At 32.6% G+C, this 71,549-nt stretch overlaps 6 protein-coding genes and 1 pseudogene across 11 annotated transcripts; 4 read left to right on the forward strand and 3 right to left on the reverse strand.

The window, feature by feature from the left end:
* Positions 1-4,680: 4,680 nt before the first annotated feature.
* LOC107642773 (pathogenesis-related homeodomain protein-like) lies at positions 4,681-9,749 on the forward strand. The gene is made up of 12 exons (XM_016346249.3): positions 4,681-5,023; positions 5,287-5,368; positions 5,884-6,437; positions 6,661-6,826; positions 6,982-7,105; positions 7,203-7,315; positions 7,447-7,785; positions 8,127-8,360; positions 8,464-8,553; positions 8,825-8,875; positions 8,997-9,197; positions 9,298-9,749. The coding sequence occupies exons 3-12, from the start codon at positions 5,905-5,907 to the stop codon at positions 9,562-9,564; spliced, it is 2,118 nt and encodes a 705-aa protein (XP_016201735.1). The 5' UTR covers positions 4,681-5,023; positions 5,287-5,368; positions 5,884-5,904; the 3' UTR covers positions 9,565-9,749.
* Positions 9,750-9,907: 158 nt separating this feature from the next.
* LOC107620477 (tRNA-specific adenosine deaminase TAD2) lies at positions 9,908-11,521 on the reverse strand. 6 transcript variants are annotated; one of them, XM_016322643.3, is made up of 7 exons: positions 11,231-11,521; positions 11,060-11,126; positions 10,793-10,952; positions 10,626-10,722; positions 10,434-10,534; positions 10,274-10,341; positions 9,908-10,149 (listed from the first exon to the last, which is right to left on the reverse strand). In XM_016322643.3, the coding sequence occupies exons 1-6, from the start codon at positions 11,320-11,322 to the stop codon at positions 10,274-10,276; spliced, it is 585 nt and encodes a 194-aa protein (XP_016178129.1). In that variant the 5' UTR covers positions 11,323-11,521; the 3' UTR covers positions 9,908-10,149. The 6 variants fall into 6 exon arrangements, 3 of the variants coding, with proteins under 3 accessions (XP_016178129.1, XP_016178119.1, XP_016178124.1); XM_016322633.3 differs by having other exon boundaries at positions 9,908-10,199; XM_016322638.3 differs by having other exon boundaries at positions 9,971-10,189.
* A 1,431-nt stretch (positions 11,522-12,952) lies between these two features.
* On the reverse strand, positions 12,953-16,168 carry CIA2 (chloroplast import apparatus 2). The gene is made up of 3 exons (XM_016346260.3): positions 14,602-16,168; positions 13,756-13,911; positions 12,953-13,076 (listed from the first exon to the last, which is right to left on the reverse strand). The coding sequence occupies exons 1-3, from the start codon at positions 15,667-15,669 to the stop codon at positions 13,029-13,031; spliced, it is 1,272 nt and encodes a 423-aa protein (XP_016201746.1). The 5' UTR covers positions 15,670-16,168; the 3' UTR covers positions 12,953-13,028.
* Positions 16,169-29,736: 13,568 nt separating this feature from the next.
* On the forward strand, positions 29,737-30,519 carry LOC148578890 (L-type lectin-domain containing receptor kinase VII.1 pseudogene; annotated as a pseudogene).
* Positions 30,520-52,324: 21,805 nt separating this feature from the next.
* Positions 52,325-56,516, forward strand: LOC107642794 (RNA-binding KH domain-containing protein PEPPER). The gene is made up of 6 exons (XM_016346272.3): positions 52,325-52,890; positions 53,560-53,818; positions 54,113-54,261; positions 54,418-54,675; positions 55,061-55,252; positions 56,060-56,516. Exons 1-6 carry the CDS (start codon positions 52,477-52,479, stop codon positions 56,237-56,239), a joined length of 1,452 nt encoding a protein of 483 aa, XP_016201758.1. The 5' UTR covers positions 52,325-52,476; the 3' UTR covers positions 56,240-56,516.
* Positions 56,517-58,292: 1,776 nt separating this feature from the next.
* On the forward strand, positions 58,293-59,652 carry LOC107642812 (Tautomerase/MIF superfamily protein). The gene is made up of 3 exons (XM_016346291.3): positions 58,293-58,508; positions 58,603-58,803; positions 59,437-59,652. Exons 1-3 carry the CDS (start codon positions 58,398-58,400, stop codon positions 59,470-59,472), a joined length of 348 nt encoding a protein of 115 aa, XP_016201777.1. The 5' UTR covers positions 58,293-58,397; the 3' UTR covers positions 59,473-59,652.
* On the reverse strand, positions 59,600-62,148 carry LOC107642804 (mitotic checkpoint protein PRCC-carboxy-term protein). Its single transcript, XM_016346280.3, has 2 exons — positions 60,922-62,148; positions 59,600-60,288 (listed from the first exon to the last, which is right to left on the reverse strand). Exons 1-2 carry the CDS (start codon positions 62,008-62,010, stop codon positions 60,130-60,132), a joined length of 1,248 nt encoding a protein of 415 aa, XP_016201766.1. The 5' UTR covers positions 62,011-62,148; the 3' UTR covers positions 59,600-60,129.
* Between the last annotated feature and the right edge of the window lie 9,401 nt (positions 62,149-71,549).

The raw sequence follows: 71,549 nt of genomic DNA on the forward strand, positions 1-71,549 counted from the left end.
TTCTTGTAAATAAATAAATATACACGTATAATAATATACATACACATTCATTGAATTAATTAATCAAAAAACACAGCGTATAGTTTAGAAATGATATATATATATATATTGGCGGATTTTAATATATAAATAATATTTTTATATATATAAAAAAAATTTAATTTTGATACACGCATAATATATTACATAATTATTTAATTATATTTTTTTTAAATATTATTTACGTAATTAATTAATATAAAAAATAGATATTTTTATTAATGTATGAGTATATAATTAGAATGAAAAAAATGTGGGGTGACGCAGGTTATTCGGGATGAGAATTGAATAGAAGGCTTTATTGAGTTTTTCATTTGATGGATGTATGTGTGTATGCGATCATTGTGTATTTGCATAGATCGAAGAATAATCGAAGAAAAAGGTTGTGAGAATGACGAGAACGGGGCCGTTAAAGAACGGAAAAGGGTTGATAGAGAGAGCTTTGGAAAGGTACTACGAAAAATACATAGAAACAAGTTCGCCGGTGCCTCTCTACGACGTTTGCTTCGGTGGCATGATTTTGTCCTACTTTGTCGAACTCCCCTTTGAACTCCGCCACCTCGAGCACGAGAAGCACGCCAAGGAACATGGCAGTGCCGCCGCCACCACCCACTGATCCATCCTTCATTCACCGGTCAGATCTCGTGCTTTCTTTTTATTTCATGGAACGCAAAAATTCTTAGGCGGAAATTCAGGTGCAGTCGACTTCTTGATATTTGAAAGTCATTAAATAATTTGACTGATTTGACTAAATTTTCATTTAAAGACGTTGATATCTGAAAGCCATTAAATAATTTGACTGATTTGACTAAATTTTCATTTAAAGACTCTCAGATATTAACTTCACGTGAAGTCGACTTCACCTGAGTTTTCACCAAATTCTTATATATATATTGCGAAATTCAGGTTAAATGTGAATAAAAAATACAGCTTTTCACCTGAAGTTTGATAATTAAAAATTGTTAAATGATAATTTATTTAAGGTGAAAATTCAGGTGTAATTAACTTTATGTGAAGTTAATAATTAAAAATCGTTAGATAAAAATTTAGTTAAATCAGTCAAATCATTTAACATTTTCAACTATCAATTTCACATGAAATTGACTACACTTAAATTTTTACTTTTATTTAAATTTATCAAATTATTTGATGATTCTTACGTGTTAACTTTACATAAAAATAACTGCATGTAAGTTCAGACATAACACATCGCAACAATTTCTTTTTCTTGTTATTATACATTGAATTTTATTATATTTTCTGGTTGATAACTATATGCAACGTCTTTCCTCCTTGTTAACAGGATCGGATTGGTTCATGATCGTTGATGAATTGGAGATGGTGGTTTTTTTTTGTTAGTGTTTCTTTTTGTTTTAAAATATGAAGGATAGTGAAGGCAGAAAGATATTGTCATATTTCCTGTATGGAAATATTTAGATTAGAATATAAAATAATAAACGTTAATTGTATGTTTTATAATAAAGACAGTTTGTCTTAAAAAAAAATAAAGAATCTGATCTATACCTGGAATACTTTGTTCGATCTCTTGATTTCTCTTTTTAATTTGATTTTTTACTTATTTTTACATTAAAAATTATTCACTAAATCATTCTTAGTATATAATATATATTCAAATACAAATTATATATTAAAAAAAATTAAATAACAGATATATTTATATACAAATATATAATAATTAATTTTATAATTAATTTTTTGATATGTAAATATTATTTTTAATTTTTTTTAATAATTTAGACTCAAGACCATTGATCAACCTCATATTGATTATCATTTAATTTAATTTATTAGATACATGAAATAAAACAGAATATAAAAAAATGTACAACCGTGCTAATAATAACAATAACAATTTTTTTTATTTAAATTTCATCTAAAGTTCAATGAATTATGAATAAATTAATCATTTGACCAACTCAAATTGGTTAAATACAAAAATAGTTATAATAATTTTTATGTGAACTAATGGTTAAAAATGATAGATAATTTTATATATTTCACCAAAGTATTTAACATAATATGTATTTATATTTTAATAATTATTTTTATATAAAAATTATTTTAACTATTTTCATATCGCCATTTTTAGAGAAAAATGAATTTTTAATTTTTTTTTCCAATTAATGTGATCTCACATGTTACAATCAATTTTTTCACATATTTTTTAGTCCCACTTAAATTTTTATGATGTGAAATCACACTTACAAAATCAATTAAAAAATAAATTAAAGGATCCATTCTTCTATGCAATTAGAATGGCATGAGTCAAGTTATATCCAAAACATGATCACCTAGTTTCCGTCAATAACGGAGTTAATTTTCGTGCATGCTGTTATTGCGGAAAACCGAAAACAACATTTTTCTTAGAAAAATAGTTTTTTTTTTTTTTTTTGGATGCTCCATAAGGAAATAGAAAACGTCTTTTTTTTAGATATTTTTTAATAATTAAAATTTAATATATATATATAATCAATTAAATTATATTATTTTTGGCAAAATTAGGTCAAACAAATTAATTTGACTGAAAAATAGTGAATTTGTCTAAATTAATATTATTTTTTATAAAAAATAACTACAATACCCTTATTATATAAAATGACTAAAATACTCTTATTATATATATATATATATATATTAATTTTGAGAATTCTAAATTCTAGCCATTTTCTTCTCTATCGTTATAGGATTAGAATTTAAAATGTTCAATATATATATATATATAATAGAAATATTTTAGTTGTGTTTTATAATAGAGATATTGTAATAATTTTTCATAAAAAATATTACTTTATACTAATTTAAAATTTAATTTATTAATTTTTTACTAAACTGATTTGTCCAGTCTAATTTTAATAAAAATAATGTAATTTAATTAATTATATATGTTAAATTTTAATTTAAAAAAAATATCTTTAAAAAAAGATATTTTTAACATCTTTATCTAAGTGACTCCCTTTTTTTTCTGTAAAGTAATTAATAATTATGCTTAAAAAGTTTTTTTTTGGTGACTGCTTAAAAAGATTATTTGAAAACTTGTTGAGAGATTTCAGATTTATCAAGTACTGTTCGTCTCTAAGAAAAGATGATTGTGAACTCAAAAACACTGTCTATGGGATGTATTCAAATCTTAGTAAAATCCTAAATTAAATTTGAACAAACAACATTTATAGTTCATTTATTCGCATTAAAATTACTCTTGGTATGATTAATTACTTAAATTTGACCACAATTTTGTTAGTATTATTTTTCAATTGTATTTTGTGTTTGATTGCCATTGTCAGCTCCTATATTTTTATTAGATACTTGTTTGTTACATATTTGAATCTTCAGAAGTGATAATACTTGTAGAGTGAGATGTATGTATTAAGTAATCAAATCAATTTGTGCGGAAATTTTACTAAAATATACAATTCAATAATAATTCAATCATGTTATATGTAAACTAAAAATTAATTATTTATATAATATATATATTAAAAATGAATTAATTACTATATATTTTATATATAAATATATAATAACTAATTTAATAACTAACTTTTATAACGTGCATATAACAAGATTTATAGTGACTAATTCGCTGCCTGTTATTTATTTTAAAATTATTCACTTTAAAAAATCTAAATTCATCACAATTAACATATGTATATATCAGGATTACTTGTTTTTATGTCAAATAAAATTTGTATATAATGATGAATTGATAATTTAATCCATAAGGGTTTTTTTGTTTTCGTTATTTAATAACCCGTACAATTTGTAATTGAAGTGTATTTTAATAAACTAATTACCAAAAAAGTGTATTTAAACTATTTAAGTATTAGTCACAAAAAAAAAAAATTTAGTATAAAAAAGCATATTTAACTTGAGATCTAATTGGTTCAAATTTTAAAATGGTGATATAAACATTCAACTTAAATGAAAATTATGTTTTTTCACTAAAATTTGATATTAATTTGAGTTGGATATGACAAAACTAAAATTTTTTTGGTGAAAACCAGGTGAAGACAATTTGACGTAGATTAGATAGTTGAGAACAGTTAAATAAATTGACTAATTTAATTAAATTTTTATCTAACGATTCTCAGTTATTAACTTAAAATTGACTACACCTAAATTTTAATCGAATTTTTTTGGTCAAAAAATTTAAGAAACACTCAAAATAATCTATTTTTCATAATAAAATAAATGAAATATAAAAAATTAAATGAACGAGTAGTTAATCACTAAATTAACCTAAACTCACATAATAATAAGAACCAACATAAAATCATTCAACATATTATCTGTCAAGTTATTGCTAACAATAATTAATTATTATATTTTAAACACATATATAAAAATACACATCTAGAAAATATATCTATAAAGACACTTCTATTAAACACAACAATAAAAAAGACATTTTTATTAGACACATCTACAAAAACACTTTCATTAAACACAATTATAAATAAGAGTTGGCAGAAATTGATAGAAATACTGTTAATAATGTAGCGGGATTGAATCATTTTTTTTTTTCTACCAACTTTCAATTTTGGGTATATCTATTCGAAGATCACAAGATGACCAATTTTTTTTTTTAAAAAAAAAAAAAACTCTCCCTTTCTGAAAATAACTAACCAGATATATCCTCTTGAAAGAAGAATGCTGCAATGCATCTAAGTTTCTGCTTCCTAAATTGCAATGCAAGTTTGAGAGACACATCAAAAGTCCAAAACACACATTCAAGATAGAAATCACCACATTCATTTGCAACACACACATTCATATTCATATATACCTAGACTTTCAGCAAGGAATCTGATTTCCCCAAAGAGCAAAACTGTTTTTTCTTTTCTTTTCTTTGTTGTGCCACAAAACACAAACTACTCAGTTAAAAAGACCAAAACCAAAAGAGAAAAAACAAAGACGACGACTTCATAGCATAGCATAGCAACGTCGACAACAACAACAACAACAGGTAAAGCCTATTCCGGCGACTGGTCCACACATCAACATTGGGATTCTGAGTCCCAATTTCGAATTCAAATCAATCACAAAACTTTCACTTCATGATGCAGTTTTAGCACATTCCTTAATTCATTCGTGCCCATGTTGTGTTGCGTGTGTGACAGCTTAAGAGCTATATAAAGTTCTAATCTTTCACCATGTTAGTCTTCCATTACATGTTGGTTTTCGTTAATTTGCCTCAAAACTCATGTGGGTTTCTTTTCTTTGCAATAGGAACTTATTTGGGTCTTAACATCTGGATTCAAGTCAAGGCCTTTTTCAGCTATTTGTCGCAGTGATCACTTTGGGGTATTTGGTATGTTCCTTTTCTGATCACAAAAATGGCTCTTTCGAAGATTGAATCATGGTTCGAAGAAGAGATTGACGAGACTAATGATTTGCTTATTTTGCAGTGTCTTATAATATAGTCTTTACTCTTTAAATTGATCAGGGTCTTAAGCATCATACAAATTCAACTTCCCTTCTTTACTGAATTCATCAATTCTTGATTCAGTATTCTACTTGGTCTTGTAATGTTCCACCAGCTCCAGATTCATCTTTTGCTGAAATCTTTGGAACCATTTTTCGTCTGGCTTTTTGGTTAACTATTCACTGTTCAATGCTGGTTCGATCTCATATGCATTGTTTTTGTCCCTGTGCAATAAGGGTTCTTGTGTTGTGTGATTATGTGTTTCCAATGGCTCTGCTTTTCCGAGTGCAGTTTCTGTTAATCAATGCCCTTCTTCGTACAAAATTTGTGCTGAATGATTTGATCTAGATTATCAACTATAAGTAATTTTGATGTAATTCTTTCCAATTTTCACCTTTCAGGATTGGTAGCAATACATTAAGATGAGGGATGGCAAGAAGTCAAATAATAGAGGGTTGCAAAAGTCCATTCATCCAAAGGCAAAAACTGAGTCAAAGCTAAATTCATCCTTGAGAGTCAAATCAAAAAGCACAAAGTGCCAAGGGAAGAAGCATAAGCTGAAACCAAAATCTCACATGCAAAGAAATGCATCTAACATGTCAAGGAAGAGAGCTACTGACCCTTCCATCAAAGGGCCTAACAAGGAGCCTTCAAAAAAGAAATTGATTATTAGGTTTAGTTTGCATGAAACTGATGATAAATCTTCAAAGAAGTTGTCCTCAAAGCTAAAGGGTGAAAAGGTTTCTTTTAGGTCTAAAGAAGAGGGTAAAGATGTTGATGGCAAGGTAAAGCTTCAAAACAGAAAGAGAAAGAGAAAAAAGAAAAGGCAGAGGAATAATGCAGATATCGATGATGCTTCTCGCCTCAAGAGGAGAACGAGATATCTATTAATCAAAATGAAGCTAGAGCAGAACCTTATTGATGCTTACTCTGGAGAAGGTTGGAAAGGCCAGAGGTACTATAAACCTTTTGTTGTCCTTTGTTTTTCATTTTTTTTTGGTAAGAAAATATTTATACTTCCCCTTTCCTTGGTTATGTAAGTAGTTGTTACCCTTTTGTTCATTGATTTTAATTATTGGTTATAAGTAGCTGTTACCCTTTTTGCAGTAAGGCATGGTGATAAATTAACTATTAGCTACCTTACCCTGATGTAACTTTTATGGAAATGCCAATTGCAGTCGAGAAAAGATTAGGCCAGAAAAGGAGCTACAAAGAGCGCGAAAGCAGATTTTAAAATGTAAACTTAGTATTCGTGATGCTATTCACCAGTTGGATTCTCTTAGTTCGTTGAATAACAGCGAAGATTCTGTCATTGTTCCAGATGGATCTAACTGCCATGAACATGTGAGCAAAGAAAAACTGTGAAAGATTCAATTTGTAATGTTCAAGCATTTTGTGTTCATTCCTAGACTCATGAGCATGTTTATCACCTTATATTTGTGTGGAAGTTTTGCAATTTTAAATCCATGTAGTCATTAACATATTTTATCTACATCTAGAAATACTGTCAGAAGTGCAACTTGCGAGAAGCTCTTCGAGATAAGGATATTATACGATGTGATGGTACATGCAATCGCACTTTTCACAAAAAATGTCTTGATCCTGCCTTAGACACTGAAAATAGTGAGTTTGCACCTATGTTTATGAAATTGTTTTGTATGTTGTAGCCTCCAGTGTGCTGATTTCCTTGGATAATTAATAGTTTAATTATATATTATAGTTCCTCCTGGAGAACATGGCTGGCTTTGCAAGTTTTGTGGATGTAAGATGGAAATACTGGGGGCAATGAATGCTCATCTTGGAACTCACTTCTCCTTACACAGTACTTGGCAGGTTTGTCTTGACTTTCTCATCAATATGTTATTACTTGCAGTTTATTTTCATAAGTGCTCACTCTACTTAGAGGATTGAATTCTGTATAATCTACTGGTTCAACTAACAATGCTTTTATTTAATAAACTTAGGATGTATTCAAAGAAGAGGCTGCTAAACCTGATGGTGATACTGCATTACTGAACCCTGAGGAAGAATGGCCGTCAGATGATTCTGAAGACGATGATTATGATCCGGAGAGGAGAGAGGACTGCCATAACATCAACACAGAAGGAAGCAATGATGATGCATCTAATAATTTAAGCAGTTCTACCAGTTTATGTTCTTCGGATGGTGAATGTTCTCTAGTAGATGAAGGTTTCAACCATGAATATTCATCTCTTGATGGATGCATAGATTCTAATGAATCTGAGGACAATGTCTGTGGCCCCAGGCAGCGAAAAACAGTTGACTACAAGCAACTTTATGATGTACGGAAAAGTTTTCATTAATGAAAGTAAAATTGTAGTCCTGAATGTTTAAAGTTACAACCTTTGTGGTAGCATGGAAGTTACAGATTACTGGCTTTAATGTAGTTTAGAATTTAATGTTTTAAATGTGTTTCTCTTTTTATTGGCATGTAGGGTTGCTGATTCACATTACAAACTTATGCCAATTTACGAACTGGGTTGCAAATAATGTTTGTTTTATTTGGACAAATTTTGTTATTAGAATATTACTAAGAATTAGAGCTTTTATTTTATTTTATTGCTATCCTTATTTGAAGGATGACTTAAATTATGCAAAGTTACATTTGAGTACATTATTTCAGGAAATGTTTGGGAAGGATGCTGCTGCATGTGAACAAGTGAGTGAAGATGAAGACTGGGGTCCTACTAAAAGAAAGCGACGAGACAAGGAGTCTGATGCTGTTGATACTCTTATGACTTTGCATGAATGCCAGAATAGAATTCACAATAGTGAGAACATCAACATGGAACGAGAAGGTTCTCCGAGCAAACAAATCAAGAGGTCTTGTTTTCGGATTCCTCGTGAAGCAGTTGAGGTACTATTGGTAACCCTTGTAATTTTCTTTATGTTCACTATATATATATCGAGTTGCTTATGCACTGATTTATGTTGCTTTCATTTCTTATGAAATGAACCAGAAGCTTCGCCAAGTCTTTGCAGAGAATGAACTTCCTCCAAGATCCACGAAGTTGGCTCTCTCGAAAGAGTTGGGACTTGATATTGAGAAGGTTATGACTTACTGTATTAAAGAGTATCTTAATTTTATCTGCGTCTGAACAGCTTAACTTTCTCTCTATAGTTGCATTTAGTATTCTTTCATGTGTAGCTGCTCTTTTAGCATGTTTGGTTTAACTTTTGAAACCTCATCCACAGTTTGTACAAAAGCTACAAGAAACAATCTTTTTTCCCAAACCATAGTTTGAATCTTCCATAAGAAACACAAATGTTGCTATTTATCGGTTCAAGCTTTCAGATACTGATTTGTTTCAGCAAATACAGGTTAACAAATGGTTCAAAAATGCACGTTACTCGGCACTCAAAAGCAGAAAGGTAAACTGCTTTATTTTGCTAGCCTTTTTCCAATTTCTCTGCATTTTTCTAGGCAAATTCTTGTACCACTGCATTGATCAAGCTTTTGCAACAAACTCTAATATGAGTGGCTTTTGTTCAGCAACACACAGAGGGAGCTGATCCGCCTCAGACTTCTGGTTCAAAGGATAACAGGTTACAAGACCCGGAGAGAGCTGAGGTTTCGAAACCAAAGGCATCAAAAAATATTATTAATCATTCTCTGAAGAATGGTAAGGCTGTTAATGGTAGAAAGAAAAGACGATCAGAAGTATCTCCAACCCAGCGAGAAAAGGGCGATAAGGTGCATTTCTGTCTTCAATTTTTATGTATTGTGTGCTTGACAGTAAACACTGCTATTTAAATGATATCAAGGCAAATAGCATTTTACTTTTTTTCTTCAGGAGTTGGAGGAGCTCAGTGATGATGTATGCTTGATGAAACTGTTGAAAAATAAAAAGAAGAGGTTGAACTCTGCATTTGAAGGGCACTCACATACAGCAGAGTTGGAGTTTGAAAAACTGAGCAAAGTGAAGGCTAAATTGGATAATTTGAGGCAAAAATTAACTGCAATTCTAAATTACAGGGCAAATGCTTCTAATGCATCCCATTCTAATGAACCATCAATTATGTATGTGCCCACTGCTGTGTTAAGGGAAAAGGTTGCATAGTACTTTTTTTGGTTTCTCTTTTAATTTTTTTGTGTACATCAACACAGCAGGGTAAGAAATTGTACTACATGTTCATTGTTAATCCAATTTTCATGCCTCACCTTTTATGTTCAGAGGAAGCAATTGTTTTGAAGTTTAATAATAATCAAATTATTTATAAATGCGGCATAATTGTATTTCTATAAGTGTGGTTCTCATATTGGCTACCTTCATCTTAGACTTGTACAATTAAATTTCATCACAAACTAATTGTTTTATGTAGTAATTTTTATTCATTCTCGCATCAATATGTTAAGAGAACCAAAAGGTAAGAAAACTTTGTGATCAACAATAACTTGGCCACTTTGGTACCCAGAAAATCTGTAATTACATTATTCATTTCAATATATAGCAGTGACAAGGGTCATTTATCAAGATAAAATCAGATTAAATCTTTCCTTTTTTTTCATCATCAAGTATTCTATAATCATACATCAATGACAAACTAAAACAAAGCCTTTCTCATTGAATTGAATGGATGAACAGTATTATATTCCAAATCCCTGACATTCTTCTAATTGGTCAGCCTTAAGCACTCTTCTTGTGCTGGACATTGAAAGACAGCTTCAACCATATCAGCAACTAACTGGACAGAACTAAAACAATAGAAGAAACTAGTATAAAGCACAATATTAGTGACATGAAAAAAAAAATAATAATGAAAACCAACCTATTGATGTACAAGTTCAAGTTCATTCTTGTCAGAAGCTACTGCTACAGGCCTATGGGGCTTCGGAGCTGAGAATAACATTAAGAAAAGTTATAAAAATATAAAATAACTGACAAAGAAAAGAGTTCCAAATATATGGTCAAACTTAGAACAAACCAACCGTTTGGATTTCCCTGTTCATAGAATGTTCGCAGGAGAAGCACCGCTTCTGATGCCATTATACCTCCAGTACATTTAAACCCTTTTCCCAGTGGAACTTCACTATTGATCAGAAAAGGGGAATCTAATGTAAATGATGACTTGCAGTTTCAACACAACAAAAATGAAAAGAATTGATTTTGGGAAAGCATACTTGTTGGGTGAGTCAGTGCTACTTTGATGCAATGACAATATTGATCCACAACCTCCAAATTTATCATTTGAGCACCCATAAAACACTTCCTTTATACCTGAATACAACTCACCAAGTTCATACAAATGGGTGAGGAACCAGTTAAGGGAACATACCTACCTACCTACCTAAAATGGACAAAGCAGAAGCACACATTATGCATGGTTCACAGGTAACATAAAGGGTGCAGTTTGAGAACTTTTCAGCAACCTCAGACATTGATAATCCATTTTTCTGCCACTGCTCTAAAAGCACGTCCACTGCTTCCATTTCTGCATGCCTAGTAGCCTGTGAAAAAAGAAAAAGATCATTAACAAATAATCCACAGTTCCAAACAACAAAAACTAGATGAGAAAAGAAAAGAGGTAATGTAATATTGTAATGGATGAAATTACATTTCTAGTCTCAGTGGTTCGGTTCCTGCCGGAGGATACAACCTTCCCGTCATGAACAATCACACAGCTGCCACGACATAACGTATTCAATTGCAACTTGTTGACAAGTTCAGTGTTTGGTATCGTAATTTCAAAATTCAAATTTTATGGAAATGGAGGTAGATGACTTACCCAACGGGTACTTCAAGGGCATCCATAGCTAAGTTTGCCTGATCTATTGCAAGCTTCATCAATCTAACGGTCTCCGAACACGAATCACTCATCCTCTGCTGGTGGCGGTGACTGCTACGACCAACACCAGGGGGTTCCGTCGGTGGAGTTTGTAAAGAGAATACTTTTTGGGTCAACTGGCCCACGGCCCAATAAACAAATAATGGGTCAAGCCCATTTTAATCCTCCTTCAGTTTCTCTCTCTCGATCAAAAAAAAAAAGCCTTCAACTTCCACAGTGCAGCGACGGGTTAAATGTTTTTCGGGTTGGTTTGGGTCCGGGTGGTGTTGACCCGACCCGGGACCGTAAAATAAAAAAAACACTTCGTCCCGTTTTAATTTCAAGTTTCCAACTCATTTGGATCACTGGACTATTGTATTTTTTTTTACTATAGATTTAATATATGTAATTTTTTAAGGATGAACAAGTTTTTTATTTTTATTTTTACCTTAAGGGCTTATAAAACCATCATAAAATTGATATTATTGATAAATTTCATTCACCCTAAAATAAGAACAATTAATTTAAATTTGGATAATTTCTCATTTTACAATACTGCTAAGCATATAATTAAGTGAGATAAGGATCCAACGAACACAATATAACTTTGCGTTCAAAAATGTTATTTGCACATCAAAATTACTTATCAAAATTAGTTATTATGTATAATATATGTGTAATTTAATTTAATTTTTATGCGTATTTTATCTTTTAATATGTATTCTAAACTAACGGTTAATTTTAGTAGATGATTTTAGTATACATCTAACATTATTTTTTGAAATATATGGTGTTTGAGTGATAAATATCAAATATTGACAAAATGAAAAGGCATATTAGCATGAGAATTATCAAGATTCAAAGTGAAATCCTAAACATTGTGGTTATGAATTCATGATTCGATTCCACTTGCACACAACCACAAAATCATATTTCTCTTTCACCCAATGAAATAATCATAAACCAATCCAGCCATGCGTCAGTTAAAAAAGGTAACACACTGAGCAACGATGATGAATATTTTGAAACTAAAAATCGTAATTGAGAACATAAACAGACAGTGTCTATCTAGAGCGACGGCCAGCGCTCCATAAATGAGAATCTTATTGGTTTTTATTTCTTTATGCAAAAATTGTCAATCATCATACTATCAGAATAGATTAAGCAAACTTCAACCTCGTGTCAACGGTCGCATGATAGTAATGCACAATGTAACATAATTTCTTTCCCTTTTCATTGGTCGCGTAAGAGAAATTAGCACTCTAAGCTTTTTGATAATGACGTTCTTTATCGATAATCGGTACTTGTGAATTTGTGATTTGGAGTAGCCCACATTGGAACATAGTAGAAACCAAAGAGAATGCTAGAGGCCCATAGTGTGAAGCAAGTCAAACTGTTATAGAATCTTAGCCAATTAACCAATTTGAGTTGGTTGAGTAGTCGGTTCACTTGTTCGCTTTCTTTAAATTTTGACTTGTATATGCCGTAATTTATTAGCTGGTAAACCCTTAAATAGAATTCAGAACCGCAACATATTAGTTCTTAGCTTATCGAATTGGGGCCGATTATTGTTGTTGTTGGTGTTTTGTTTTTGTGAGTTTTTCATTGCTTTATCCTAGTCTTAGGATGCCTCTTTTACCTCTTTGGTTCTTTCAGTAAAGGAAGGAAGAATAACGCAAAAAGTGAAGAGAAATTTTTAAAGAAAAGGTTACAAGAATTAAAACTTTATTTTTAAAAGGAAGGTCACAAAAAAGCATGTTCATCTGTGCGCATTTGAGCTAGAAATCGGCCTCCTAACAAATCGTCCCTGCCACATCACAAACAAGGTACACCTGTTACCTCAAGTCTTAACACAATGAAGAAGCCATAATTCAATTTTGTGTTTTTTTTTTTTTTTTCCTTCTAAACTTACAAATGTTTGTTTTTAGTTAAACCTCCCCTTAATTATTTTTAAGTTATTAATTTATAAAGTTAACACAACAATACTTCATTACTTAACTGTCGGACACAACACTAAAATTGAAAATATCGGAACCCTTATAGGGATTTACGTATGATTCATGTGATATGGTAACGTAGATTTAACAACATTATTACCTCCTTTTTTTGCCACACTATAAAATTAAAGAATCTCGAGAATAGCTTTATAGATAGGGAATGAGCAAGTCCGTAACATATTTTAGGACTTATTAATTGATTGAAAATAAGAAAGCATATGAAAATGAAAATCCTAAACATAGCAAATAATTTGAATAAGATAGATCCTCAAAAAGTTGGACGAAAGTGAGCAAGCACGGTATGCTAGGGTCCACTCTCCATAACAAAAAAGAAATACTCTCGAACTGTGACGCACCTCATTACCAAATTGTTATCACTATCTCAAAATCATGAAGGAGATTTTGTTTTCCCCTTTTGTGACACATAAAATACTACTAAAACATATATATAATTTTTGCTGGAATGTCCTGAACTCAGCTGGGTCGTACCTGCATTCTGGGCCGTCGATCTGCGTTGACCTTCCTGACTTGGTACCTGATCTTCTTGGAGAAGAGGCGTGTACGCCGCTTTTCTTTGTAGCGAAGCACGCTAGCCTCTCTCATTCCCCCATTCTCCCATAACAAATCGATTTGTGACAATCGTGCCTGCACCGAAGTCCAAAACAATTCAAAAACGTTAGAAGCTGTAATTATTCCGTGCTTCGGCATCACACATACACACTCATACACCCTTCAACAGTGACATCTCTTGCACAATGTATTTTCTATTTTCAATTAAATATTTAACATAAATATTTCCTCCTCATAATAAACGAACGCGTTCGGAATGGTACCACCACTTATTTGGTTCTTCATTAAAGTAAAAAAGGTTACAATAAATAATAAGAAAATGAGATCTTGTAAGGAAAAACAAAAACCTTCTGTAAGGAAACAATTAATTAAATATTAGTTTAGGGAATGTTTTCAAAAGCATAGAACTTTGGGAAGTAAATTAAATAAGAACGGAGCATGATATGCATGAAAGTATGAAATACTTTTATTGTTGAAGAGTGAAAAGGTGTGATTCTAAGTTTCTAACGCTCCACGTGATTAAAATGCCGACCAAATAGTGAACTCCAAAGTCTATACTTTGTAACTTGTATAATTATAAATTACTATAGACTATAAAGTATGTCTTAATTTTTGAAATAAGTTAATCTAATGCAACAAAAAATAGTAGTCAATTTAATATAAGGAAAAAGACAATTAAAATTAAACAAAGGAAAAACTTTGAGGGGTTTAAGGAATTAAGGTGCCAACAGTAATAAATAAATAAAAATAAGATTAGAGACGTACGGTGACGTCATTTCCCGGCAAGTCGGAGGCTGAGCCGTCGTCGCCGAACGGCGAGCCCCGGTCGGACCAACTATTCCTGACACCGTCGTAATTCAATTTCAACATCAATCCGGAATTCAATTTCGGAACAGCGGCATGAATATTATTCAGCTTCGGCAATTCATCGTTCTTGTTCTTCACCTCAACGCTCGGTTTCTCCACCTTCTTCTTCTTCTTCTTCGCCTTTTCAGCTGCCGCAGCCACCGATTGTTGCGGCGCAGGCTTGTTTACGGCCTTAGGCGATATCTGAAGGATATCAACCGCCGGGAAATTCCACCAATTGCCGTCGTCGGCGCTTCGGAGAGCCCTCACTCCGGCCCTCCGCAACCCTAGCCGGAAATCCAGTTTCCCGCCAAAACAACTCCACGGATTATTATCCGAAGAAGCTCCGTCAATGGAGGACGATTCCAATTCTACCCCGCTCCCCATGATGCTATCAATTCCCTCCTCGATTTCCTCGTCGAGCATCGATTCGGCATCGAAATCGTCTTCTCCGGCGCCGCAATGGTTATTATTATGGTCCTCTAATTCCAAGGAATTCACCCTGGAGCTTATCTCCCCTGGGCTCTGGCATGGCTTCTCGTGCTGCACACTCACCACCTTAGGCTCCACCGCGAAGCACGACGGCTTGTACTGGTGGAGCAGAAACGACGACGTATCGAACACCCTGAACGGCAACAACAGGTCCGACGAATCGTCCAAAAACGACGCCGTATTGGAAATATTACCGTTACTGTATTGCGGCGATGGTTTGGCGAAGCTTTTGAGGGTGTTGGATGAGAAGAGGTTGGGGTATGCGGTGGAGAGAAGCGCCGCGGCTTCGTTATAGGTTTGATTGGGTCGTTTGCGAGCGGTTCTGGGCTTACGCGTGGAGATTGCCAGCTGGCTGTTGCTGGATTCGGAGATTGTTGAAGATGGTGATGATGAAGTGTGTGAAGTTCTGGTGATTGATGAAGATGTTGACTTAACGAATTCGAATTCGAAGCCATAGGTTCTTCCGCCAGCTCCACTTAGACACGATGATGACATTCTATTAATTCTCTCTCAATTTTAGAAATTAAGAGCTAGCAGCTAAACATGGTTGATAGAACAAAAAGTACAAAACCCTAAACCCAGAATAAAACAAATGGAAGAACAGGCCAAAGAAGTTTCCGGAGTTGAGGGATTAAAAAACAATTCCGGCAAGAAAATATCTAGGGACTTGATTGGTAAAGTAAAACCCACCCAGAAAGAGTAAGAACGAGGATTGGTGTGTTGGATTGGGAGAAAGAAAAGAAAAAGTTGACCAATTCCGAAAAAGGAGAGAAGTATTTAATTTGAGAGAGGAATTGAAGGGGTTAAGAAAAAGAGGAAAGAAAAGACCCGTTGGGGTGTCTATACATATAGGCAAGTGGCACAATGGAGAGTGAGGAAGAAAGAAGAATGGAGTAATGGAGATGAGAAGCAACGGAGGAAGAGACAATGCTCGGTTTCTCTGCTGTTCCTACTCTCTCAGTAGGGACCACTCTCCTTTCTTCTCCTTTTACCCCCCCTCCCTTCCTCCTCCAATTATTTTACACTGTTCTTTTACCATTATATCCTTCAACCCTTCTGTATTCTCACTGCTTTCATGGCTTTTTCATCTTTCAATAAGTATCTATGGATATGCCAAGTGCACAGAGTTGAATGATATCAATGAATTAAATAATGATTTATTTATTATGTGTTCTAAAAATATATATTAAAATTATAATATAACTTTTTTTTATTAAAAATATATATTATAAATATTAACTTTGGACAGTCTTGCTAACACTAACATGTATTCTAAACAAAATATTTCACTTAAAATTATAAAAATATATATATATATATATAATCTTTTAATAAAATTTTATTATTTTACTCTTATTTAAATTCTTGATAAATTTAAAAAAAATAATTATAAATCAACAATTTTATTAAATTTAATTAATATTTAATTAAAAAAATAATCTTATATTATATTATTAAAAATATTAATAATAATTAATTAATGACTATAAATTATAAAATTTACTGACTTTTTAACATTTTTCAAATTCTAATTCTAATTCAAACTTTTATATTCGGTAATGCAAGCCTTGAAGTGTAGTTTAAAACATTGACTTTTCAAAAATCTTGCTGACAATATTAGCACGTATTTAAAACAAAATATTTTATTAAAAATGATAAAAAAAAATTTTATATAATGTTATTATCTTATGTTTGGGCAATTTGGTAATTGAGTAATTAAAATGTTAAGGACACAGGAGCCAGGAAAGGAAGTAGGCAAAGGATTATTATTTGTACCCCATACCTGCAAAAGGCGATGTTATGGGAAAGGCTCCTTATCTGATGACATGGAGGAGTGTGATTGGATGGTTTAGATTTTCTGGGGCTTACGTGGCATAGGCTTTAGCGGTTCTTGAGTTGTTCACGTGTATGAAGGGAAGAGGTGGGTTTTTGGATTTTTATCAATGATTCCAACCTTTTTGGTGTCTTCCCCATTACATCTGTGGCACTCAATCATACTACGTTTCCCTTATTTTGTTCAGTTACTTCCTTATTAACAATCTTTTCTCCCGTCAAAAAAAAAAACAATCTTTTCTCACCTATTATCCTCAATTTTCCACATTATCACTCTTGTTGCTACTTATGTTTTTACTCCCAATTTGCATTTTCACATTCATTCTCTTAATAAATCAAATTTACTTCATTCATTATAAACTAAGCATTATATGTTTAAATCTCCTTTAATAAATTAGACTGTCCATAGTGTTAATTTATAGTGTATTTATTATAAGGGAGAATTAGACTTGGTTCACTAAAAAACCAGTAACGCATCACCGACCTTAATTCCATATGAAGAAGCTAAGAATAAGATGGCTCCATCAACAAAACTATCGGGTGGGATAGGGGTATTTATTTTCCATTATTATTGTGCCCATCTGGTGGGATGGAATTTTATATTTGTTTGTGAAATTTCCTATTTCCCATTGAGTTTAAAAATAAGATTTTCTTTGTAAATTTTTTGGTTCCCAGTAATTTTCCTTTTTTCTTATTCTTTCGAGAATTATATTTTAAAACTTAATTAAAACAAATAAGCATAGTTATCAAAACCGAACCGATAATAGATCCGATAAAGTTACTGGATCACTGAATTAATGGTTCAATCGATAAATTAGTGGTCGAACCATTTAACTCGATAATAATTAAATAAATATATAAAATTATAATACAATATTTATTGAAAAATAAAAATTAGAGTTTAATATTTCATATTATTTAAATTTAAATAAATTATATATAAATTTTATTAGCTTATTACTTTAATATGATATATATATATATATATATATATATATATATATAAATTATATAAATTATTAGCCTTTAATTTAATAGGTTTAATCTAAAAGAGAATATTAGATTTCTATGGAGAATTCTCATAAATAAATTTAAATAGCTTAAACAAAACGGTATAGATTATGGATTAAGGTCCAGTAATTAAGTTTTTTTTAAAAATAATTTAAACAATAAATATTTATATTAAAAATAATTTATAAAATAAATTATTTAGTATTTAATTTTTTAGTTCTAAAAAACTTATTTTAAAAAATGTAATAAAAAAATTTATTATAAAAAAAGTTATTTTTTTAGTTTTTCTATAAATATTTAAATAGGTTCTTAAAAAATTATAATTTAATTTTAAAAATTATACTAAATATTAATACTACTGTTTTTTATAAATAAAAAATTTTAAAAAAATAGTTTTTGAAAATTTTCAAATAGATCCTAAAAGAAATATGAACACCCTTAATTACACTATTCTATATAGGGCTGGAAGTGAGTCAAGCCAGCTCATGAGCCAGCTCGAGCTCGACTCGTTAACAGCTCGATAAGCTAAGCTCGTGAGCTGGTGAGCTATGCTTGAGCCTGAAATTGAGCTCATAAATTAAATGAGCCGAGCTTGAGCTTGGATAAGCTCAGCTCATTAGCTCGTGAGCTGGCTCGATTATATATATATATATATATATATATATATATATATATATATATATATATATATATTATAACAATTTTAATTATTTAATATTTATATTTATTTTTTACATATAATTTTAATATAGAGCATAAATAAAAAATTTATAATTTATTGATAGATAAACAATATATAAAATTGATCTGTTCAAATATTTTTAAAAATATATAAGTTATAATTTATTGATATAAAATTATAAATTATGTATTTATGTTTCTCTTATTTGAGCCAGCTCGTGAGCTCGAGCCAGCTCGTGAGCTTTTGGTAAGCCGAGCTTGAACTTAAGAAATAAGCTCGATTGTTAATGAGTCGAGCCGTGAGCCAAGCTCAATTTTCGTGAGCCGAGCTTGAACTTGGTCTAGCTCGGCTCACCTCGGCTCACTTCCAGCCCTAATTCTATATATAATAGTTGATGGATTTTTTATATGAATAGATAGTATAGTACTAAATACTATTATATTTGTTGAAAGGAATGAGTCCGGTGATTTTTTGTTTGTATTTCAGAGCCGAATGTCCTTTTCCCAATTAAGATATTTGGGAAAATATCGGATTGTATCTTCCAATAAGATGAAGTTAAAACATTCTTGAAGATATATTTGTCTATTTTATATTTTCATCGCTATCCGATACCAGTAAAATTGAAAGAGCCTTGTATCCAGAATTATATTTTTTACTTTCTCTTTCCTTTTTCTAAAAATAATAATATAATTACGTTTCTTTTCATTTTGACCGTAATAAAATAATTAATACTACCGATCCTAATTATAACTTTAATTAAGTGTTAAATTTTGATTTAAAAAGAGAGATTTTCAGGTCATTCCAATTGATAAAAATATTGCATTTTATTCCTTAATCATATTATTATATTTTATATATATAGTTGAATAATTGCATATACTGAATTTTTTTGTGGAAACCCTCCAAATGAAATTATTTGAAGTAATCAATTAAGTACCCACTCATGTGACAGATAGAGTGATGATATATTTATTTATATCAATTCAACTAGGTATTCTTTAAAAATGGTACAATATTCAATTTTTTATTATAATAATTTAAAAAAATTAAAATAAATACATTTAAAAATTATGAATAGATTTATTGTCTTTTTAAAATTAAATACACATTCAAAATACAATCTAAAAAAAACTGAAATTTAAAATTTAAATTTTAAATTTCTGTTTCAGATTTAATATATTAATTATTAATATATTATAATTTAAATACATATCTAAAAATCAAATTATTCAAAATTCAAAATTTTAATTTTAAAATTATAAAATAAACCTTAAACCATCAAATTATTAACTAAATCACATCCTGTATTTTATTAAAGGTACAATAAGTAAGGGATTAATTTTTTTCTAAATGCACTGACTTTGAATTCTTTTTTTATTTTTTACAGATACAAATTGAAATATTAAAGAAGAAAATCGTGTTACATAGAGAGAAGAAACCTAAAAGAAGAAAATAATAACTAACTATAAAGTGAGTAGGAAATTAGAGAAATTTTAGTTTTTAAAATTTAAATTAATCTTAATTATAAATGTGTATGCTAAAAAATAGGAATATATTTTAATTAAAAAATAATTAAATAATATTAAAAACTAACAAAGACTAAATTTTGTTGTAGAAGTAGCATTTTTCTGTTTATATATAGTAGTTGATATTTGGTAGTACCTTATCACAAAAAGAGGGTGACGTGGAATGCCTAGAGCCATTGAAGTTGGATAAATGAATGATAGAGGTGCGTACGATTAATATAAGGTAGAAATTAAATCAAAACATGTGACCATAGTCTCCATATGAATTTAGTTGGGATCTTCATGTTATCTTAATATTATCTTCAACTTCATCATCATATATATAAGCTTTTCAACGAGTGGATATGATTGCATTTGCCACACCTAAGACGCAATCTCCGCCATTGTGGACTTGACGATTTTATTCACTTACTGCAATTATCTTTACATTAATGCTATTTTTCAATAACATACAATAATACATCATAATCATAATCTAGCTACAATCCACGTACGTAACATAAAGTTCATACCCATTCCATGTATTAAATTATAATAAATTCTTACAAATTTGGGATTACGGATATCACTAATGATTTTTGCTAGTTTTGTGTGTGCATATATAGTAGTTATTTTGGACTAAGTCTAAGTTCACGGAAAAAAACGACATAATTAGTTTAGGGTTCCATCTAGTGTACAGATGCACTTTGGTACAGATTTACAGATTTTTGTTTTTATTTGGTTTAAAAGTGTTGCTTAAAGAGAAAGTGTTACCCTTAATCGTTAACTTGGCTCTGATACCAAATTTTTCAATTATTGCAAAATCCAAATTTTGCAATCATTTTTACTATATGATACCATTTTTTTACTAGTCCTTGTATATTGTAATTTCATTTTTATATCAATCTTGTTTTAGTTTATAATATTCTTTTTTGCATGGATTATTGTATATAAAATCTTTTATCTGTTTGTCTTTTTTTTTAATATAATTTCTTAAATCCTCAAAAACTTCTTTTATTTCTACACTTTCTGTTGTTTTTAAATACCTTTTTAATTTTTCATTTTCCATTTTTTCTTTCAACAGCTTTAATTCTTTTAAGTCATAATATGGTTTTCCAGGCATTTATAAATTTTTTAAGTTTAATTCCAACTTGTTTATATTTATTCTTATTTCTATCCTTTTTATTATAAGGTCATCAATTTCGATCTGAAGGTTATTTAATTCCCTTTTATACTCTTTTATTTTACTTTTTAATTTTTCTGCCCTTTTTCTTTTTATTTTATTTTCTGGTTTTTCAATCTTTTTATGCTTCATTATTTATTTTAAAATTTCTGCAAACTCTATCATTGATTCATCACTATTTTCTAGAGATTCTATTAATTTTTCTAGCTCTTCAACTTCTCTTTTTAACTTGTCATAGATTATTTTTAGAGTTTCAAATGCTCTTTGATTTATTTCAGAAAACTGTAAATAATTCAAACGATTTTCTCTTTCAAAGAGCTCTTGTTTCTTATCTTGATAAGTTACATATATTTCTTCTTTATTTATTGTCATAATTTAGTGTTTAGGGTTTCATTTAATTTTTCGACCTTTTTTATTAATTCTTTTATTTCAGAATTTTCTTCTTTAATCTTCAACTTAGATAGACTTAAAGGGCTATTAATTTTAGATTCTCTTATTTGAAAATTCGATGAAACTAATTTTCCTGACGGTTCTTTTAATAATAGAACTGGGTTTTCAATAGCTTTATATTTTGGTATTTCTGTTTTTACAATTTTCTGAAATAATTCATCGACATAAATTCTTTCTCTGTTTTTAAATATTATACTATGATGGCTATTTGTTAAAGCATAATTTATTGCATATGTAATTGAAAATGGTTCATCATCTTGTTCCATTAGATTCTTTCTGTGAAATTTATAAGCCAGACTTATAGATCTTCCAAGATTTTCAGTTGATAAAGGTATAGCATATCCCAGATGGGCATTAAATTTAACATTTACGTTTGCCAAGTTTCCATGAACAATTCCAATTATTTGATCTATTGGGTCATCAGTAATTCTTTTGTCACAGATTGCTAAGCTTATTGGTGAATTAATTCCTTTCATATATGTAGATTTGATTAAGACTTGTATAGTACTAATATGAATCCATCCAATTTTAGATCTTTTTTGTTGATCCTTAATTTTCTCAATCTGTTTACTTAATTCTTCATCATTTATCAAAGCTATTTCAAGTTCTCCATTGGCGGATTTTATCTTTATAGGGGCTTCAAGTTGAATTTTTCCATAGTATATTATATTTTTTCTATTAAAAACTTCTTTTAAAAGGTTTTGTTTATTAAAATTTTCGTTTGATTTGAGATTTAATTCTGTTTTTAAAACAGCCTGTTTTTCATTATCTAATAAAGCAGTTAATCTATAATAATCAGATTCTTCTGTTAATTCTAAACTTTCTAAATAATTCATAATTGAAAGACTAGAATGAATATGTACCTTTCTGGAGAAAAACTTCCTTTATTTAATATATTTTACATAAGGTGTTTTTATCTCCAGAGGGGAGATTGTAAATACTAACTCCAGAGGGGAGTTTAGAACTATTTTTCCCTAATGGGAATTCTTCTTCAGACCATAGAATCGCCTCGGCAGCTTCCTCCTTGCTCTCCTAGCATTTGAGTACTCTTTGCCTCCTGCTTTCTATTTTCTGATACCTTTACAATTGCCTAAGCAACCTATTTATAGTAGTTGGGTTTGATGGACAATTCCCATCCTTACCCTTCTTATGACGTCATTGCTTACGTCATTGTTTGTTCTCTTTCACCAGCTACATTGTTGGTGCTCTATGACCTAAGTGCTTACGTCACTATGCAATAATGTTGAGAGATGCTTCAGATGTGCTGTCCTCTTCTTTTATCATGTGACCGTCAGATGCATTGTCTTCTTCCTTCATCATGTGAGTTGATTCCGTTTCATTATTACTTTCTTCAGATATCTCTGAGGCACATAGCTGGCACTTGTGGTCTTCTCTATTTTTTATCAAATAGCAGAGATTCCTCTTTATCCCTTCAGGGAGCTTTTCTAAAAGTCCGGATAAGTTGTAGAATGCTGATTCAAATTCCACCAAGAGTATCATCTCTCTTTCTTCAATTTCATTTCTTTTACTGGACATAAGCAGAGTATTTCTACTTTTATAATTAATCCTTGTGTGAGATTCCTTCGTTATTTTTTGAGTTCTTTCAAAGACCCTTGCTAATGTGCTGGCTAGCCTTCCTTCATGACTGTAAATCGTTAAGTCTTGAATCTGATCAATTGGTTGAAAATTTCCTGGGAAGACGGACATGAATATTACTTGGTATGCTGGAACCAAGCATTCTTCTTCTTCATTAAAAATAGGTTGACTATTTGTAAATTTTAGGGATATATCCCTTGGATTTACATTGTCAATCATATTTTTAAATCTCTTTACTGCATCAACGAATCCTGCAGGAAACTCACTAATAATTTTTAAATCATTAAAAATTAAAATTGTATCAATTAATCCATACTGGAAAAACTGATAGGTGTCAGATGGGGAAGCATCTGGAAATATAACCAGCTTTGTTAGCTGTTCTTTGGCAATAGGATAATATCCCAAAATTGCCCTTTTTTCTTCAGTCCAATTCAGGACTATGTTAAGGGTTTCTCTGAGATTAGATCTACAGACCCTTTTCTTTTCCTTGATTTCGGCCCTTGTAGGAATGTTTCTTATTATCCCTGTTCTCTGGGTTTGAATTGGAGCTTTATCTGCTCTTTTTAGAGTTTGCTCTGGATGGAGAGCTTCATATTCCCTGAAGGATTCCTTTGCCTCTTCCAGTGTTAGAAACCCTCCTTTATGAATTATCCTTGATTGATGTGTGAATGGTGCTGCTTTTTCCCAAGCATCATATACTCCTTTCATGGGGCCATTATAAATTACATAATATTTTTTATCTTGGGTGGATTTTTTTATAATTTCAGCAATCGTTTTATTTTCTGAAATTTTTTCTTCACCTGATTTGTCCACCACGCTTAGCTGGCTGAACTCTGATGATTTTGTTTGTTGTGTTGATTTCATTGCTTCGATGGCCTTCTTGAGAGATTGGATCTGTGTCCTTATTTGCTGACAATGCTTGCATTTTTCGAGTTCTTGCTCATATTTTTGAATTTCTTGATCTAACGCGTTGTAGACGAACTCCATTCTCTTGTTAATGTATCTGCAATAACATTTTTATCACCCTTAATATATTCAATTTTTATTGGATATTGTAACAAAAATAATTGCCATCTTACCAATCGTCCATGATTATAATCAACTTTTAAATTATATCGTATGAAACCTGTTAGGTAACTTGAATCTGTCCTTAATGTAAATTCTCTAGGTAGTAAATCAATTTTCCATTTCTTAAGAGATTTAATTGCTGCTAGAGTTTCCTTTTCATGCGTGGTATATCTCTGTTCTGTTGGAGTAAAAGTCCCTGAAATATACCTGCAAAGTAATTCCTTTGGGGAATCTTTAGAATCTAGTGATTCTTTTTCTTGTTCCAAACTTTTTATAGCTTTCTTAGCTTTTAGACATCCCGACCAGGTTATGTCTGAAGCATCTGTTTCTACTATTAAGTAGTCATTTTCTTCTGGAATATAAAGTTCTGGAAGTTTTTCACATAATTTTTTAATCCTTTGAATTTGCATACTATCTTTTTCATCCCATTTCCATTCTTTTTTAATACTTATTTTTGGAAATAAGCTTTTAGTGTATTCTGTTATATTCTTTAAAAATCCTTGATCAGAAATATAATTTATACATCCTAAAAATCTTTGTAATTGTTTTTTATCTTCTATTCTATTAGGAAATAAATTTACCTTTTCTAGGACATTTGGCTGAAGTTTTAGCTTTCCTTGAGTGGATAGAATTAATCCAAGAAACTCTATTTCTTGTTTTGCTATTCTTGCTTTCTTTTTGCTAAGAACTAATCCTTTTTCTTTACATCTTTCTAAAACTATTAATAATTTTTGAAGATGATCTTCTCTATCCTGTTTTGTAAAAATTAGTATATCATCAATATACACTAAAACAAATTCATTTAACTCTTTTAGATTTTCTTCCATAAATCTTTGATAAATACCTGGGGCTTGTTTTAATCCGAATGGTAATACATTCCATTCATAGAGCAACACACTTGTTGATTCTTTTGTTGGACAAGTAAAGGCAGTTAATTTCTTTGTTTCTTCGTCTAAACGAAGTTGCCAATATCCTGATTTTGCATCAAGAGATGAAAACCAAGTTGCTCCTTTGATTTTTTCTAAAATAGAATCTTTTCTTGGAAGTTTATGAGCATCACCAATAGTTGCTTCATTCATCTTCTTATAGTTAATAACCATTCTTCGTTTTCCCCTTTTAATTTCATTATTGTTTTCGACATAAAAGGCTGGAGCCGCATGAGGACTTTTACTTAATCTTATAATTCCTTTTTCCAAAAGATCTCTACATTCTAGGGAAAATTCTTCTCTATCTCTTGCGGAATAAGGAATTTTATTTGGAACATTTATCTCTTTTGTAGGATCTTTTAATTTAATACTTACTAATTCGTTATTTGTATTTTTAATATCTAAAGGATTTTCAGCACAAATTTTATCCAAAAGTTCTTCTATTTTTATTTCAAGATTATTTTTTGGGATATTTATCTGAAAGTATAGATTTAAATAATATGTTTCTAATATAGAGAATATTTTAAATTTTAAGATCTTATCTATAGTAGTAGTCGGTATTTTTATACGTTTTGATTTTTGATTTATTGAAGAATCGTGTGGAGCTTTTAAAACTATATATGTTAATTCTTGAATGAATGGATGATATAGCTTTAAAAAGTTATTTCCTATGATAAAATCCATTCCAGAATCTAACATATATATAGATGGAACAATAAACCTATAATTTTGAATAAAAATTTCAACCATCTCTGCTTTTTGGTCAATTTTATGTATTGATTTGTCAGCTATTCTAACTCTTAATGGTTTCTTTAATTTTTTCCAATCAAGTTTTATATTTGAACTAGCAAAACATTGTGTTGCTCCAGAATCTATGAAAGCATTTATAAACTTTTCTGTTATTTTTATAGTAATAAACGTGGCATTATTACTCAGTCTCTGAGTCTGTTTCCGAGACATATTCAAAAATATAGTCTATGTTATCATCAGATTCCTCTAAAGGTTCCATGAAACAAGACTTAGCAATTTCTATTTGTTTAGTAAGATCCTTTTTATCCTTCTTTTTCGGACATTTATTTGCATAGTGTCCTTCTTCTTGACAATACCAACATTTACATTTTTCTTTTTTATTCGGGCAATAGTTATTTCTTTGTCTTTTATTTTTATTATTATGTTCCTTTCTAAAATATCTCTTTTTTCTCCAGTTTGGATAGTATTTTCTTTTTCTAAATTGATATTTTCTTTTTCTTTGAAAATTTTTATTAAGACCATATTTTTGAGGTATTTCTTCATTATCTTGACAGCAAATTCTAATTATATTTGCAAATCTTTTTTGAGTTGCTTCTTGCATACAACGTTCTTTTATTTCCTCTCTTATTGCAGAGGTTGCTCCACCAAAGTTATTTTCAATTGTTCCTCTATTTATTTCTCTTATAAATCTTCCCATTATAAATTCATTAGCAGGATATGGAAGTTTTGTTATATACATACTAAGATAATGATTTTTATCTTCTTCTTTTAATTTGTAATAATGTATTCTATATTCACATATATAAGACTCTACATTACATAGATCATGTATCTGAATATTAGCTAAATGGTTTTTTGCTTCTTGATATTCTTTATTATAGACTTCTTGTCTATGATCTATAATATTTTTTCCAAAAAATTCTTTATATAGAATCATCATTATATATAATATCTTATCATAAGCTGTTGTTTTTGTTGTTAAATCTTCTATTATTTGGTTTTCTATTGATGTCATATAATCTCTTATAGTTCCTTTAGTATGAAACCCTATGTAATTCCAAATATCTCTTCCAGACAATTCACTAAGTTTTGGATTAGTAAAGGCTTCTAATAAAAAGGAATTCAACCAATTTTCGAAAATTTATTTTTCATTCTTTTTACAGTCTAAATCGAGCATTCTATCTCCTTCCATTTCCTGGATTTTAGGAACGTATTTTGATGGTATTTTTGTATATTTTGAATTTTTATTTGTAAACCCTTTTTTAAAAGCATAATTATCAAAACCTGTTTCCCATTTAAATTGGGATTGATTATCCTTTGATGTTCCAGCTTCATTTTTCACTTGTATTGGAATTGCTGGTTCTTCGTCACTTGAATAATCTAGAATGTGTTCTTCATTTTCTATATTTTCAGAGTTTACTAATTCTTCTTCTATTTGAAATCCCTGTTCCATAATATTATTTTCTTGAGCCATTTTTAATTGTTTAAAAAGCATTGTAACTTCTTCTAATTTTTCTTCAATATTCATAATTTTAGTGGTGGTTTTACTTTTAAATCTGTTATTTTGATTATATTTTGAAATTTTTCTTCTTTGGGATTCTCTTTTTCCTTATTTCTCTGAAATTTTATGGATACTAATATTTCTTCAAGCATATCTACTATAGAATTTAATTGTGGGTTAAAAGTATGATAAAGATGTGGGGAATCATTTCCATGGTAACATTTTTTAGAAATTCCGTGTGAAAAATAAGTTTTTTCAGGTTTTTGAAGTCCTTCAATAAAACTTATAGTAAAATAAAGATTTTGAGAAAAATCATTTTGTATTGATTTTAAGAATTCGGTGTCATTACAGTTAACATTAGTTAAAATCATTAATTTTTGATCTATTAATTTTGATAACTTAATTATTTCTTCTCTTAAATCTTCTAATTTACTTTTTTCCATTCGGTGACGCTTTTCTTTGTGAAAAGTTACGGTTTTAAGTAAAAAGTGTAGCTTTAAAAAGTGGGAGACCACTTACATAAAGACACAAAAAATGTCTTTTTTTAAAGACATTCATACGTGGCAAAATATGATTGAACATTTTTATTAAACCGGTTAATAAATTATTTTTTAATAATTCAGAATAAAATCGGTTTATTAGAGAAAAATAATAAATCTAATTGTTCGTATTATAATTATTAGATTCGGTTTGTTCCGATCAATTTACACAATATAAACCGAATTATATTTAAATTTTTTATAAAAAGACAAATATATCCTTAATTTTTTATTTTACAAACATTTAAATTTCTAATAATTTAAAAATACAATTAAATCCCTATTAAAAAAAATTCTAACCCTAATCCCTTATCCTGGCCAAGCCCAAATTCAAGCCTAACGGTGAAATGGTGAAATAATTTGCAGCCTCCTGGGATTCTCCCAAACTCACTCGATCATGCTCAAACCTGGAAAGAAGGGATGTTCTCGGTAATACAATTCATCAATTCCCAGATTCAAAGTCGCAATCTTTCGAGAATTTACAGGAACTTACAGCAGGTAAAGTGGCTGCTAATCTTGAAAGCCCCAGGTATGTGATGACTCACTGCAGTGCTGATAGAGTTATGTTGAGAAGGCATTCCTCAAGCCAAGTTCTTCCTTCTGGAAGTAAGAGACTCTGGTGGAAGATGTTTCTCTGGAGCCATAGGAACATACATAGACCTATTTCAAGCAAATCAACACAGGTGAATCCTGGTGTGGCTGTAACGCACAATCCATACGGATACTCTTCCGACACCCTTGAACCGAAGCACAAGCAGTCACCAGGAAATGTGGAATGGTAAGTATTGTATTCCATTCATTACGATTAATCACACGAAACCTTACCAGTTACCAATTACGAACGTGAGTGTGATTCAGAAGAGAGACGAGAGGATATTTCGGTTGAGTAAGAACAAGGCTTCTTCGAAATCTGCAGCTGATACAAGATTTGAGTTCTGATTCTCTCATTTTAAGGCTCTTCAGGTAATTTAATTTAATTTTTATTTTTCCCTTATTCTTCCATTTACGTTGATAAATGCTAATGCAATAGTGTGTGAAGTAGAGTTCTGTTTTTGTTTTTTTTTTTTTCATGTTAGCTTAATACGCTTCGTATGTTCGCAATTGTTGATTCGCGGTGATGAACTGATTATGCGTTTGGTGCGGAATTTGCAATGCAAGCCTCAGAATCTTAGATCATACTATTGTAATTTAGAAACAGCGAAAACTAGTGCTTTATTTGTTGAATTTTATCAAAGAAGATGAAATTTATTATGTGAAGAAGTTTAGTATTTTGGAAATGGATGATAATTAATTAAGGTGAACTAAAGTGAAGTTGTTCTGTTTAGCTATAATATAGAATCCTTGAGACTTGAATGTTTTATCAAATGCAAGGGTGTTCTAAGAGGCGGCGCAGAAGTGGCAGTGAAGCGAATATCACAAGAGAATGACGGCGTGAGAGAGTTCCTAGCAGAAATTTCAAGCCTTGGAAGATTGAAGCAGAGAAACTTGGTTGCTCTGAGAGGATGGTGCAAGAAAGACATGAAAAATTTCTTGTTAGTTTATGAATACATGGATAATGGGAGTTTGGATAAGAGAGTGTTTTGTGATGAGAGCATGATGCTGAACTGTGAAGAGAGAATAAGAATCATCAAAGGTGTGGCCTTTGCTGTGTTGTATTTGCATGAAGGTTGGGAAGAACAAGTTCTGCATAGGGACATCAAAGCCAGCAATGTGTTACTTGATAAGGATATGAATGGAAAGCTTGGAGACTTTGGATTAGCAAGAATGAATAGCCATGGCCAAGTTGCTAGCACAACAAAGTTGGTTGGAACAGTTGGTTACATGGCTCCAGAAGTGATCAAGACCGGACAAGCCTCGACTCGCACGGATGTGTACATGTTTGGAATCTTGATTTTAGAGGTCATGTGTGGAAGGAGGCCTATGGATGAAGGTAAGCCACCTCTTGTGGAGTTTGTGTGGGGACTAATGGTTAAAGGGGAACTAATGAATGCACTTGATGAGAGGTTAAGTGCTAAAGGAGACTTCAATCTGCAACAAGTTGAGAAGGTTCTTCAGTTGGGATTGTTGTGTGCATACCCTGAACCAAAATCAAGACCAAACATGAGACAAGTTGTGAGTATTTTAGAAGGGAACAATGAGGCGGATACTTGTTTGCTTCTAAAGTTGAAATCTGGGGATATTTTTTCTGAGTATTCTAATTATTTTAGCTATTCAACACACCCAACATTTGAAGATATTCGCCAGTCTAATACTTCTTCAATGTCTCTTACTTGGTCTAAATCTGTAGTTGAGGGTAGATGAATCTTTTCCCATCAATGCAATTATGGAGATGATGTGTTTAGGTGATGAATTTTTTGATCCATTTTATCACATTATATGATTGATGTAAATAATGTATCAGAGCATAAATGAATTGATGAACATATGATTGTGATCTAGTAATTCTTTTTAAACTCCTTGATTATATTATTGAGGACATTTTTATAGAAGAAATCCGGCTGTCAATTTTTTTCATATTACATGATGAGGAATGTTTAGCCTTTCTTTGGTTAACGTAAAGAAGCAAAATAAGAACAATGTTTTATTTATTTATTTATTTTTATGCTGTCTTAAGATTGCTGTTAGGTGAAAATTTTTGCTTAGTCTGCACCTAATAAGCTAAAGAAAAGAAAGATACACATTACATAACCAAGAAAAAGAAAACGTGATCATTCATCATTCATTCAACTTGAGATTTGTCAACAAACTACTCATATATAAACCTTAGACAAGTATTATATCAATTTCTAGTTTTTCTATGGTCTTCATTGTATTTTGTTTTCTCTTGAATGACAATACGTATATGAATTAGTTTTTTTTTTTTTTTTTTAAAGTCTTATTATCTAGTCCATGTCAAATGGTTTAAATATCAGAAGGCCACATTTCATAATATTGAATGACTACAGTGACATGTTAAAAGTAAGCAAAGATGATTTATCTTTAAGTTCTAAAGTAATTGTAATCAAGAAAAAAGATGTTTAAATCACCAAAATTATACTCTTTTTATCCAAATTTTGCTGCTAAAAAAGTTGTATGTTGATTTTAGAATTGTTTTCAATAGTAATTCAGTGTGCAGAGAAATAAAGGAAATAGATGATTCTGTTAATAATAACAAATGCTGATTCTCTTGTTTGTAGGTACCCAAGGGATGGGAAACTCTTTGTTTCTGTTGTTTCGGTAGAAAGTGGTAAAGCTATTGCAAAGTCAAGCAAGGTGCTGTTGCAAAATGGGAGTTGTCAGTGGTCAAATAAACACATTGAAATTATAAACACATAATAAAGTCATAAAAAAGTTAATTACAATTAAAGACTTTGTTGGCATTATCCTTTGAAGCTGTACTCTCTGATTTTTTACAATGAAGCAAAGCTACAGATTTGTACTTGATTGATTCTCCTATACATATCTCTAAATGTATTTACACAGCATGACTCAAAACCACGACGAACAAAGCCTCCTTCTAAGCAATGGGTTTGTCAAAGAGCTTAACATCCATGTTCACATTCTAATACTTCTTTCCTCCTATTTGCTATCATAAACCAGGTTCATGAGCCCAAAAAGCATCTGAATCCGGACAAAAGAGAGAAAAATCTTGGATTTCTCTATTTGCTATGTGCCAATTGACAAAGCGAGCTTGTATCGACTTGAACAGAAAAAGGATGACCGGAAAAAGACAGCATTTATCATCTTCCCTGCAAGATCATATCCAAACTTGAAAACAAGGACCAACATAAAATATACTAGAAGCAAAGCAGAAAGCCCATCTAAATACAGTTTCTCAAAGGAATAAATAAATGGAGTTATTAAAATTTTTCTTTTTTCATCACAAAGACAGTGCTTTATCTGTGATAACTCAACTCCAGGAATAAAAAATTGAGGGGCATCCAACAGTTATTGGCAAGTGGTGGGCTACTGGAAAGAAATAGATAGAAGCTACAAACCCAAATTACCTAAAGTGGATGGGACCTTGGAAATTTGGCATCTCAAGTATTGCTCTATGTTAAAATGTCTATAGTGGACAAATGAAGATGGCACCAATTTACTCAGACCATGCTTACATCAGTACTGTCATAAGCTTACATCTTAGGATTATGCTTTATCTATTAGAACATGTTATTCATTCGAACCTATATAAATTTTGAAATACCATCCTTCTTTTCCAGAACAAAAAATAAAGCATACTCAAAGTTGTTGGCTATTTTTATTTTTTTTAGTAGATAACATTCTCTCGGTGAAGGTTCTTTACTTGTAGAAAACAACAAATTAAATGCATACAAATTGAGGATTCACCCAAAATTCAAGAATTATGAACATAGAAATCCTATAGGCGTTGACAAAACAAAACAAAATCAATGTGCTAATGAATTGTAAGTTGAACAAGCATCAAAATATAGCCAAAAGTGCCTCATCCAAGAACAGTGTGCCTAACATTTTCGCAATTTAATCTTTATAGTAGATACAGCACATAAATAAAATGCAAAACATTACATAGGCATTCAACCAAGCATGTGGTGTGCAATGCAGAAATTCAGCATAATCAAGCAATTTTCAGCAGAATTCAATCCATAATAGCCATAATCCAACACTTGCAACTTAACAAAGATCTACTAAACTAATCCCTAACCTATCTTAACCGCTTAAATCCACTAACATCATGCAAATTCTAACTAACTAACTAATTAAAGAAAATAGACTAGAAAGCAGAGCAAAGAGAGAACCTGAGGTGATGACCAGGGTTCTTGAAGCAGAGAAACGGGAAAAGAATGCAGTGGTACTATGTTATTGTCACTGCTGGAGGTGCGGTGACAATGACGCCAAAGAGGAGGAGCTGGGCTGAGCTCCGAGTTGGAAAGGGATAAGACGAATGTCGCTGAATGAGGGTGAGAAAAGAGAGAGGAAAAAAAGGAGAAGGAAGTTGCCGTGGGAGAAGGAGATCAAGAAGTGACCCTGTGAACAGAAGATTGGGTTATTTTTAAAATATCGACCCAAGGAGCTTTGGCGACCGGGCCTCTTCAGAAGGCTAACCAGAAGAAGAAGAAGGAGCGTGACCCTTTGACCGAGCCCCTGTCTCGACAGGGCAAGCGCCGGCGCCACCTGGAAGAGAGTGTCCCCACTGCCACTGAGGAAGGCGTGTATCAGCCCAAGACCAAAGAGACTAGGGCTGCCTATGAGGCCATGCTGAGTGTCATTCAACAGCATCTTGGCCGGCAGCCTCTCAGCATTGTTAGTGGCGCGGCTGATGAGATTCTTGCAGTGCTCAAGAATGGTGCTGTTAAGAATCTGGATAAGAAGAAGGAAATTGAGAAGCTTTTGAATCCTATTCCTAATCAAGTGTTTGAGAGGCTGTATCCGAAACAGTGTTAAATAAAATATTAGTCAACTATTTAGGTTCTGAAAAAAGATTGGGTTTTTTTCCCTATATTTGAAGGCTTTTGAGTGTGGTTTATTATGATCTTTGCTCCATGCTTTGTTTAGTTATTTACTTTTTTATGCTTCAACTGCGTTTTGAATAAGTGGTCCCTGAGTAAAATCTTTTGGACAGCCCTGTACTCCCTGCAAAGTTAAAATTTGGAGTCCACACTGCGGAACATTCCTTAACTTATATAGAGGTTTCGTGCAGGAAGAGGCGAAACACCAAGAACCAAAGGACAAGGTGGCAGCGATGGTGATGGTGAGGAGGCAAAGGATGTTGGAATGCGAAAAAGGAAAACATGGAGAAGAAGCCCTTCATGGACATACAAACTGAGACCAAGAGATTCAGGCAAACAACACTTGATTTGATTTTCATTTTTAGCATTCAGCAACAATCGTTACAAATCAGTAACAAGCAATCCCTAATCACACTAAACCTGAAATCAATAAAGCTAAACAAAAATTTCAGTAATGATTTTATTTCTATTTTTAGCAGCAGCAAGAAAATTTCAACAAAAGCTTCAGCAATTAAAAAAAGAGCAACAACACAAAATTATTTGATTTTCCATTAACCCAGTCACAGTTTCACATTCAAAAATCAACAACAGGACATAAAAGGAAGAGAAGAACCGAAGTGAAGGCAGTGCCGCTAACCTTCGACGACGACATGGACGGCGCCCGGCGAGACGACAGCGAGTGGCAACACAGCGGCGAGCTGCTCCAAGTTCGAGAGAATCCAGGGAGGACGGGGACAGGGGGAAGGAGGACGCCGAACTACGAGAGAGGAAGCAGAGGCGCCGACAGCACGGACGGCGGCGGCACCGCGGCAGAACAGTTGCAGGGAGAACTTAGGGTTTTGGTAGGGTGAGTTTGGAAGGTGCTATGGGTTCAGACTTCAGGTGATAGTGATATATGATTCACGTATTGGGGAAATGGGTGGGTGCTAGGGGAAATGGGCGGGTGTTACTTGTTAGGGGGAAGGGGTGGGTTTGGAAAGTGGACCAGATTATTTTTCAAGTCGGTTTTTGATTGAACCGGTTAGACTGATCGGTCTGGCCGGATTTTAGAATATTAAAATTGGTTTTAATTTGGTTAATTAAAAAATTTTAAAGAAACTGATTCATTAAAAACGTCCAATAATACAACGACACGTAGGCGTCTTTATAAAAAGACATTTTATGTAACTTTATAGGAGCATCCCCCTAAAAAGTGTGGTTTAAGTAAGCAAATCTTTAAATCTGTACAGATTTAGATCTGTACCATATAATTTTCTTTAGTTTAGAAACTAGTACGTAAATCCTTATGGAAATATATAAATCTTTTAAAATTATATTGAATTTGAAATTATAAATTATGGTACAAAAAATTTATAATATTAAATAATTTTTATAAAAAAATCGTAAGAAAAAAATATAATAAAAAAAATAATTGATGACATATTTTGATTTGTCAAATTACTAATATAAATTATAAATTATATATAAAATGAAAATAATAGAGCGAAATAGAAAAAAAAGAGAGAGATTTACTAATTTTCAAAAAAAAATATCTTTTCTAAATTTTAATAAGAGAATGTCATGTGACGCATTTTAGTTATTAAATTAGTTAGTAATATATAAATATAATATATAATATAGCTATATTTCAGTTTTAATATTTTAATTTTAATTTTAATTTAATTTGAATATAATTAGAGAATGTTATGTTATATATTTTAATTGTCAAATTTATAATTAGTCATTAATAATGATATATAAGAGAGATAGAGTGAATGAAGAAATGAGAAAAATAGAAAAAAAAAAGAGAAAGGATAGAAAAACTTTTTATTTTAGAAAGAAGTATTTAATTTTAATTATAATAAAAGAATAACACGTAATATATTTTAGTTGTAAAATTAGTAATATATAATAGATTATTAGAGACGTGAGATATATAGTATCAGTTTAAATAATAGAAAGAGGTTCAAGACTCAAGATACTTCGAATGCATGTCACTCGGAAATATTGAAAATACGCACAGGTATAATGAATATAATTATGATGCACATTAAAAAAAAAATGTATGCCTAAACTTGGGTGGGACTTGCGGCAACAAATATATAATATACCGAAATAAGAAAGTATAAGGTAAGATAATTTGAAATTTAAAATTGAGCATAGAAGGTTTACATATACATGAGTGAGCAATGGTGTAGTGGGTAGCAGGGGTGTCACTATCTGAATTCTAACACAGCAAACAAGTTGATCAACAAACACAGATGCTTACAAAATAACACATAATTTTGGGACCATATATTCCATCCTGCCTAAGCTATAAGCATGGACACACCCTCCCACTTCATCTCTACACATCTATCTCTCAGGTTAAACGTCTATAGTAATAGTCACGGTAAATAATCTTCATATTTTGTTTAGACCAAAGAAACATAGTATGTGGTTATTTTGAAAAATATTAGAGACATAAGAATTTATTGTTTTTAATCAGTAATTAATTATTATTATTATTATTATTATTTTTTACCAAAAGATAGGAGACTCGAATCTGCAACCTCTTAATTAAGTATGGGGAGATGATGTCGTTTGAGAGGTTACACGTTCGAGTCTTCTATCTTTAGTAAAAAAAATTTATTAATATTTAAATATATAGATCAAAATTATGTTATTAAATGATTTAATTATAGAAGAATTAAATTAATAACTAAAAATAATAATAAATAAATTTTATTGGTGGTCTAACATTTTTGGTTATGTACAGTACCGTTATACTACCTTTTCGTTTAACCTTGTTTTAAAGTTGAAGTTATATTATTAGAAGAGTTTCAAGTGTATTGAAAATATTGGTATTTCAGTTGTTTTAATCGTTTATCTGAATTATAAAAAAAATATATAATATATATTAATTAAAATCAATGGTTAAAATAACTGGAACACTGTTATTTTTGATACACTTAAAATTTTTCCTATACTGTTGGATATACGTTTCTTTTCCCTTTCTTTTTCCAAAAATAGAAAATTGTTGTTGGAGGGTAACAGGAAGCAATTTGGAGTTTGGACACTACTACACTATAGCGGTAAATATGGAAGTGCATCTATTTTTGTCTCCTTTTAATAATAATAAAAATTCCGGGGACCCCAGAGAATATAGAAATGACAATATTAAGGAGAAATATAAGGTAAAGAGCAAAGTTTAAAGATGTGCCTAGGTGGCAAAATCCAAATCACACATCCTAAAGCCACACTTTTCATTTAAAACCGTAGCTCTTCACAAAGAAAAGCGTCACCTAATGGAAAAAAGTAAATTAGAAGATTTAAGAGAAGAAATAATTAAGTTATCAAAATTAATAGATCAAAAATTAATGATTTTAACTAATGTTAACTGTAATGACACCGAATTCTTAAAATCAATACAAAATGATTTTTCTCAAAATCTTTATTTTACTATAAGTTTTATTGAAGGACTTCAAAAACCTGAAAAAACTTATTTTTCACACGGAATTTCTAAAAAATGTTACCATGGAAATGATTCCCCACATCTTTATCATACTTTTAACCCACAATTAAATTCTATAGTAGATATGCTTGAAGAAATATTAGTATCCATAAAATTTCAGAGAAATAAGGAAAAAGAGAATCCCAAAGAAGAAAAATTTCAAAATATAATCAAAATAACAGATTTAAAAGTAAAACCACCACTAAAATTATGAATATTGAAGAAAAATTAGAAGAAGTTACAATGCTTTTTAAACAATTAAAAATGGCTCAAGAAAATAATATTATGGAACAGGGATTTCAAATAGAAGAAGAATTAGTAAACTCTGAAAATATAGAAAATGAAGAACACATTCTAGATTATTCAAGTGACGAAGAACCAGCAATTCCAATACAAGTGAAAAATGAAGCTGGAACATCTAAGGATAATCAATCTCAATTTAAATGGGAAACAGGTTTTGATAATTATGCTTTTAAAAAAGGGTTTATAAATAAAGATTCAAAATATACAAAAATACCATCAAAATACGTTCCTAAAATCCAGGAAATGGAAGGAGATAGAATGCTCGATTTAGACTGTAAAAAGAATGAAAAATAAATTTTCGAAAATTGGTTGAATTCCTTTTTATTAGAAGCCTTTACTAATCCAAAACTTAGTGAATTGTCTGGAAGAGATATTTGGAATTACATAGGGTTTCATACTAAAGGAACTATAAGAGATTATATGACATCAATAGAAAACCAAATAATAGAAGATTTAACAACAAAAACAACAGCTTATGATAAGATATTATATATAATGATGATTCTATATAAAGAATTTTTTGGAAAAAATATTATAGATCATAGACAAGAAGTCTATAATAAAGAATATCAAGAAGCAAAAAACCATTTAGCTAATATTCAGATACATGATCTATGTAATGTAGAGTCTTATATATGTGAATATAGAATACATTATTACAAATTAAAAGAAGAAGATAAAAATCATTATCTTAGTATGTATATAACAAAACTTCCATATCCTGCTAATGAATTTATAATGGGAAGATTTATAAGAGAAATAAATAGAGGAACAATTGAAAATAACTTTGGTGGAGCAACCTTTGCAATAAGAGAGGAAATAAAAGAACGTTGTATGCAAGAAGCAACTCAAAAAAGATTTGCAAATATAATTAGAATTTGCTGTCAAGATAATGAAGAAATACCTCAAAAATATGGTCTTAATAAAAATTTTCAAAGAAAAAGAAAATATCAATTTAGAAAAAGAAAATACTATCCAAACTGGAGAAAAAAGAGATATTTTAGAAAAGAAAATAATAATAAAAACAAAAGACAAAGAAATAACTATTGCCCAAATAAAAAAGAAAATTGTAAATGTTGGTATTGCCAAGAAGAAGGACACTATGCAAATGAATGTCCAAAAAAGAAGGATAAAAAGGATCTTACTAAACAAATAGAAATTGCTAAGTCTTGTTTCATGGAACCTTTAGAGGAATCTGATGATAACTTAGACTATATTTTTGAGTATGTCTCGGAAACAGACTCAGAGACTGAGTAATAATGCCACGTTTATTACTATAAAAATAACAGAAAAGTTTATAAATGCTTTCATAGATTCTGGAGCAACACAATGCTTTGCTAGTTCAAATATAAAACTTGATTGGAAAAAATTAAAGAAACCATTAAGAGTTAGAATAGCTGACAAATCAATACATAAAATTGACCAAAAAGCAGAGATGGTTGAAATTTTTATTCAAAATTATAGGTTCATTATTCCATCTATATATATGTTAGACTCTGGAATGGATTTTACCATAGGAAATAATTTTTTAAAGCTATATCATCCATTCATTCAAGAATTAACATATATAGTTTTAAAAGCTCCACACGATTCTTCAATAAATCAAAAATCAAAACGTATAAAAATACCGACTACTACTATAGATAAGATCTTAAAATTTAAAATATTTTCTATATTAGAAACATGTTATTTAAATTTATACTTTCAGATAAATATCCCAAAAAATAATCTTGAAATAAAAATAGAAGAACTTTTGGATGAAATTTGTGCTGAAAATCCTTTAGATATTAAAAATACAAATAACGAATTAGTAAGTATTAAATTAAAAGATTCTACAAAAGAGATAAATGTTCCAAATAAAATTCCTTATTCCGCAAGAGATAGAGAAGAGTTTTCACTAGAATGTAGGGATCTTTTGGAAAAAGGAATTATAAGATTAAGTAAAAGTCCTCATGCGGCTCTAGCTTTTTATGTCGAAAACAATAATGAAATTAAAAGGGGAAAACGAAGAATGGTTATTAACTATAAGAAGATGAATGAAGCAACTATTGGTGATGCTCATAAACTTCCAAGAAAAGATTCTATTTTAGAAAAAATCAAAGGAGCAACTTGGTTTTCATCTCTTGATGCAAAATCAGGATATTGGCAACTTCGTTTAGACGAAGAAACAAAGAAATTAACTGCTTTTACTTGCCCAACAAAAGAATCAACAAGTGTGTTGCTTTATGAATGGAATGTATTACCATTCGGATTAAAACAAGCCCCAGGTATTTATCAAAGATTTATGGAGGAAAATCTAAAAGAGTTAAATGAATTTGTTTTAGTATACATTGATGATATACTAATTTTTACAAAACAGGATAGAGAAGATCATCTTCAAAAATTATTAATAGTTCTAGAAAGATGTAAAGAAAAAGGATTAGTTCTTAGCAAAAAGAAAGCAAGAATAGCAAAACAAGAAATAGAATTTCTTGGATTAATTCTATCCACTCAAGGAAAGTTAAAACTTCAACCAAATGTCCTAGAAAAGGTAAATTTATTTCCTAATAAAATAGAAGATAGAAAATAATTACAAAGATTTTTAGGTTGTATAAATTATATTTCTGATCAAGGATTTTTAAAGAATATAACAGAATACACTAAAAGCTTATTTCCAAAAATAAGTACTAAAAAAGAATGGAAATGGGATGAAAAAGATAGTACGCAAATTCAAAGAATTAAAGAATTATGTAAAAAACTTCCAGAACTTTATATTCCAGAAGAAAATGACTACTTAATAGTAGAAACAGATGCTTCAGACATAACCTGGTCAAGATGTCTAAAAGCTAAGAAAGCTATGAAAAGTTTGAAACAAGAAAAAGAATCACTAGATTCTAAAGATTCTCCAAAGGAATTACTTTGCAGGTATATTTCAGGGACTTTTACTCCAACAGAACAGAGATATACCACTCATGAAAAGGAAACTCTAGCAGCAATTAAATCTCTTAAGAAATGGAAAATTGATTTACTATCTAGAGAATTTACATTAAGGGCAGATTCAAGTTACTTAACAGGTTTCATACGATATAATTTAAAAGTTGATTATAATCATGGACGATTGGTAAGATGGTAATTATTTTTGTTACAATATCCAATAAAAATTGAATATATTAAGGGTGACAAAAATGTTATTGCAGATACATTAACAAGAGAATGGAGTTCGTCTACAACGCATTAGATCAAGAAATTCAAAAATACGAGCAAGAACTCGAAAAATGCAAGCATTGTGAGCAAATAAGGACAAAAATCCAATCTCTCAAGAAGGCCATCGAAGCAATGAAATCAACACAACAAGAAAAACCATCAGAGTTCAGCCAGCTAAGCGTGGTGGACAAATCAGGTGAAGAAAAAATTTCAGAAAATAAAACAATTGCTGAAATCATTAAAAAATCCACCCAAGATAAAAAAATATTATGTAATTTATAATGGCCCCATGAAAGGAGTATATGATGTCTGGGAAAAAGCAGCACCATTCACACATCAATCAAGGATAATTCATAAAGGAGGGTTTCTAACACTGGAAGAAGCAAAGGAATCCTTCAGGGAATATGAAGCTCTCCATCCAGAGCAAACCCTGAAAAGAGCAGATAAAGCTCCAATTCAAACCCAGAGAACAGGGATAATCAGAAACATTCCTACAAGGGCTGAAATCAAGGAAAAGAAAAGGGTCTGTAGATCAAATCTCAGAGAAACCCTTAACATAGTCCTGAATTGGACTGAAGAAAAAAGGGCAATTTTGGGATATTATCCTATTGCCAAAGAACAGCTAACAAAGCTGGTTATATTTCCAGATGCTTCTCCATCTGACACCTATCAGTTTTTCCAATATGGATTAATTGATACAATTTTAATTTTTAATGATCTAAAAATTATTAGTGAGTTTCCTGCAGGATTCGTTGATGCAGTAAAGAGATTTAAAAATATGATTGACAATGTAAATCCAAGGGATATATCCCTAAAATTTACAAACAGTCAACCTATTTTTAATGAAGAAGAAGAATGCTTGGTTCCAGCACACCAAGTAATATTCATGTCCGTCTTCCCAGAAAATTTTCAACCAATTGATCAGATTCAAGACTTAACAATTTACAGTCATGAAGGAAGGCTAGCCAGCACATTAGCAAGGGTCTTTGAAAGAACTCAAAAAATAACGAAGGAATCTCACACAAGGATTAATTATAAAAGTAGAAATACTCTGCTTGTGTCCAGTAAAAGAAATGAAATTGAAGAAAGAGAGATGAGACTCTTGGTGGAATTTGAATCAGCATTTTACAACTTATCTGGACTTTTAGAAAAGCTCCCTGAAAGGATAAAGAGGAATCTCTGCTATTTGATAAAAGACAGAGAAGACCACAAGTGCCAGCTATGTGCCTCAGAGATATCTGAAGAAAGCAATAATGAAACGGAATCAACTCACATGATGAAGGAAAAAGACAATGCATCTGACGGTCATATGATAAAAGAAGAGGACAGCACATCTGAAGCATCTCTCAACATTATTGCATAGTGACGTAAGCACTTAGGTCATAGAGCACCAACAATGTAGCTGGTGAAAGAGAACAAACAATGACGTAAGCAATGACGTCATAAGAAGGGTAAGGATGGGAATTGTCCATCAAACCCAACTACTATAAATAGGTTGTTTAGGCAATTGTAAAGGTATCAGAAAATAGAAAGCAGGAGGCAAAGAGTACTCACATGCTAGGAGAGCAAGGAGGAAGGTGCCGAGGCGATTCTATGTTCTGAGGAAGAATTCCTTTAGGAAAAATAGTTCTAAACTCCCCTCTGGAGTTAGTATTTACAATCTCCCCTCTGGAGATAAAAACATCTTATGTAAAATATACTAAATAAAGGAAGTTTTTCTCCAGAAAGGTACATCTTCATCCTAGTCTTTCATTTATGAATTATTTAGAAAGTTTAGAATTAACAGAAGAATCTGATTATTATAGATTAACTGCTTTATTAGATAATGAAAAACAGGCTGTTCTAAAAACAGAATTAAATCTCAAATCAAATGAAAATTTTAATAAACAGAACCTTTTAAAAGAAGTTTTTAATAGAAAAAATATAATATACTATGGAAAAATTCAACTTGAAGCCCCTATAAAGATAAAATCCGCCAATGGAGAACTTGAAATAGCTTTAATAAATGATGAAGAATTAAGTAAACAGATTGGAAAAATTAAGGATCAACAAAAAAGATCTAAAATTGGATAGATTCATATTAGTACTATACAAGTCTTAATCAAATCTACATATATGAAAGGAATTAATTCACCAATAAGCTTAGCAATCTGTGACAAAAGAATTACTGATGACCCAATAGATCAAATAATTGGAATTGTTCATGGAAACTTGGCAAACGTAAATGTTAAATTCAATGCCCATCTTGGGTATGCTATACCTTTATCAACTGAAAATCTTGGAAGATCTATAAGTTTGGCTTATAAATTTCACAGAAAGAATCTAATGGAACAAGATGATGAACCATTTTCAATTACATATGCAATAAATTATGCTTTAACAAATAGCCATCATAGTATAATATTTAAAAACAGAGAAAGAATTTATGTCGATGAATTATTTCAGAAAATTGTAAAAACAGAAATACCAAAATATAAAGCTATTGAAAACCCAGTTCTATTATTAAAAGAACCATCAGGAAAATTATTTTCATCGAATTTTCAAATAAGAGAATCTAAAATTAATAGCCCTTTAAGTTTATCTAAGTTAAAGATTAAAGAAGAAAATTCTGAAATAAAAGAATTAACAAAAAAGGTCGAAAAATTAAATGAAACCCTAAACACTAAATTATGACAATAAATAAAGAAGAAATATATGTAACTTATCAAGACAAGAAACAAGAGCTCTTTGAAAGAGAAAATCGTTTGAATTATTTACAGTTTTCTGAAATAAATCAAAGAGTATTTGAAGCTCTAAAAATAATCTATGACAAGTTAAGAAAAGAAGTTGAAGAGCTAGAAAAATTAATAGAATCTCTAGAAAATAGTGATGAATCGATGATAGAGTTTGCAGAAATTTTAAAATAAATAATGAAGCATAAAAAGATTGAAAAACCAGAAAATAAAATAAAAAGAAAAAGGGCGGAAAAATTAAAAAGTAAAATAAAAGAGTATAAAAAGAAATTAAATAACCTTCAGATCGAAATTGATGACCTTATAATAAAAAGGATAGAAATAAGAATAAATATAAACAAGTTGGAATTAAATTTAAAAAATTTATAAATGCCTGGAAAACCATATTATGACTTAAAAGAATTAAATCTGTTGAAAGAAAAAATGGAGAATCAAGTCGAAAAATTAAGAAGGTATTTAGAAACAATAGAAAGTGTAGAAATAAAAGAAGTTTTTGAGGATTTGAGAAATTATATTAAAGAAGAAGACAAACAGATAAAAGATTTTATATACAATAATCCATGCAAAAAAGAATATTATAAACTAAAACAAGATTAAAAACTATAAAAATGAAATCACAATATACATCAAGGACTAGTAAAAAATTGGATAGAAATGGTAAAATTTGGTATCAGAGCCAAGTTAACGATTAAGGATAACACTTTCTCTTTAAGCAACACTTTTAGTGACACGCTTTTTCAGCCATAAAAGACAAAAACCTTTACAACTACATCTGTACACTAGTAGTCCCCCAATATTAATATCCTGCGAACTTGAACATCCACCCAATATTATAAGAGTAAATAGTTGAATTAATTTATCAAAAAGTACATATTTTTTAAATTAATATTTAAATTTTTTTAATTAAATTCGTTCTTTAATTAGTATTATATTTGAAAATTTTTTTAATTAAATTCATTCTTTAAAAATTTTAAATGAATCATATTAGTTTTTTTACCATTTTTTTATTAATAGTATTAAAATTTATTAATATAATATGTTAACTAATATTACAATACATTTTTAGAAGTCTCAATTAACTATTAGCATAATAAATTTATAAAATTAGATTAAATTAAAACTTAATTAAAAAAAGAATTTGAGGTATTAGAATCTCTCAATTTGAGGTTGATTTGGTATAATTTTATAAATTATTTATGTTAATAGTCAATTAAGACTACTAAGTGTGTGTTGTAATGTTACTTAACGTAACACATCAACAAATTTTGATACCGTTAGCATTAGTGGCGGAATGACTAACATGACTAATTTAAAATTTTAAAAGACGAATTTGATTATAAAATTTTTTCGATGATCAATTTAAAAAATGAGTGATCTTTTAAGAATTAATTTGACCATTTATTCAATATTATAAACTTAAGAATTAAAAGTTTTTTTTTTATCCAATAAATTAGATAACTCCTAATCTTAGACAATATATCACAAACATATTCACACTGCACATACAGCCAACATTAAAAGATTTCACAGCTTGATTTATGCTAAATTTTAAATCTAGATGTAGTCTAGAGACACAAAATTTTGTCACCTGAACTAAGCCTCAACACAGGTGAGTTAAGACGGTGAAATTTTGAGAGTATGGAGCCAGAATTGGAGTGGATTTTTGTAAACTCCACGCTGAAAGTGAGAGCAACTTGGATACGTATTTTGGATCCGAACGTACCACTGATTATCCATTTTGAGTTGGGCCTTCGTTTTCGGACTTGGGTCTTGTGAGCAGCTTGGTATTGGGCTTTTACAGCTAAACAAATATTAATTTCAATATATATTTTATTTTAGAGACTTGCTACACATACAAGTCTTTTTGGCATACAAGTTTATACAAGTTAACCCTAACTTAATAAAATTCACTTTTATAATGCAAGAAAGAAGAAGAAGAATTTTGAATTATACAAAATTTATCAATACACATACACCAAAAATTTTTAAACAATATAATATAAATGACTTGTATAAACTTGTACGTGTAAATAACTTGTATGTGAAGAATAATTCTTTATTTTATTGATATGAAAGAAAGATAAAGCGTGAACGAAAAAAAAAAAAAGAAAAGAAAGAAAGTTAGTGTTAGACAAAATATAATTTTTATAAAAAAATTATAAAAAAAAATAATTAGTTATATGGTGATGTCTTCATATATAATATTTATATCTATTTTAAATTAAATTAGATCATTTGACAGTTGATTATTTATTTGATTTTTGAAATTCACAAGAGGTGCGGGAACGGTTACGGGTCAATCTAAATTTTTCGCAACAGGTGTACAAATGGTAACTGTCAACTGACATTAGGTTAGTCTATAAATAAAGCTTTAAGAACACATTGTAAGCAGTTTAGTTCTTTTTGGAAAACACTTAGAAACCCAAAACACTCTCAGTCCCTTGGCATCACAGAGTAAAATTGGGAATCTTAAGTAATTCCTCTGAACTCAAACACTTGTACTTTGCTTTTTCCCAGTTTTTATTAATAAAATTCCTCTACTTTTACGTTTTCTTCTCTTTTACGTTCATGTTTTTTCCTTAATCTTCTTTTTAATTTCTTATTTGTTTCAATTTTTGCAATTTACTTCGCCACCGGCACCTTGCATTTATATGTTTATTTGTTACTTTTATTCCTTTTAATTTTATTTGACGTTACAATTGCGACATTGAGATACCCACGTTTTCTTTTAAACATAAAAAAAATTTGAGTAAAACAAATTGGCATGTCAATAGATTGTAATTGTCAAAAGGAAAACCAGGAGTTTTGAATTTGTATGTGGTTGCGCAATGGTAAGTTCGTGCGTCCAGAGGCAAAGAAATCAGCGTCAGTTGACATGTCAAATACTTCTGCAGCATCTTCTTCTATTTCCAGTGATGAGACTAGAGGAAATGAATCCAGAAATTCTCCTATGATTTCAAATGCAGAGCCTACCTTGCTGTCAGTGAGGCATGATAGCATTGGCCATGCCCATACATGGTTAAATACAACTCACATAAATACCGTGGGGTGGCCGCCATATGGCTTGCCACTGGGGTATGTCCCCCCATGGTGACACAAGGATTGCCTGTGGCTCTCTACTCAACTTTTCAAAATTCTCTTTATCAAAATTCATATGGCATGTCAAATGTATCTGTTTCTGGGGTGTCAGGTTCACACATATCACAACAAAAGTTTTCACATGCTATTAATACAGGAAATAACAGTGCATCTAATTCTACTATATCCACTGTCACTAGGGTAGAAAATTCCAGACCCGTGTTTTCTGACATGTCAAGAGCAATGCCTATTAATCAACCTAGTCAAACCGTAGGATCTTTAGCAAATATTAGGCAACAGATGGATGAAAGCCACCATGATCTAGTAAACATGTTAACTCATCAAATGGTGACAGTTTTAAATCATCTTTTAGAAAACACAAACACTAGAATTGAACAATTAAATAGGTAAGTTAACAGGATTGCTACTATGGTAAATTTAGAAAAAAATGACAACCAGGGTTTAAGATTTGATAATGTCAATCAGAATGGTGGAGCAATTCCTAATTATGATGTTCATATGCCTAGACATGGTCAAAATGCTGATGATATGTTGGAAAGACCTAGGCAAAATAACTTAGGAGGGAATCATAATCTAGCTAGAAATGTCGAACAAGTGTTAAACCGTTTGGGATTTAATGTTGGTTGCTTAAATAGGCCATATTTCGTGTCCGCTTTTCCTGAATGTGTCCAACAGGCAGAGCTTCCAAGAGGTTGGAAAATTCTAAAATCCCTTACAAAATTTTCTGGAGAAAAAAATGAGTCTACAGTAGAGCATATTGCTCGATATACTATTGAAATTGGGGAAGCAGTTTCTAATGAATATCTCAAGATGAAATATTTTTCTTCTTCTTTAACAAAAAATGCATTTACATGGTTCTCCAACTTGAGACCAAATTCTATTCATTCTTGGGCACAGTTAGAAAAAAATTTTCATGATCAATTTTTTCGAGGTGAATTAAAAGTTAGTCTTACAAATTTATTCTCTGTCAAACATGCAGAGGGAGAATCCATTGACACTTATTTGGCACGGTTTAGAAACATGAGAAATAAATATTTTACTCCGATTCCAGAATCTGAAGTTGTCAAAATGGCTACTAATGGGCTAGAATTTGGAGTTAGGAAGAAACTTGTTAATCAACATACTTTAGATCTTTTCCAATTAGCTAAGAGAGTAAGACAGATAGAGCAAATTAAGAAAGAAAAGAAAATTTTAAAAAGGGTTAAAAAAAGATTGCATATGTTGATTGTTTTTCCGATAGTAATGATTCAGATGAGAAAGAGATTTATATTGCCGAATTACGTGGGGTCCTCCTTATATATACAAATCTTTAAAGCCTGTTAAAGGAAAAAAAAGTTTCTTCTTATTCTAAAATTGAGAATAAGACTTATTCTTTTGATATTTTTAAGGCAGATCAAATATTTGAGGTTTTATTAAAAGATAAGCAGCTTATTTTATCAGAAGGGAAAAAGATATCTTCAGCTGATGAAATAAAGAATAAGAAATTTTGTAAGTTTCATCAGGTATTTTCGCACACCACTAATAATTGCGTCTGTTCCTAATACAAAAAGCCATTAAAGAAGGTTGAAGTTTGAGGATAAAACTACTATGAAGATAGACACTGAACCATTTGCTGCTGATTCAAATTATGTTGAGCCATTCAATTTGTCAGTCAACATGGTAGAAATTGACGCCACAATGGTTAGTGCTCAAGATGAAAATAAAGATCTGAGGATTTTTTAGCGAGACAAGAAGCCAATTTATCCTCGTCCTGGTGAGGATCTTTTAGATTTTTTGTTGAGAATTAAAGAATCTGACAACAGTATGGCTATGTGCCCAAAGTGCAACGCTGTTTTTGACAAGGAAGCTGCAAAAGAGTTTGAAAAGTACAAAGTTGAAGAGAAAGAAAAGGCTGAGTTGAGAAAGAAGATTGCTGAAAAAGAAAATGAAACTAACGAGCTAAAGCGGAAGATAGCCGAGGAAAAGCAAAAGTTGGGCGGTCAGGCTCCTTTGAACAAGTGTGTCAACAACACTGGGATACAACCCATCAACCAGAAGATGAAGACTGTAGTCATGATTGATGAAAAACCTGATGAATTTTCTCAAAAGACAAGAGTTCCTCCCACCAAAATTTCAAACAATAAATGGGTCAGAATGTGAGAAATGTGCAGAATCAACCTACTGCTTTTGCAAGAGGAAAAAACAAATGGGTGAAGTCTAGACCTTTTAAACCCAGGTACTACGAGTCTCAGTTATGGAACATGAATCATGCACAAGATAGAGGTAATATATATATTCCAAAAAATGTGCCTATTCCCTCAAAGCCAATTTATTCTTGTTATAATCCTAACATGCAGTAGGTTCCTAATTATTTTCCTTGGCCAAATTGTCAAAATATTCCAAAGTATTATCATTTTACAACTTTTGAGCAAAAAGAGAATATACCTGAGTATGTTCCTTTAGATCCATACAAGGGACACGGTGTAAATTTTTCTCCTTTGCCAACCATGGCCAAGTCTGCAGAAACAGGTAATTCTTCTAATCACCCTAAATGCAATAAAAATGTAAAGAAGAATCTTGCTGGAAAGAAGGTAATGGTTGAAAATAAGAGAGAAAAGGATGAAGATTTAATTACTAATAATTTTGACACTGGTTTTGATGATCGCTTAGAAGCAATATTTGGTGTTAAGCAATCTATAGTTGTGGTGTTAATACTGCCTGAGGAGTATAGTCAAGTTCGGGAAGTGGAGTCATTAGAAGATGATTGTTATGATGTCTTTCCTGGAAGTAAATGCTTATTGCTAGATGATAATATGTGTGGTGGAGGATTGTTTGAGAAGCCTACTAAAAATGACAATGAACACTTGCGTCCACTGCATATCAAGGCTCGTGTTGTATTAAGGCTCATGTTGATGGAAGGATAGTCAATAATATTTTGGTTGACGGGAGAGCTACTGTCAATCTCATGCCTGAAAGAATGATGGGAAGGCTTGAAAAGACTGAAAAAGATCTGATTAAAAGTAGCATTGGGGTAACAGATTTTAATGGAAGGACTTCTTCTGTTAGAGGTGTGGTTCTACTGTCAATTGAGGTTGGTTCTGTCAATAGGCCAACTCTATTTGTTGTTGTTCCTTCTAAGGCTGGTTTTAACTTGCTTTTGGGAGGTGATTGGATTCATGAAATGGATGCTATTCCATCCACTCTACATCAAAAGTTAATTTTCTGGAACGAAGATGGAGGAGTGGAAGAAGTTCCTGCTGATAATAGTACATGTTACTATGATGAGATGCATGTGGAGTTCAGGATGTATAATCCTGGAGTCAAGCCACTGACGGTTGACACCAAGGCATTTAATCCTGAAAGTATTGAGATGTGCAAAATAGATATGAATAGTTTTATTTTGGTCCCTAAGGGCAGGCCGGATACGGCCTCAGGAGAAACTTAGATGATGAGTTTGACGAGCTAACTGGCTCGGCTGTCAGCCTATATGGCAGACAGAGAAGGGTGCATTGACAGTGTACCTTATGATTGTATATATGATGATGGTCCTTTAGGTTTTGAAAAAAATAACACTGACACTATAAAAAAGGTTGAGGTGCAGGATCCTTTGGAGGAAGTAGATATTGAAAACGGTGATTATCCTAGACCAACATATGTGAGCAAGATACTGCCTAATGATTTCAAAAAAGAAATGGTAGAGATTTTGAAGAATTATTGCGACTGTTTTGCATGGGATTATGCAGAGATGCCACGCTTGAATCGTGAATTAGTAGAATATCAATTGCCATTGAAAGCCAATGTCAAACTTGTCAAGCAGCCACCATGGAGATTTGCTCCTGAAGTCATGCAAAAGATTAAAGAAGAGATTGAAAGACTTCTTAAAGCTAAGCTTATCAGAACAACAAGGTATGTCAACTGGATTTCTAATATTGTTCCTGTCATGAAAAAGAATGGAAAATTAAGGATTTGCATTGATTTTAGAGATTTAAATTCTGCAACACCAAAAAATGAATATCCAATGCCTATAGCTGATATGTTGATAGATTCTACTGCTGGTCATGAAATGTTAAGTTTTATGAATGGATATTCAGGTTATAATCAAATATATATAGCTGAGGAAGATGTGTCAAAAACTGTATTTAAGTGTCCAGGTGCTTTAAGAACTTTTGAATGGGTTGTGATGCCATTTGGACTCAAAAATGCTGGTGCAACTTATCAAAGGGCAATGAATAAAATTTTTCATGACTTTATTGAAAATTTTATGGAAATTTATGTTGACGATGTGGTTGTCAAATTAAATGCTAAAAAAGAACATCTAGAAAATTTAAAAAAAGCATTTGAAAGAATAAGAAAGTATAAATTGAAAATGAATCCCTTAAAATGTGCTTTTGGTGTGAGTGCAGAGAATTTTCTTGGTGATATCTCCATATATAATATTTATATTTATTTTAAATTAAATTAGATCATTTGACAGTTGGTTATCTATTTGATTTTTGAAATTCACAACAGGTGCGAGAACGGTTATGGGCCAATCTAAATTTTCAGCAACAGGTGTACAAATGGTAACTGTCAGCTGATATTAGGTTAGTCTATAAATAAAGTTTTAGGAACACATTGTAAGCAATTCAGTTCTTCTTGGAAAACACTTAGAAACCCAAAACGCTCTCAGCCCCTTGGCATCACAGAGTAAAATTGAGAATCTTAAGTAATTCCTCTGAACTCAAACACTTATACTTTGCTTTTTCCCAGTTTTTATTAATAAAATTCCTCTACTTTTACGTCTTCTTCTCTTTTACGTTATGTTTCTTACTTCATCTTCTTTTTAATTTTCTGTTTGTTTCAATTTCTGCAATTTACTTCGCCACCAGCACCTTGCATTTATATGTTTATTTTTTACTTTTATTCCTTTTAATTTTATTTGATGTTACAATTGCGACATTAAAATATCACGTTTTCTTTTAAACATAAACAAAATTTGAGTAAAATAAGTAGTATGATTACTTTGTTTATTCAGAATTTAATGTTCATCGACTAATAATATAAAATATTTTTACACGAATATTTAATGGTATTTATCATATCATAAAAAAATAAAATATTAAATTTGTTATTTAAAAAACGAATAAATAGTCAAATTAATTTTTAAAAAATTATTTATTTTTAAATTAATCTTTAAATTTTTTAATTAAATTCGTTCTTTAAATATTTTAAATTAGTCATATTAGTTTTTCTATTTTTTTTATTACTAACAACATCAAAGTTTGTTGATACTCGTAAATTTATTATATAAATAATCAATTAAAATTTTTAGGTGTATGTTGTGGTGTCACTTAACATGCCACATTAGCAAATTTTGACATCATCATAAAAAAAAGTGACATAAGAACTAATATGACTAATTTAAAATTTTAAAAGTTGTTTGTTTCTGAGAACAACAAAACACTACGAACAAGACACAAATAACAGAAACCTAGAATTATTCTTGTATTCTGTTTGATAATAAAATAGAATAAATTATGCAAATCTAATTTATTTAATTTTTTTTCATTCAAGTTTTTCAGAGACTATTTTAGAAAATAAATGATCTTTTAAAGACTAATTTAACTATTTATTCTTTAAAAAAACTATTTACATGTTTAAGAGATAATTATATAAATTTTTTATAATATTAGTACATTAAAATTAATATTTCTTAAATATAAAAATTTTAGAAACGGAGAAAGTATATATCTAGGTTTAGTGAACTTCATTTAATTTTACTTGAATGAGATCAAATATTTTTACTTTTTTGATGTACAAGACTATTAAGTTATCAAATTTTAGTATATCACTTGAATAATAAGATAGATTAAAAAAAGGCCTTGTAGTCTTCTAGACCTAAATTCCCAAATTCCAAATTACCAATTGGAAAAGAATAGTAGTTAAGATTAAGAGTAATAGCGCTAACTTTTAACTAAAACTATAAACCCTTAATCGCTTCAATTCGGTTGCAACTTGCAACACACAACCTAAGCTCCACGCGTCCATGGCCACCGTCGAACCAATCCAGAACGGCACCTCCAACAATGTCTCCCAGCCACTTGCACCGGCAAATGCCGCCGCCGCCGAACAACCCTCCACCGCCACCACCACTACAACCGCCTTAGCGGCAGCCGCCACCGAATCCACTGCCGTAGGCAGCGCAAACCCTTCAATCGATGCACCCGAATCCGAGGCGGTTCCGGCACCTGAAGCTGCCGCAACCGCCAGTACCACCACCACTCCGCCGGAGAAGAGATGGCCTGGTTGGCCCGGCCACTGCGTGTTCCGGCTCATCGTGCCGGTGCTCAAAGTCGGCAGCATAATTGGGCGGAAGGGCGAGCTCATTAAGAAGACATGTGAAGAGACTCGAGCTCGCATTCGCGTTCTAGATGGTGCTGTCGGCACTTCCGATCGAATCGTGAGTCTCTCTCTCCATAGTCCATACACATCTATATTTCTTGGGTTTTCTTATTCATTCTTTTTCTCAGTTCGTTCAAAGGTTTTCTCTTTATAGATCAGCTCAGAGAAAAAAACACGCATTTAACTTTATATCCTCCTTCCTCTGAAGCTAATCACTGTTTTCCTTGGTTAAATGCAGTTTCATTAATTTTGGATATACGTTACTCTACCTTATCCTTTATTCATTAAGTCGTATGTTATAACTAATGTTGTAATTTGATTTCATGTTTGCTTTCGTCGTTCAACTTCAATTTTATCATAATTCATCAGCTTTTGATGAATTTAGCTATCGAAACAGTATTAATAGGATTAAATTTCAAGGCTATCCGTATGAAGTAGGTTCCTGCAGGATTTCCATTGTTTAAGCAGGTTACTTCGGATTCTATCTTCATCCCTGTACAGTCAGTGATACTACATGATTTTTTGTCTTGTTACAGTCTATAGGTTGCAACTTTCAGTATAGGTTGGGAATTAGCTCTCCAATTTAATTGGTTTATATATCGTACAGAATGCAGATGATTCTCGACTTCACACCGTTGGCATCTCAAAATGTTTATGTGTACATGAGGATATTTTATTAATTTGTGTCGAATTCTTTTGAATCTGAATGTGGATTAAATGTCTGTAGGTACTTATATCAGGGAAGGAAGATCCAGAGACAGCATTCTCTCCTGCAATGGATGCTGTAATGAGGATTTTTAAGCGTATCTCAGGATTATCTGAAACTGAGGGCGAGAATATGACATTGGGAGCTGCCGGGGGTAATTTTTGTTCTATCCGTTTATTGGTAGCATCAACACAGGCCATCAATTTGATTGGAAAGCAGGGCTCGTTAATCAAATCCATACAGGAAAGCACTGCTGCTTCTGTTAGAGTATTGTCAGGAGGTATGCTTCCTGTCACATTTATGTAATTTTACATAATGAACCTATGATTTTCCCTGTATTTTAACAGCAACTAGTGATTTTGGGTTATTAAGGTGTGCTGAATTCTATGTTCAATCAGATTTGTGTTGGTCGATGCTCTTTTCTTGAGCCTAATTTTTGTGCAGAGTCCAATTTGACTTAAGTTTAGATTCCTGTTCTCATTTTTATGTACCTAACGAAATGAGCATTCTTTTTTAAATGCATTTTTGGTGAAAAGATCGGAATGTTTCTGATGCCGAATCATTTTCATGATAGATGAGGTGCCATTTTATGCTGCGGCCGATGAAAGGATTGTAGAGCTGCAGGGAGAAGTCTTGAAGGTGCTTAAGGCACTGGAAGCAGTAGTTGGGCACCTGAGGAAATTTTTGGTGGATCATAGTGTTCTTCCCCTATTTGAGAAAACTGTAAGTTTGATATCTTCTAAACGTATTATTAGGCTTAAAAGCTGATTCCGGTGTATATTCTGCATGTTGGACTGCCATTTCATTTACATGAAGGCTATCTTATCTGGTATTGCTGTACCTTACTCTAAGATATGTGAATCCTTTGTTTTGTTCAAGTACAATGCAACAATCTCCCAAGACCACCAGGTGGATACCTGGGCTGACAAGCCATCGCTGTATAGTGCTTCCCAACCTTCCATTGTTGCTGATGTTTCTCTTCCAACAAAAAGGGATGCTCTCTTTGTTGAGCGTGAAAGTCAATTGGATTCATTACTCCCTTCCTCCTCAGTGTCACTGTACGGGCAAGATTCTTCACTTTCCGGTCTTCGTTCTTCAGCTCTGGGCCGTGCTGCTGGTGCTCCTATTGTTACTACGGTTAGCATTTTTTAGTGGCGCATATTTTTATTTGGGTACTATTTGCTATTGAAACTCCGTTGACAAAATATATCTATGATAATACTTTACAAAGTGTATATAAGATTTATTTTACAAAAGAAAAAAAAAGAATATCATTAAGACAGCGAGAAGAATAATACAAGAAAATGGAGGATAAGGGATTCTCCATACAAGAGAAAAAGATCATAGGCTTTACTTAAAATAGAGGCTAATCATCAAATCCTATCCTGTATAACTTGCTTATTGATAACCCCTTTCCAATTCTAGCATATATGCTTGCACCTTGGTCTTATTTCCCCATTTATTTTGCCATTGATTATCATGATAACTCTCACCTTACTCCCATATTGTTTGCATTTATCAGGTAATACAAACAATGCAAATACCACTGTCCTATGCAGAGGACATAATTGGTATACAAGGGACTAATATTGATTACATTCGCCGTACTAGTGGAGCCATATTGACGGTTCAGGAGAGCAGAGTGCCTGATGAAATTATTGTGGAAATAAAAGGCACCTCATCTCAGGTTCAGTTGGCACAACAACTGATTCAGGTACTAGAGCTGAGCCTATGAAAAGAAAGTAAAAGTTACATTGATCTGGTTCCATTTTTTGTATTATAATGAAAATGCCTAAGCATACCTATATATTTTGATAGGAATATGTTAGCAAGTATTAATGCAGAAATAGGCTTTATGATCTTAACAAATTTATTGCCCAGCTGCTCAGTTTTGTAGCCATTATTGCTTCACTTATTTGAATGATTTAGACACTTGCTGTTTAGTCTATATCCCCATTCCATGTATGGGTTAAAAGTTATAAACCATTTCACTTGATAGTTTAATTGAGATGTTGAAAGGAAGTAGTAGAAAGGGGATTGAGACGTTTCATCAGTTTAGCATAGTTTGGCATTTTCGTTCTGTATATTTTGGTAGGAGCAGAAGACAGATAAACAAATGCTTTTTTCACATTTTCATAAATACCACTCTAAGCAGAGCATTAGTAAGTAGACATCATCTTAAGTAGTCAAAACAGATGACCATTATTGAGTGTTATACCAGACCTGAATAAACCTATCCTTAGACAATATTTATCTCAGGTTGATGGGGTTGCAGTAACTGTATATTTGTTCAGGAAATGTAGTTATTGCTTGGATGTAAGTTCATACAATAGATAGATATACATGCATGTCACCAGGACAATCATAAAAGTAATCATTGAGGGAATAAAAATAAAAGGTTTTGCACGATTGTGATTGTGATTCATATCCTCTCTTTATGTATGTATATATTGCTTAGTTTTTCCACCTTCAGTTTATATTTGCTTTTGCCGAGAGAAACGCTTTACTCTGCATTTTACAGGAAGTGATAACTAATCACAAAGAGCCTGCCGCTAGTGCTTACAGCAGGTTAGATGCCGATCTGAGGTCTACTTACGCCCAATTGGGCAGTACATCATACTCATCATCTTCGTTGTCCACGCAACCTTACAGCGGTTATGGTTCTTCTGGTCTTGGAGGCTACAGTTCTTTCAGACTTTAAAATGGTCTCTCTGTATTCACAAGGAATCGATTTCTAGTTAGTTTGTTCTAATATATGTTGGGTTCCACATGTTTTTTTTCTTTATTTATGATATCATGTAATCTGGTATTGTGGCTAAGAGTGGAGTAGTGCCGTAGAAAATGTAACACAATATTAGTCAATTTCATTATTTTAGTTTGTACTTTGTAGTGTATATTATGAGAATTGTAGGTTTTCACTAGCAACTACTCACCAAATTATGAGCAACTAATCATACCTTTTCTTTTTTGGTCGGTAACTGGTCATACCTTAACGATATAGTTGTTATTTTTGTGCGCAGTGTTATACATGCCGTTTCTTATTGTCACTCAAACATTTATCATAAGCTTGCATTTATAAGTCGAATCCAAGTATTGGATATGCTAAGCTTAGGGCGAACATACTATAATTTGGAGGTATATTCATTGTGACTCCAAAACTATTTTCCATACTAGTGAAATTTTATTGATTAAGTGGTTTGAATTGGCTTATTTGAGTGCGGAAAGTAGAGTTCATATTTAAATTGACTTTTGAAATTTTTGAAAATAAAATATTTTTATTATGTTTTAAATACATCTGGATGCCTTTTTTTTTTAAAACATAATTTTATTGAATAAAAGTCAACAATGCTTTGTTTTTAAGAAAAATGGAAACAAAAAACGTTTTTAATGTTTTATTTTTTTTTAAAAAAATCAATTTAAATATAAAATAATTTTTATTTATTATTTTTTTTAAAAAAGATATATTTTTTTTTCAAAAAACAATCCAAACCTACTCTAAATGAGATAAACAATGTTAACTAAGTGTTAGTTAAAAAAATTGAAAAATTGTTTAAACATGAAAAATAAAAACAAAGGAAAGATAAAAGGAAGTAAGTTGGATATACATTACAAACTTTTGATAAACATCAAAAGCAAATTTTTATAAACATAATATCTAAATTGTTTTAAATTCAAGTTTTCTATAAATATGGCAAGAATATTTCTCAGTACATTAATAATTATTATTAGAGTAAAGTATGGTTTTTGTCCCAACGTTTGGGGTAAGTTTTAAAGTTGTCCCTAACGTTTCAATCGTCCTATTTAAGTCCCTAACGTTTCAAAATTGACTCAATGTTGTCCTGCTGTTAGGAATCTGTTAACAGAATTGACGGCGGGACAAAATTGAGACAATTTTGAAACGTTAGGGATTTAAATAGGACGAAAATGTTGGGGACAAAAACGATACATAAAAATAAATTTTAGTTTTATCCTTCAATAATATCAATTTTTACTGTAAATAGTATTCAATTATTTTTTAATTACATTTAAGTAAATTACACTTAATCATATTACTTTCGTTCTAAATAAATTTATTTTTTTTAATTTTACACTTAAAGTTATAAGTTAATATAAAAATATAAAAAAAAAATATTTAGAATAAAAGTAGTGTAATTAAGTGTAATTTACTTAGATGTGATTAAAAAATAATTCAATATTATATACAGTAAAAGATTAATATTATTGAAGGATAAAATTAAAATTTATTTTTATGTATCGTTTTTGTCTTCAACGTTTTTGTTCTATTTAAGTTCCTAACGTTTCAAAATCGTCTCAATTTTGTCCCGCCGTCAATTCTGTTAACGGATCCCTAACGGCAGGATAATATTGAGCCAATTTTAAAACATTAGGGATTTAAATAAAACGGTTAAAACGTTAAGGTCAACTTTAAACTTACCCCAAACGTTAAAAAAAAACATACTTTACTCTTATTATTAACATGTGCCAATATAGTAGTAAATATATATATTCCTTTGTAATATTGGGAAAAACCATATCTTAAAACGACGAAAACGGATACCATAGTTATGAATATAAACACTTTTCCAAAGCACTATAGTAGTAAATAGTAATGGAAGAGTTTTAAGTCTACCGAAAATACCGGTGTTCTAGTTGTTTTAACCGTTGATCTGAATTATAAAAAATATATATAATATATATTGATTGAAATCAACGGTTAAAACAACTGGAACACCGATGTTCTTTGGTACACTTGGAATTTTTCCAATAGTAATAGTACTATAGACTTGTTTTGTGAAGAGAGATAGAGCTTATCCTTAACCTAATCTTTGACCCAGCGGCGTTTGGAGGTTGCAGCAGCAATGCCGACGCTGAACTTGTTCACCAACATCCCCGTCGACACCGTCGTTGCTTCCGACATTCTCAGAGACGCCACCAAAGCTGTTGCTAAGATAATCGGAAAACCCGAATCCGTTAAGAACATCTCTTCTCTTTTCTTGTTTCTGCATTGCACACCTCTTGTTCGATGAAATTACTCTGAATCCCTCTGGGTTCTTTCTTTTGCAGTATGTGATGATACTGTTGAATGGGAGTGTCCCTATTGCGTTTGCTGGGTCTGAGGAGCCAGCTGCTTATGGTGAACTCATCTCCATTGGTGGCCTTGATCCTTCTGTTAATGGCAAACTAAGTTCCACCATTGCTGACATCCTGAAAACTAAGCTTTTCATTGATAGTTCCCGATTCTATATCAAGTTCTATGATGTTCAGGTCTATTCCTGCTTTCTTAATTCATATTTGCAAGTATTCGCTTTATTCTTATACCCCATGTCGATATTTCATAAGTTCCCTTCTCTAATTCACTGCTTCCTTGAATTTGGAGTTTCACTCGGTAAAAAAATCTTAATTTTACATTGTTGTCCAATCATATCTATTTTTTTTTTAATGATCATTAATTCACTGCTTTAGTTTTACTGACTTATCGTTATTCGATATTTCGTGTAAAAGTGTTTTAAACTGACAGCACATCTTATTATATATCCTTCCATTTATGATGGTATTTTTTTCTCTTATAATGCATGTAATTTAGTTCAATATTGAATTCTCGAAATTGTTTAGCAGTAGTAATAGCCTGTAATATCATACAACATATGTGGTCTCTTTTTTCCTCTTAATCCTTACTCGTATAAGGTGCTACGTAACATTTTCTTGTTTTCCAATTCTGGACTTAGAATTTGCTAAGGTAGATATATAAGTATAACAGTCATGCTTGTTGGTCAACAATGGTAATGCCTATGGAAAAGATATGCCTTTCCATGAAATAAATGGCATAATTACAGCTTTTCTTTGTAATTTATTTTCAGCACATACATTCTTAAGTTTATTTGTTTTTTCTCTGTGCAGCGCTCATTCTTTGGGTTCAACGGCTCAACCTTTTAGATCAAACTATAGTTGTGGCGTTGGAGAGGGACAAAATCCGGCTAATGATCATTCTATCGACCGTGAAAAATATGTTGTATGCATGATTGTAGTTAACCAATAAACTTGATATATAAATTATGTAGGATTGTTAAACAATACAGTTGTCCTTTTTATGCCATTCATTCTGATATTTTAGAATCCATGCTTTACATTGAAATGAAAATTGGAGTCTACTTGAGTGCACTATTAGTGTAGATAGAACTAGGAGAAAAACACAAGCTAAATCAATTAATGACTTTGGTTAAGCTTAAACCTTAATTCTCAATCCAATCTTAACCCCACCATCACCTTCGCTTCTCGAAAATCCATGGACAAACTTATGGATTCGACCCAGAAGCCACTACTCATGTAGAAGAGAATTCACACAAGCCTCCATTTGATCTCAGGCTAGAGAAAGAAGAAAGAGGAACGCGATCAATCTCAAAATACAGCAAATTGCATATTCCAGCGCATACACATATCATCGCTTTAAATTTGCAAAGAGAACACAGCAAACATACACATCTCTTGGAAGAACAGTGAAATACAAGGGCCGCAGCCACACATGGGAACTTCCCTTTTGTAATCCATGTTTCAATTGAAGTTTAAGAAATTGCAAGAAAATCCTCCCTCATATCACCATCCATATTTTGCTTGTGTTTCAGCTTTGGTAAGCATACCCTTTGCGCGCCGCTCTGCGAGCTTCATTTCATTTTGTTTCATATCAAAATACAAGGAACCAATTTGATGCTTCCTCTTATGCAGCTTTGAAGGCTTCCCTTTCGTTGATACAGGCTGCAAGAGAACAATTAATATATGGTGAATTATATGGTAAAGATTTAATCTGTATAGTAGAGTGTCCCTATATATATACAAATTAGCATGGTACCAATACAACAGAGTTCCCATTGGAGTCGAATAATATTTGAATATGGAAACAGTAAAACACCAAGCACTTTATCTATAATTTAAAACATTGTCCATCATCATCCCCATTAAATTTGTTTTCTAAGAGAGCCCTATAATTTATGGCTTTTACTTGTCACAAGGAAGTTCAGAGTTTTCTCAAATAAGTTTTTCTTCTATATTCCCTGACTGTAAACCAAAAGACCAGCCCTATATTGAGCTATTGACTACTCTCTTCTGTCTCTAATCATCCATTTTCGAGTGCCAGAGATTTAAACTGACAAGTGACCATGATATCCGCATCAGGGTTTGATGAGACAAACAAACTATTACACAGAATAGCTATGTCCTATATATGAAATTCAACATTTTCAACTCAATCAAAACTCTTAACATTAACATGTCCTATATATGAAGTACCATACCAACACAAAAGATGACAGCTTTATACCATGAAATTCGATCCAAACAAATCTAAGGGAATTTACTACAAAAGATGCACAAGCAGGGAAAGAGTAGTACCTGATAAGAGGGTCCAAAAGCTATCCCAGTGAGCTTGACCTGATCCTCTCTTGGCCGGTTCTTGATCAACTCATCCTGCTTCACCTCTATGATTTCCGAGGGAATCTCATTCCTTCCTCTCTTCTTCGGAAATATCGCCGCACTCTCGGCGGGCCCAGATGCCAGCGGCTCTGCGGTCACTGAAGCTGACGACCCATCACCCCAATTATTCCCATAATCAGCATATGCACCATAATTTGCATAGGCACCATCACCATTCCCATAACCAGCAGTTCCAGGAACCCCATCCTCTGGCTGAAAACCCGAACTTTGATCATAACCAGCACCATAACCGCCATAACTAGCACCACCATCCATGTAATAACCTGACCCTGCATTCTGGTCACTCCCATATTGATAACCGCTGTAACTCTCATAATTCACATAACCAGCTGAATTTTGATCAACAACAACACCGCCATCCGAAACACCAGAACTTGAAGGCAGAGCTGGTTCTGGCTCCGGTTCCGGTTCAGATGCTGGCGCCTCCGTCTCGATGATGGATCTACGGCCGGAACCAGAACTGGATTGGACGCCTAGGGTGGCGGAGTTGCGGGGCGCCGGAATGCTGGATAAGAATGACTTCACCGATGGAGCTTGAATTGAAGCCGCCATTTTTCTTCTTCGGTTTCGTTCTTCTTCTTCGTCTTCATCATCGTCATCGTCGGGTGCGGAAGGTCTAGAGATGGGGATAGGTGGAGGCCTGAATTGAACCACCTTTTTGGGTTGTGGTTGTGGTGGTTGGATTTGGGATTTAGGTTTAGGGAGGGAAGTGAAAAGGGAAGAGCTTCCGGTGAATTTGGAGGAAGAGGGTGCAGACGTGTCGTCGTTGTCATGGATTGCGGTAACTGAATGTTGATTCGGCTGAGGAAGAGATTGAAACAGCGAAGAAGGAGAAGATTTGGGTTGAGGAAGAGAAGAGAAAAGAGAGGAGACACCGCTGCTGGAAAACGATGTCGTTTTGGAGGGAACAGCTGCGGTTAGTTCCTGCTGTTGTTGCTCATCTTCTTCTTCGTCTGAAGAAGCGTAGCTCGCTAACAGAGAATCCATGATTCAATTAGGGGTTAGGGATTTGCAATTATCAATTAGGAATTACGGATTTTGAGATGAACAATGAACAATTTCAACATCCAAACCCTATATTTGCTTCTTCTTTTCCTTTTCTTTTTTCCTTTTCTTTTTCAACTTAAGTGAAATCTATGTATTTGGGCCATATATATTGGATCATGGGAAAATTATTGTAAGGAGAAAGGCCCAAAACCGAATAACCACTCTGGACATAACAATAAGTCCAAACTTGTTGCTTGTAATATTCTCATTTTGTGGGAAAAAAAATCAGAGGTCTTAGCTCAAGTAGTCAATTATAAACCATACTGTCACGGCCTTGGACACACTCCAACGCTACCGTGCCGGCACTCGGACTTACTCAACCTCTTGAGCTAAGACCAAGTCAGCCTAACCCTCAATATTTAGCAAGAAAGTTAAGAACACAAGAGAACACAAGAGAAAGGAAGCTTTGGTGGAAAGAACACTTTATTACTCAAGTGTTGGTTACAAATGATTTACACACACAAACTCTAACTCTCATCCCTATTTATAGCCATCCACCTCCTCAATGGATGGTTAGGATTAAATCTAATCAATGGTCCAGATTAATCATCCAGAACCTTCTTTACAAATATCTATCCTACCACAACTCTCTAAATGTTTCTAGATTATTCCATATCACTCTTTATACTTCTATATACATCTACACTCTTCTAGAATACTCTATGACCTTCCAGAGTCTTCTAGAACCTTCTAGGGTATTCCGGAAGCTTCTAGGACATTCTAGAACGTTCCGGAACCATCTAGAGTATTCTCAAACACTCCAGAAAACTATTCAAACACTGTTAAATCTAACCTTCTAAAATTCTCCGTGACATTCTCCCCCACCTAATGCGCAGACGTCCTCGTCGCGTTCTGTTCATGATAGCGCTCTAGGTGTTCTTGGAATTGCCACAGATCTTCGCGAGTTTCCCAGCTAGCTTCAGTTATCGGGAGCCCTTTCCACTTGATCAAGTATTTGATACTTGGTGGTACTCCTCTTCGTCGCACGACGCGATTAGCTAGGATCTCTTCGATTTCTTTGTCAAAAGATCTAATCACCACAGGCGGAGCACGACTCGAGTTACCTCTACTCGGTTCGTCTTGGTCCTCATGATATGGTTTAAGCATACTCACATGGAAGACCGGGTGGATCTTCATAGAGGGAGGGAGTTGTACTTTATAAGCAACCTCCCCAACACGTCCAATGATCTCAAATGGTCCTTCGTATTTGCGGATTAAACCCTTATGAACCTTGCGAAAGGCTTTGAATTGTTGTGGAAGAAGTTTGATCATTACCTTGTCTCCCACTTGATAGCTTGCATGCCTCCTCTTCTTATCTGCCCATTTCTTCATCCTCTTGGCAGCTTTGTCGAGGTAAGAACGAGTGACATCTGCTTGTTCTTCCCATGACTTAATCATATGATAAGCTCCAGGGCTCTTTCCTGAGTAAGAGGAAGAAAGAGAGTGAGGTGTAAGCGGCTGTTGTCCAGTCACAATCTCAAATGGGCTCTTCCCTGTAGACTCGCTCCTTTGCAGATTGTATGAGAATTGAGCAATGTCTAGGAGTTTTGTCCAATCCTTCTGATTAGCGCTTACAAAATGCCTTAAGTAACACTCAAGTAAAGCATTCACTCTCTCAGTCTGCCCATCGGTTTGAGGATGGAAGCTTGTTGAGAAATGAAGCTCCGACCCAAGGATTTTGAACAGCTCTGTCCATAGTCGTCCTGTGAAGCGTGGATCTCGATCACTAATGATGCTCTTAGGCAATCCCCAGTACTTCACCACATTCTTGAAGAATAGTCGTGCTGCTTCCTCTGCAGTGCAGTCAGTAGGGGCAGGTATAAAGGTAACATACTTCGAAAATCGATCCACTACTACGAGAATAGATCCAAACCCCTCGGACTTCGGTAAGGCAGAGATGAAATCTAGAGAGACACTTTCCCACGGTCGCTCTGATGGAGGCAGAGGTTCCAACAACCCACTTGGTGTCTTGTTTTCAATCTTATCTTGTTGGCACACAAGACAAGTCTTCACATAGCTCTCCACTTCATCTCTCATTTGAGGCCAATAATAAGAAGATTCAATGAGTGCTAAGGTCCTTCGCTGACCTTGGTGACCAGCCCACTTGGTGTCGTGGCATTCTCTTACCAACTTCCTTCTCAGATTGCCCCATTTAGGAACGTATAGTCTTCTCCCTTTTGTGTAGAGAAGGTCATTTTCTAACCAAAATCTTTTGGTCTTACCTTCTCTAGCCAACTCCACCAACTTCTTGGCTAATGGATCGTGATGCAACCCTTCCTTGATGATATGCATAATATCTCCTTCCACCATAGAAATGGCCGCTAACTCAGCCTTGCGACTCAGCGCATCTGCTACGACATTAGTCTTGCCTGACTTGTATTCGAATTCGAAATCAAACTCAGCCAAGAAGTCTTGCCACCTAGCTTGTTTGGGGCTTAACTTCTTTTGAGTTTGGAAGTAGCTTGTAGCCACATTGTCTGTCTTGACGATGAAGTGTGAACCAAGCAAGTAGTGACGCCAAGTTCTCAGACAATGCACCACCGCGGTCATCTCCTTCTCTTGGACAGTGTATCGCCTCTCTGTATCATTCAACTTGCGACTCTCAAAGGCAATAGGATGTCCTTCTTGCATCAGAACTCCTCCAATAGCGTAGTCAGAAGCATCAGTGTGGACTTCAAATACCTTTGAGTAGTCGGGTAGTGCTAGTACTGGTCCTTCTGTGATAGCAGCCTTCAACTCATCAAAGGCCTTTTGACACTCCTTTGACCATTCCCAAGAGTGATTCTTCTTGAGAAGATCAGTTAATGGTGCAGCCTTAGCGGAGTATCCCTTGATAAACCTTCGATAGTAATTAGCCAACCCAAGGAATGACCTCAATTCAGATACCTTGTTTGGCGGCTCCCACTCTTTGATAGCCTTCACCTTTCCTTGATCCATGCAGAGAGTTCCACCTTTAATGATGTGTCCCAAGAAGTGGACTTCATCCCTTGCAAAGGAACACTTTTCCTTCTTCACATATAGGTTATTCTCTCGCAAGATCTTGAACACGGTTCGTAAGTGTTCTACATGTTCCTCCAAAGTATTGCTATAGACAACAATGTCATCCAAGTAGACCACTACAAACCGATCAAGGTAAGGTCGAAAGATCTCATTCATCAAGGTACAGAAGGTCGCAGGAGCATTGGTCAAGCCAAAAGGCATCACCAACCATTCATACGATCCATACCTCGTGACACACGTGGTCTTAGGCTCATCACCATCGGCAATTCTCACTTGGTGATATCCTGACCTCAAATCTAGCTTGTTAAGTGCTCGATAGTCGATGCATAACCTCAATGAACCATCATGCTTCTTTTGGAATAAGACTGGTGCGCCATAAGGTGCCTTCGATGGACGGATGAACCCAGCATCTAGCAAATCCTTGAGTTGCTTCTTCAACTCCTCGAGTTCTGGCGGTGCCATTCTATACGGTGTTGAGGCGGGCGGTTTTGCTCCTAACTCCAATTCAATCTTGTGGTCCACCTTCCTCCTAGGTGGTAGTTGTTTTGGCAACTCGGGAGGCATCACATCCTTATTTTCTTCAAGGACTTCCTTGATTTCGGGAGGAACGTCTTCTCTTTCAAGTGTTGACTCCTCTTGTAGTAGAGCCAAATATGTAATCTCTCCCTTCTTGAACCCTTTCTTGAGTTGCATAGCAGAGAGTATCGGCGGTCCTCCAACTTTAGAGACTGTAGGGACCATGCACGGAGACCCTTTCTCCATGACGCATACTACGTCGTAGTATGGCATAGGTATTATATTTTCCTTCCTTTGTAAATCGAGCCCGATGACTATTTTAAAATCGTCCATGGGTGCTACTGAGAAATCCAGAAGACCCTTCCAAGAACCAAGAGTCATCTCAACCCCTTTTGCTACTCCCTTAAGGGGTTCACCCTTGGTATTCACGGGTTTGAACCAACCATTCTTTTCGGTGATCTTCAACCCAAGCCTCCTTGCTTCATCAGGCGTGATGAAGTTGTGTGTAGCACCAGTGTCGATCATAGCCATGACAGGTTTTTCATTGATAAAGGCTTTGACATACATCAAGCCTTTCTTTTCTGCAGTACTTGCCTCTTTGGTCTTCACAGCATTTATGTGTTGGATAGATCCAACACACTCAGTTACTTGAGTTTGAGCTTCTCGTTCCTCAGCGATAGATGCCAAAGTCCCTAGCTTGGGACAATCCTTCATTTGGTGCGGTCCCTTGCACACGAAGCATCCTCCTTTGGGCACGAAAGCCTTCTTCTTTTCTTCGTACTCTTTCTTTGAAGAGTATTTTCCTTCCTTCTTGGTTGAGAAGCTCTTCCCCTTGTCTCCCCCACCTTTAGCAGAACTAGGCTTGGAGGAAGACTTGGGTTTAGAGTCTCTCCTATGATACTCAGTGAGTGATTCGGCCACCACGATGGCCTCATCGACATCCTTAACATTCCTTCTTTGTAGTTCTTGCTTTGCCCAAGGTTGGAGTCCATCAATGAAGAAGAACAATGCATCCTCTGATGCTAAGTTGGGGATTTGAAGCGTGAGAGTAGTAAAGTCCTTTACGTAGTCGCTAATCGTACTCTTGTGCTTCAACTCCCTTAACTTCTTCCTTGCTTCATAAACCACATTCTCAGGGAAGAATTGTCTTTTCAACTCCCTTTTGAAATCTTCCCATGTGGCTATGTTGCAAGTACCCTTTTCCATATCTACGCACTTTCTTCTCCACCACAAAGTAGCATTATCAGAAAGGTAGAGAGCTGCAGTGCGTACCTTTATTGCTTCTTCGACCACCCCTTGGCCTTCGAAGTACCTCTCCATTTGCCATAGGAAGTTCTCCACCTCGCGAGCGTCCCTTACGCCCTTGAACTCCTTTGGCTTGGGGAGATCAATCTTTGTCGTCTCCCTTATAATGGTTGGTCGAGATTTTGCCTCCTCGAACCAAACTCGAACTTCCTCAAATAGCTTTAAGGAATTCTCAAGCTTCTCTTCGATTTGGAGCATGCTTTCTTTAAAAGCATCTAGTTCTCCTAACACGTGAGCCTCGAGGGTCTCCTTATCATGTTCTATCCTTTGGAAACGCTCATCCATAGAGGATAGAACATTCTCCAACACAGAAACTCTCTCTTCTAGGAAGTTAGAGTCCTTACCTCTAGGCTCACTTGAAGAACGGACCTTCTTGCCTCCCCATTGAGAAGGAATAGCATTCCTTCCCCTTTGAGACTCAATATGCTCCATGGTGATACTAGAAGCCATACCCACAAATCACTTGTGCTCCCACTCGAACCTTGCTCGGATACCAAATTGTCACGGCCTTGGACACACTCCAACGCTACCGTGCCGGCACTCGGACTTACTCAACCTCTTGAGCTAAGACCAAGTCAGCCTAACCCTCAATATTTAGCAAGAAAGTTAAGAACACAAGAGAACACAAGAGAAAGGAAGCTTTGGTGGAAAGAACACTTTATTACTCAAGTGTTGGTTACAAATGATTTACACACACAAACTCTAACTCTCATCCCTATTTATAGCCATCCACCTCCTCAATGGATGGTTAGGATTAAATCTAATCAATGGTCCAGATTAATCATCCAGAACCTTCTTTACAAATATCTATCCTACCACAACTCTCTAAATGTTTCTAGATTATTCCATATCACTCTTTATACTTCTATATACATCTACACTCTTCTAGAATACTCTATGACCTTCCAGAGTCTTCTAGAACCTTCTAGGGTATTCCGGAAGCTTCTAGGACATTCTAGAACGTTCCGGAACCATCTAGAGTATTCTCAAATACTCCAGAAAACTATTCAAACACTGTTAAATCTAACCTTCTAAAATTCTCCGTGACAATACGGTTTGTTTGGGGCGATTTTCGAAAAAGATGTTTTTTTAATTGATTTTTTTAAAAATATCTTTTATAAAAGTAAAAATGATTTTATATTTGGATATCTCATATAAAAAGATCTTTTTATTTATCAATTATGTTTGAATAAAATAAGATAAAAATATTTTTTTATTCATTTATTATGTAAAAAATATCTTTTTTTTAAGGAAAAAATATCTTTTAAAAAAGATGTAAATTGTAACTTTTCAAAAAAGATATTTTTTATTTTTCTAGTGTTTTTACTTTTACTATTAAAAATTTTTTAAACACACTAGAAAATAAAAAAAATCTTTTTTCATTAAAAAAAATTATCTTTTTTATCGATTTAATGGTGTCCAAATAAACACTTAATATGCGGTACTTAAATTTAAATTGAGTAAAGTATCATTTTTGTCTCTAACGTTTGGGGTAAGTCCCAAAGTTGTCCCTAACGTTTCAAAATTGACTCAATGTTGTCCTGCAATTAGAGATCCTGTAACAGAATTGACGGCGGGACAAAATTGAAACAATTTTGAAACGTTAGGGACTTAAATAGGACGAAAACGTTGGGGACAAAAATGATGCATAAAAATAATTTTTAATTCAGTTTTGTCTTTCAATAATATCAATTTTTTACTGTACATAGTATTCAATTATTTTTTAATTACATCTAAGTAAATTACGTTTAATCACATTATTTTTATTTTATATAATTTTTTTTATTATTTTAAAGAATTTTGATACATTAGAGACAAAAGATATAATTTATATTTTATTGTATATATATATATATATATATATATATATATATATATATATATATATATATATATATATATTTTCGCAAGTTTATATACTAATCATTCTACAAATATTTCATGATAACTAAAAATCTTTAAGAGTAAAATTATAAAAAAATTTAATTTATTTATAATGAAAATAATATGATTAAGTGTAATTTACTTAGATGTGATTAAAAAATAATTGAATACTGTGTATAGTAAAAAATTGATATTATTAAAGGATAAAATTAAAATTTATTTCTATGTATCGTTTTTGTCCCAAATGTTTTCGTCCTATTTAAGTCCTTAACGTTTCAAAATCGTCTCAATTTTGTCCTGCAGTCAATTCTGTTAACGGATCCCTAACGGTAGGACAACATTGAGTCAATTTTGAAACGTTAGGGACTTAAATAGGACGATTGAAACGTTAGGGACAACTTTGGGACTTACCCCAAATGTTGGGTACAAAAACGATACTTTACTCGTTTAAATTTATAGGAATTTTTCAGTATTGTGTGAGTGTGTTGTGGTAGAAAACCAAAAAATAAAAAAGAAGTGAGTTTTTTACTTTTTATTATTTAATCTGATGGATTATCAAAATTCAAATATAAAATCATCACATGAAATTTTAAATTAGTTTTTTACCTCTAAATAAATTTAATTTCATCAATGTATTTAAATATTCACATGTATGATGAAGACATTTTTTTTTGGGGTAAAGTATACTTTTTGTCCCTGAAGTTTACTAAAAGTTTCAAAATTACCCCTAAGTTTCAATTTGTTTCAATTTTATCCCAAAAGTTTTCGATTTGCATCAATTTTATCCCTGAACGTTAACATCGTTGAAATCACTAACAGACGTTAGTGACGTGGCAATAAAGGAGTTCTATGTGGCAACTATGTGTGTGAGTCATTTCTAAAACGTTTTTTAAAATAATTTTTAATTTTTTGTTTAAAAATTTATATTACAAAAATGATATGGCTAAAAATCACAACCTCAAACCCTAAAATTAACTTCTTCATTTACGTCTTCCTCTTCATCTTCTTCACTGTGTGTAAGAATAAGAAACCCTAACGAATGGCTTCCCAAGGCTCGGTATCATCACAAAAAAGCAGTCGGAGACGACGAACGCTTATATGCAACTGTGGTGAACCCCCTGTACTGAGATGGTCGAAGACACCAGAAAATCCCGGCCGGAGATTTTGGGGCTGTGTATACTTTGATGTTAGTTTTGAGTGCTTTTTATTTTGATGTCTTCATGAGTTTCTTCAAGTTCTTTTTTTTTTTGTTTATGTTGCAGATTGGGAAGGAGTGCACATTTTTTTCCTGGGCAGATGGAGTTGCAGAGACAGAAGAGGCTGAGGTTGCAAGGTTGAAGATGAAGATTTCCACCTTGAAGACTAAATTAGTTTATGCTAAATGCAAACTGTTGGTGGCTGTTATTTTTGGTGTGTTGGGTTGGTTTATGGTGATTTTAATGGTTTATTTGTGGGTGAAGAATGGAACCCATTTGAGATTAGGGTATTAATGCGTTTGGGACAGCTGAAATTAGCAGAAGTAAGAATAGATTGACTGGTTGTAATCAGTTACAAAACTGTACTCAACTCGAAAACTTGTTAATATAGTTGTCCTTGAAGTTTAATTTATGTTTCAAAAATATCCCTGAAAGGATTAAAATAGTTTGGCACTAAAATTGGCATTAAGAACCTGTTGTGGCAGAGACAAACTCAAGTAATGAGGGATAATTTCAGCAGTGCACTAAAATAAATTTGCATGAAGGAATCCATCATATTAGTCATTATCAAAATAACATAAGTTGTTAATCAACATAATCTCTAGTTAACATAAGTCATAACCAAAGTAAAAACTTAATTACATAAGTCCTAAGCAAAATAATTCAGCAACAAAGGAAGAATTGGAGTCATAAGTCATAAGTCATAATACAAAATGCCAACATTTTTCAATCTTCCAAAATAAACACCAAACACAAGATGTGAGACAACTAAGACCCTGTGAGAGCACTCTGAGTCTGACTCCCTTGTGATGAGGGTTGTCCCTGTGCAGTTGAAGTAGAGTTGCTCCTAAGAATTCTAGTTGGTCTTGGTGGCTGAAATTTTTTGTGTGCATTTGGTTGGGTATTAGGCCTTGCTGCAACACTGGCCAACCTGGTACTCTTATGCACTGAGCCAGTAGATCCAGCATTCCTTGCAGTGCTGTGCTGGACTGGTGATGTTGTAGCAGTTCCAGCATTATTGTTTTGGGCTGGCGATGCTGAGGATGGGGCAGCAGTTGTTTCCTATGATGGACATGAACAAAAAACAGCAACAAGTTACAGTTATAAAGAGGTAAACAGCATAAGAAACAGTGTTATGTATAAAACTATATTTACTAGACAAGTACTCACGTTTGGCCTTCTAAGAGGGCAGCCTCGCTTGTTGTGACCCAATTTCAGACAACGAGAGCATTTTTGTTGTAACCCCAGCCTAGATGTGCTTGGGCCCTGTGGTTCTTCACCCTCCCCCTTGCTCTTTTCTTCTTAGGCCTCCCAATTGGCACTCTATGTGGTGGAGGCATCACATCTGGGTGGGTAGTTCTCTCCCACATTGTATGTCCATTACAAGGGTTAATCATGGGGGTATAACAAGCCACATAAGCAGCTTTAGTGTAACAACTTGAAACATATTTTCGAATATCATCCTTAGCACAATTAATTGCACTAACTGCATGGGGACAAGGTAAACCTGTCATTTGAAACTTTCTACAAGTACACTCTTTCTTCAGAAGATCCACTACAAATTTGTCTCTGCCTCTT

The sequence above is a fragment of the Arachis ipaensis genome, chromosome B1, assembly GCF_059453495.1.
Source record: "Arachis ipaensis isolate K30076 ecotype BB chromosome B1, ASM5945349v1, whole genome shotgun sequence".
NCBI lineage: Eukaryota > Viridiplantae > Streptophyta > Magnoliopsida > Fabales > Fabaceae > Arachis > Arachis ipaensis.

Excerpts from the sequence above, each read along its gene's own strand:
- LOC107642773 (XM_016346249.3), top strand. The coding sequence starts at position 5,905 with ATGAGGGATGGCAAGAAGTCAAATAATAGAGGGTTGCAAAAGTCCATT. Across the intron at positions 7,106-7,202 it reads TGCCTTAGACACTGAAAATA|TTCCTCCTGGAGAACATGGC; the intron begins GTGAGTTTGCAC and ends TATATATTATAG. Across the intron at positions 7,316-7,446 it reads CCTTACACAGTACTTGGCAG|GATGTATTCAAAGAAGAGGC; the intron begins GTTTGTCTTGAC and ends TAATAAACTTAG.
- LOC107620477 (XM_016322643.3), bottom strand. The coding sequence starts at position 11,322 with ATGAGTGATTCGTGTTCGGAGACCGTTAGATTGATGAAGCTTGCAATA. Across the intron at positions 11,127-11,230 it reads GCCCTTGAAGTACCCGTTGG|CTGTGTGATTGTTCATGACG; the intron begins GTAAGTCATCTA and ends ATGTCGTGGCAG. Across the intron at positions 10,535-10,625 it reads AGCACTGACTCACCCAACAA|TGAAGTTCCACTGGGAAAAG; the intron begins GTATGCTTTCCC and ends TCTGATCAATAG.
- CIA2 (XM_016346260.3), bottom strand. The coding sequence starts at position 15,669 with ATGTCATCATCGTGTCTAAGTGGAGCTGGCGGAAGAACCTATGGCTTC. Across the intron at positions 13,912-14,601 it reads TGCCGGGAAATGACGTCACC|GCACGATTGTCACAAATCGA; the intron begins GTACGTCTCTAA and ends ACTTCGGTGCAG. Across the intron at positions 13,077-13,755 it reads ATCGACGGCCCAGAATGCAG|GGACGATTTGTTAGGAGGCC; the intron begins GTACGACCCAGC and ends GTGATGTGGCAG.
- LOC107642794 (XM_016346272.3), top strand. The coding sequence starts at position 52,477 with ATGGCCACCGTCGAACCAATCCAGAACGGCACCTCCAACAATGTCTCC. Across the intron at positions 53,819-54,112 it reads TGTTAGAGTATTGTCAGGAG|ATGAGGTGCCATTTTATGCT; the intron begins GTATGCTTCCTG and ends TTTTCATGATAG. Across the intron at positions 54,262-54,417 it reads TTCCCCTATTTGAGAAAACT|TACAATGCAACAATCTCCCA; the intron begins GTAAGTTTGATA and ends GTTTTGTTCAAG.
- LOC107642812 (XM_016346291.3), top strand. The coding sequence starts at position 58,398 with ATGCCGACGCTGAACTTGTTCACCAACATCCCCGTCGACACCGTCGTT. Across the intron at positions 58,509-58,602 it reads TAATCGGAAAACCCGAATCC|TATGTGATGATACTGTTGAA; the intron begins GTTAAGAACATC and ends TTTCTTTTGCAG. Across the intron at positions 58,804-59,436 it reads TCAAGTTCTATGATGTTCAG|CGCTCATTCTTTGGGTTCAA; the intron begins GTCTATTCCTGC and ends TTCTCTGTGCAG.
- LOC107642804 (XM_016346280.3), bottom strand. The coding sequence starts at position 62,010 with ATGGATTCTCTGTTAGCGAGCTACGCTTCTTCAGACGAAGAAGAAGAT. Across the intron at positions 60,289-60,921 it reads CTTTTGGACCCTCTTATCAG|CCTGTATCAACGAAAGGGAA; the intron begins GTACTACTCTTT and ends GTTCTCTTGCAG.